The sequence below is a fragment of the Mercenaria mercenaria genome, chromosome 7 (assembly GCF_021730395.1).
Source record: "Mercenaria mercenaria strain notata chromosome 7, MADL_Memer_1, whole genome shotgun sequence".
In the NCBI taxonomy this organism is placed as follows: Eukaryota; Metazoa; Mollusca; class Bivalvia; order Venerida; family Veneridae; genus Mercenaria; species Mercenaria mercenaria.
Genome location: NC_069367.1, coordinates 80,864,362 through 80,936,450, shown reverse-complemented (window position 1 = coordinate 80,936,450; position 72,089 = coordinate 80,864,362). Strand labels below are relative to the sequence as shown.

General features: G+C 35.1%; 2 protein-coding genes across 7 annotated transcripts; both read left to right on the top strand.

Moving 5' to 3' along the window:
* The first annotated feature begins 11,010 nt into the window (after nt 1-11,010).
* On the top strand, nt 11,011-29,679 carry LOC123555275 (calcium-activated chloride channel regulator 4-like). The gene is made up of 4 exons (XM_045345935.2): nt 11,011-11,277; nt 26,522-26,804; nt 26,974-27,091; nt 27,255-29,679. The coding sequence occupies exons 1-4, from the start codon at nt 11,134-11,136 to the stop codon at nt 27,448-27,450; spliced, it is 741 nt and encodes a 246-aa protein (XP_045201870.2). The 5' UTR covers nt 11,011-11,133; the 3' UTR covers nt 27,451-29,679.
* An 11,446-nt stretch (nt 29,680-41,125) lies between these two features.
* Nucleotides 41,126-71,147, top strand: LOC123555204 (calcium-activated chloride channel regulator 4-like). 6 transcript variants are annotated; one of them, XM_053548776.1, is made up of 13 exons: nt 41,126-41,404; nt 42,605-42,722; nt 42,855-42,955; nt 43,735-43,873; nt 45,724-45,830; nt 46,395-46,619; nt 50,771-51,061; nt 52,465-52,680; nt 53,120-53,390; nt 58,762-58,917; nt 65,962-66,186; nt 66,649-67,058; nt 69,833-71,147. In XM_053548776.1, the coding sequence occupies exons 5-13, from the start codon at nt 45,825-45,827 to the stop codon at nt 69,869-69,871; spliced, it is 1,839 nt and encodes a 612-aa protein (XP_053404751.1). In that variant the 5' UTR covers nt 41,126-41,404; nt 42,605-42,722; nt 42,855-42,955; nt 43,735-43,873; nt 45,724-45,824; the 3' UTR covers nt 69,872-71,147. The 6 variants fall into 6 exon arrangements, with proteins under 6 accessions (XP_053404751.1, XP_053404749.1, XP_053404748.1 ...); XM_053548774.1 differs by lacking the exon at nt 45,724-45,830; XM_053548773.1 differs by lacking the exon at nt 45,724-45,830 and having other exon boundaries at nt 42,855-43,023.
* Nucleotides 71,148-72,089: the final 942 nt, after the last annotated feature.

Below are 72,089 nucleotides of genomic sequence, written 5' to 3'. Positions count from 1 at the left end.
AAAATAAAAGTTTTTTTTTCCATGAATTAATAAAGTTTTTGTTCTATGTCCTTACATGATCTCACATAACTTATAACCTGTCGCATAATTGAAATACAATTTTATGTCGCAGTTGTTAAAACTGTTTTTTTATATATGACAAAATCGAATTGGTTCGGATGCGGTCAGATTTAATACAGTGGGTGCGTGTAGCGGTGAGGGGTGTTCTGCATTTACATTCTTCATATCTGTTCTATTTTTTGCAGAATTCAAGTTTATCATAATTATTCAATTAAATTACGGATAATGACTTCTGCTCACGATACATCTTCAACATGAAAATGATCTAGCATGTAAAGAAAATAATTAGAGATTTATATTAGATGTTTTCCTCCAGTGTGTAGTTTTAGTCCGTGATTTGATTCATATCTTATGAACGTAAGATTTCTTTTTGTAACTACACTTTTATAGTTTTCAATGAAAAATGTAAATAAAGTTATTCTTATTTGAACTTAAAATACTAGGTACCTTTGATTCACAAAACGGCTCCGTCACGTGATATATTAATACGAGTGCGTTCTTATGGCATTAATTGATGACCGAATGCTTTTGTAAGGTACATCACATCAAAGCCACGTTATATGCTTCAGTAAATTTTATGATCCGCTCTAATTAGGGGACACCTCTGAAAGGATCCGGTGTCCTATGTTTTATCATTTGCATAATAGTTACGTAACGATTTCCGGTAGATCACTTAAAACAGCAACGGTTACCTCAGTGACATGGAGTCGAGACCCCTTAGTATGTAGATATCATCCAGGTCGGAGAAACATATATACAACAACTATTTGAAGCTGTGGGAAAATTAGATATAATGAAAAATATGACATTTTTTAAATTTGAGGTACAGGTTGTATGTGTGTATGAAGTGTGGAAATGGACTGGAAATGCATGTTCTTTTCAGACGAAAATATGAATAAAGCAGGCTTTTCAGGTAAGATATGATTAAAAAAACGTTCATGTCTTTAATCAAAGCATACTGCATAATAAATTACTTGACTAAAATCAACCTTATAGTGGCAAAACAATTCGTAATAAAATGATGATTTTTTGTAGGTTTTCTTATCGTTGAAAGTTTTTTTGCCACACGTAAAGAGCGCATGCGCGTTCAAATCAAAACATCCGTGGAATTTGCATAGTTACCGTGGCTTGGGTAAAACGGTCTATAACAGCAGCAGCTAATAGCTATAATTATGCAGTTTAATTGCCTGGATTACATTGCGTGAACTGGAACTCCGGATTATCGGCGTATTCGCTTTGTTACCTAACGGCAATTTTCGTGTAAAGAAAAAATATAATCTAAGTCCGCCAACATCATAATCGGTGAAATCTGTTCAAATTTCTCTGACGTGTTGTTCAGAGTATGAACTTACTAACTGGTAGTACCAGTGAAATATAACTTACCCTGAATCTTTTATATTTGCCCTTTTAGCAGCTGTCGAACGGAAAAGACCGTGAGCTTTGTCCAAATATAAATAATTATTTTACCAGTTTTGAGAGGATTTTAATTGATGGGAAATTACAGTTACAAACTTAATACCTTTCTGCAACACATGAAGTCATTAGCATTCACTGTCAATCGGTATTATGACTAAGATCGAGTGTCATTCATACATTTCAAAGATTATAGACAGAGTCTTTTGTTTACATTTTTTTATCGTAACCGGTGCATTTGTAAAAATCACTTTAGTTTGAAAAATCAAAGTATGCGAAGAGCTATGGTACGGTCTCTTTATAGCATGTAAAGCGTCAGCAGCGATGAAAATTTCATCGGAAATTGCTTCAACTATTTTGGTCTTTCGAGTGTTTGACACGAGTGGGGATACTGGCTTGCCCATATGAAAAATTATCTCAATATTTCCTAGGATCGCGTCAAATTAGTTGGACTACTGACAATATATAATCACACGGAAATGGCAGTCATTCCGTGTGTACTACATTAGGTTATTGATATATAATAAAACAATGACACGGTTGTAAATGATAATGATGATTATTGTTGTTTGAACTTATGGTAAAATTAATTATTATTTTTTTATTATTGATTTATTTCAAATTTACAACATTTACGCCAAGCACTGCATACACCTCACGGCAAGTGCTGGTTTGACCGCTCTTCTGTTGAATTAATTTTGTATTTTAAATTCGTTTTTAAAGAAAACTCCTGTTTAAAATTTATTTGCTGTTATATTAATTTAAAAAAAAAATGTTGTTGTCAATGTTTTTTTACTACAAATGAAATTTGCTTACTGCAGTACTGTATGTTATTGTTTATTAAATTTATGAAGTGATACCATTTAGTTATTTGAATGTGTAATGAGAGTAATTCAGTTTGTTTATTTAATTAGTTTATGCAGACTAAGCAGACTTATCTGCAGTGACCAGTCGTTCAGTTCCCGTTGTAGCACAACTTAACTTGCTTGTTTAAAGTAGGTGAATATTGCCATTATTGGCAAGAAAAGCATGACTCGTACTGCTTTGTCTCCTATGAATAACTACAAAATGACGATCTTTCCAGAAAATAATCTTTATTTAAGGTATAGAATAACTCCATGATTGATATAAAACCATCTCAAAGAAGGGAAATCATTGAATTAATTTTCGAATCGAGATACGTCCGCCATTTTGTTTCTAATGTAAACTGAAAATATAGCCTTGCGCAACGGCAAATCAAAATCGATATTCAACTTCCGTATACACCGTAAGCGAAGAGGGGCGCGCTGAAGGGGAAAATCGCTCACGGGATATACGGTTTTATATAACGTGCACGTTAACTAATGAAAATCCGAGAAATTCATATGCAGTATTATAACAGATATTATGTTAATACGAAGTGGCTATTTTTCATTATTATTTTCAAACATGCTGATGTATAACTAATTCAGGATGTTGTCGCTTAATTATGGGTAATGTATCAGATATGCTATCTTTGTTTATTTTCAAACATGCTGATACATAACTAATTCAGGATGTTGTAGCTAAATTATGGTAATGTATCAGATCTCGTTTCGACGAGGATGAAATATACATGTATGAATACTTCTGTATGTTCAGACAAAATGTTGAACGAACTCATTCAAGATATTTGATTAAAATTTCTATTTTATGGAACATTCTACAATTATCAAAATTAATGAAAAACAATGACTTTTTATCCGTACAGAAGTCTACCAGAACACTGTATTTATACTATGCAACAAAAATTAAATGGACGTTCATTTTATTCAGAATGTTTAATATTTTTCACAATAATGTTTTGTACTGTTTTTTTTTTTTATGATCTTGTTGCTAGGAAGAACAAGTCTAGGAATCGTATGGACGAACACAAATTAAAACTAAACTGTTTTTATAGGAATCGCCGTTATCTTCAAATCCATGTTTCAAGTTGTACTTTTTTAATGCATGAACATATTAAGGTGAAGTATTATCGTAGTACCGTGGGTTCGAAACTTCACATGTCGTGTCGTTCGAGTCATGCGGAAGATAGGTAACGCCAGAAATGTCTCAATAACAAAACAAAATGTTAAAGCATACGGATATTTGAAGAACATGCTAAAGGCAAGTAAAATGCGACAGAGTATTTAGATGACATCTGAAAATTGCGATTACGTGTGTTAAATGTAGCCTGTTCACTATCCATATATTTTTAAACATAGGTATTGTATAATAGCAGATAATTATATCACAATACACTAATTTCTACAATGAATGTACATATTTATTCATAGATCTAACAACTTAAGCTTAGCTCAAAAAGGAGAACACAGATCTACGGATTGCTGCATCGTGAGTTCCATCCCCGGGTAGGTATATCTGTCTGAAATCATTTGTCTTCCACCTATGATTCATATGGGCACGTAACAGGTTTGTACTGGTAAAGAAACCATGACATTATTACAATCATGTTTTGGATAACTTACTGTTTTACTGAAACACGTCGTATTCAGAACTTTTGTACATTCGTTTTGTGTACAGTAAAATACATGCAGCCTTTTGCTGGTAAAAAAACAAGCTGAACGATACCGTGTTTCATATATGCATCGATTTGCACAAAGGCGTTTAACTTACTTTCATCATTTCATATAAACAACCAGCAAATTCGATGAATTGTTATCTCCCGCCGAACGGGCTTGTGGTGAGGAATGGCAAGGAAATATATCCGGCAAAAAGTTAAGAATGTTACTAAGAAGCAAATAATTTCATTAGTCAGGATCAATTTAACACAAAACAAATGTTTTAAGTGTACATCATAAATGTATATTACGTTTTGATCCTGACTAATGAAGTTATTTTGAATGGTGGGGGAAGGGTACATATTCATGGAACGTTCGAAAAAATTTAAAATAAGGAATGAAAAAAAAAATTCTTTTTTTTTTTGGTTGGGGGGGGGGGGGGGGGGGGGGGGGGGGGGGGGGGGGTGACCAAGGCGGTGGGGGTGACCGGGTGTGGGTACACAACTTTACATGTTTACAATATTACAATAAATGTTCATGGAAAAAAATGAAAGAAGTTTAATGAAATTCTACCAATTGGTTAGTTTGTTATGTACAAATATGTGGATTTTTAAACAATTAAAGGGCAATAACTCTGAAGTTACTAAAGAGATCCTGACGAAACTGTGTTTGCTCTACCACATTATGGTGATCTAAATTCATTTAAAGTTTAATAGTTCTAGGTCAAATATATCACAAGTTATGAAGCAGAAATTGCCATATTTATAGTACACTATATAGTTAACACTAGACATTTCTAAGGGCCATAACTCTAGTGTTATTTCAATCTGACTGAAACTTGACGGGCCGCATAACCCCATAGTGATGAACATGTATATGAAGTTTTATTTAAATATTCCCAACCACTTCCTAGATATGGCTCCGGACGGACGGACGGACAACGCCAAAACTATACCCCTCCGCCTTCGGCGGGGGATAAAAACAGATGTAGTCACTGCCTTAGCAGAAGACAGAGCAATAAGGAAAACACTCTAAAGGGCCCGAAGACAGAAATCAAAATTAGCGCAGTCCAGCTGGGATTTAAGAACTAGTTCCGTCAGTTCACAATCAAAGAGGAAAGCGTGGTGTCCAACTATAAAAGGGTTGAACACTAAACATGCGGTGTGTCTAAAAATAGTTGGGTCATACCTTCTTTTAATAAAACGTTTAATAACTTAACTAAATACAATTTGAAAATTGTCATGACCCAAAGGTATTTACGTAATTTATAATAAGGATAGTCTTGCTGAAGAAGCTTATTTGTAATATATTGATTCCGTTTATTGAGATCCTCAAAATAACTACACGCTCTGGCAAACTAAATACTGTTCTCTTTTGTGTATGGTGTGCATTTCTTTTATTTGAGAAATATTTCACTTGAATGCATTCATTTCTTGCTTGTAATACACAGACCTTACAAGTTGTATCTGTTATAATTTCATTTTGCAAGTAAAATGCTGCGTGTCTACTTGTAACCTGTTGAATTAAACAGGTTTCGAGAGGTCAGAGGTTTTTGCGTACAGGTATTCTATCATATCACAGGACGAAAGATATGGTAAATATTGGTATCGTTATTATCTCTCCAGGTAAGAACTTTGCCTTAAAGGTGCAAAATAAAGACAAATGAATAGACATAAATCTTAAAAAAAGACTACACATTTTGTAATATAGTACTAAACATTATGATAGCCATGCAATATTCCCTTGAAATCACAACAAGAACAGAGAAACAAATGATTGTTTCTGTATTTTCTTAGACTGACATGGGGGTCATTTTGTCCTACTTTCATGTTTATCGTTTTTCCGTATAGTGGACGCAACTTGACCCCGATGGTTGACCTTTGTATTATAATACATAATGAGGCACAACCTATTATTGAAAAGGTGTGCATTGTATACAAACTAATTCAATATAAATATACATGGCTACCCTAAGCACCCCTTTATTTCTACAATGAAATAATCGATATGAATAATCAGCCTAAGGTCAACCATCGCGGTCAAGTTGCGGCTACTATAATCGGTCGGAAATTCTTCGGGATCACGTGATTTTAAAATTGTTTCAAACGAATATCCGTTTAAAGACGCGCGACAAAATAACTGTATTTCCATGATGGTAATTATATACGACTTGCACGAAAAAAATGAAATGTACAAAATTTATGTTTAAAATTGACAGTGACATATATTAGGCCAAGTCAATGTGTTTAATGTCTAAAATCTTATTAAATTAATGTAGCCATATGTACATAAATCAGTGTATTTAGGTAAATTTCAATCACATTTTGTTTCGGCAGTGTAAGACAGTTATTCATTTATTATTCTTAAAACTATACTGAAAAGAGATTAACTGAAAAAGTTTGCAGACGAAGTTGTAAAAACACTTTTATTCGGGAAGGGCCTGAATTGTCCTCCCGCAAACTTGTAGTATAGCTGTTTATTGCATGTATTATAAGAATGATTTTCATGAAGGTTTTGTGAGTTACAAAATTGTTGAATTCCATGTGCTAAGTTTGTAAATATCACGTTATCGTTTGAGCATATAATATATTTTGCATCTATTTATAAATTATAGCCTCGTTTCGGAGGATTCTTCCGAAAAAATCCGAAGATGCTCGACGGGTTCGTAAGCAGTCGGCAAACATACTTTCGGTTTGACATAGGCAACATTTTTGTTTATTTGTTAGTTATTCGTGAACATATTCATGATTATTTGGTCAGATCTGATGCAGTGGGCCATATTTTCAGTAAATAGGAAGGCTCTGCTACAAACTCTGGTTTTCATATAATACTCATTCGGGTTTTAGTAATGGACCTTTAAGTGCTTTCTTTATCCCTGAATCGGTAATTTTTCTCTTGAACACGTGTTAAATGACTGTAATACAATATTTAAAAATATGTAATACCAAAATGTTATCTGATCAGACGACAGCCAAATAATCTTTTTTTAAGAAGCACTTCAATATTGAGTCATATCTGTGTCATACGACTGTTACATAAACACTCTATATCTGGCTCAAGTAAAAAGGGGAGTCCATATACACAATTAAACAGTCCGGTATTGAATGAAAAAATCCTCGATCGAAGTTTGATGATTATTACCTCTTCGTTATTTTAGTTAAACAGAGCCAATTCTGATTGTTTAAGGTGTCGCCACAGTCACAATTCAATAGCAGTTCATATTTTCAGGCCGAATATTTTTCTCTTGAAAATTGCACTAAAGCCTTGACAGCTGGTCAAATTATCATTAACATAGAAGCACATGATGATTTATAGTACATACGCCGCTTGTAAAATGTTTGAGTCTCGTTTAGATCGAAAGCTTACCCCAAAATATTGAAATCTTATGGGCAGTCAAATCCATTAAAACACATATTTACAAAGACAAAATTTAGTTCTTTTTGAAGTACAATATGTATACTGCAAAATCTTATGGAATTTTTGTCGAAATTGTTCCTGGTTGTTGCATTTGACACAAAATGACAACCCCATGTAAATTTAATTTAAAATGTTGTTTGTACCTGCATTACTGACCACAGCTAGCTAGGTAAACCAGTACACATCGATTGTTCAATGCAACACTGCACTAACTCTATTGATTTATATTGGGAGATAAGATAGTTTTTCATTGTACAGTCAACCTATAATATCACCTGTTAATATAACTGTAAATTATGTGTGAACAGATGAAAACAAATTGGATAAATTGATGGTGCTTGGAATTTTGTGTATAATTCAGTAACCAGGTGAAATTTCAAAATAAGTTCCCTAAGACTGTGTTCTTCACGGTCTACTTTACAATTGGCTGTAATTAATTTTTTTACATGATTGAATATATATTGAGTTTGACTACATGTAAAATTGCAAAATTTTGTCATTTTGGCCAAAGAAAAATATCGAATAAAGGCATAATACAGGTAGTGAAATGCAAATCCTTTTACGTGCATATGTTCAAATATGTTTTAGAACATAATTACGACAAAATTATTGACTTTATTTTTACCACTTAGTCATCTTTTATTTTTATGAAACTTTGCATGTGAAACTTTGAGTAAAATGGCCACCATTGTGGCGATACCTTAAATTTGTCAGTCGGTTGTAGATAACACAATACAATTATCGACATGTTATTTCTATTCAAATCGGTGTTAACATGTGCAAATTGCGTAAACATATGCATATCAAATGTCGGATAACATTCAAATAAATTACAAAAATGTAGATACCATGCTGTCATAAAAAATAACCGCACTGTTTTGTTAATTCGTTTACCGCTTCATTCTTTCTATTTCAACACTAAAGAACTTTTAACACATTCTTACTGCTGTAAGAATCGAGGTTACTGCTACAACATTGACATACCATTTACCCTGCTAAATTTCTAGAATGGACTGGTCCATCATTCAATTCGGGCAGTACTATTTATTATTCGAAAAGATGTTTACTTAAAATTTACTGACTGAAAAGCAAACAGTGAAGATCATGATCAGCCTGCACCGATGTTGGTCTGAAGTGGCCGCAAATGCAGAGTCATTTGCCGCCATCCGGCTAAAGCTCAATACCAGGCCTAGGTACATGTGCGTGTATCCATCAGCTGCAGTTAATTAAGGTTAACAATAAATGATTGATCTATTATTATCAATATATATAACATCGTGATTATTGTCTGAAATACAACTAGATCGTAAAATAGAATTCTCTGAACAGATATCAAAGTTCAACCCAGTATGTGGGTCTATTCTGACTACCCCGTTTTGGCCCACTTCCACCGCCGCGAATGCAGTCACGGCCAGGACTAACAGTACAGGATCCGTCGCTGCTGTCACCTGGTTGATTGTGACGTTAGACAGACTGTTTCTTGGATATTCGCTATTACTGCTACAAACATCACCCTACGCTCTCGTTAAAGTATTCCGTTGCTTTATAACCTCTTTGTATTGTTGCAATATATCAAAATTATGTAATTTCTTAATTCTAGTTTGAACAATTCAAGCACATTTTCGATAGAACACGACAATATTGACGTCAGGTCGACACATCATTTGGCGCCATACATTTGCCGGGAACGAGTGCTACTACATTTGATCTACTATTTTATAAAAAAAAAAACGTTTGAGAATTGAAACGATATAACAGAAGAATGTTACACACTTATTCACTCACTCACCAGAGTCTAAGTTATTCCGTGGAACGTGCTACCTCCCGTATTTTAACACTGTTAAAACATGGTTGCGCGTTGACGTCGCGTCGATGAAATATATTTGTCGCCATACATGCTCTTGCAAATTGTGCTTCTCTATTTCATCTACTTGTTTACGTAAAAGACATATTAGAATCGAAATGATATATAGCAGAACCATGTTTTAACATATCTGAACAATACTATTTGATTATACGCCACGTGTATAATTCTCTCGGGCTACGCCCTCGTGAAATTATTCCGCAGGCGTATAACGTCTTCGTATTGTTTCAATATATTAAAACATCTTCTTAATAGATTTTATTGACTACCACAACAGCAATTTCTAATTGCGGTGTTGGGGCGTCAATTCACTATCTATGTAATAGATACTTAAGCCGGCGCCAGAGGGCGTCAGGGGTGTTGTACATTCCATAACCTTTGATGAACAGACTCAATCAAACCGAGTCTGCTGTTGTTTTGTTTGGTTGCATTTTATGCTTCCAAAGGATCTTCTTATAGATCTTATTTATATATTATTTCTGTGCTAGTGGCCTGTTTATAAGTCAACACTAACGTTTGCTCGGCAAAAGTCACAAATTGTTGTTCTAACTTATAACAATTTATTTCTGCTGTCATGTAATACACGGCCTGTAAACACTGGCTCCCTCTCTTTTTGGAGATGAGTTGAAAAAAGAGCCAATGATACTTCAGAGGCAGCGCTGATGACCGGAACTATACTAGAAATGTAAATAAAGAAAGAGATACTTTTTGTAACAAATTTAAGACCTTCTTTCAAAAGTCGGACAATGTAGTTCCACTCAGAAATAATTATACTTTGTAAGTATGCAGGTCGATTTGCAAACCAAAGGCATTTCTTGATGTGAGGACTTTTGAAAGTTTGGAAATAGGACCGGTTAAACCAAAATTGGACATATGTAAATATACTTTGCCCTTATTTACACAGATTGAAGATTTGAAAGTTACCATACCGACCTTTTGTAAACAATGTTTTATAACTGTTTAACATACGTGATTTATTGACAGGTTTCATCCATATATGTGCATTTTTGACCAAGAGGAGGAGCCAGCGCCTGCAGAGGAGGCGCTAAAAACCAGATGTTATCAATAAGTTATCCATTTTCCTTAAAATTTATTGAGAGATATTAACGACTTTTTTCTCTGATATAACATGCCTTATGTGCTGAAACATATGGTCATTAGTTGTATATGAGTTTTTAAATGTAAGGGGAATTTCCCATTCGACAACAATTTTTATGGTCAATGAATGTTGGAATTACAATGTAAACTGAGTAAAGTAATCTGTTTTGGCAATCGATATGATTACAATTTTATGTACTTCTAAAATTTCTCTTTTATTTTCAATTTTAACTTTGTTGTTAGTTTAGTCAATCTAAGATTTACTGAATGACACGTAAATAGTGTAACAGTAGCCTAGTTTGACTTTCAAAAGTCCTCATATCAAGAAATGCTTTCGCACTGCAAATCGATCTACATACAAACAAGTATAACCATTTAGAACTAAATTGCCCGATATTTGAAAGAAGGTCTTAAATTTGTTACAGAAAGTTAAAAATCAACTCACCCTTTTTCTTTGTTTACATTTCTCGTATAGTTCCGCCTCGGAAGTATCATTGGCTCTTTTCTTCAACTCATCTCTAACAAAGAGAGGGGGCCAGTGTTTACAGGCCGTGTAATAGAATACTTTGTTATGATACTGATCGGCTAGTCATCCAACAAGTGTATGAGATAAACATAATAATCATTATTATTTAAAAGGAGAACGTCATTGTTTGACTTTGATCCAAGCAGGTGTAATTCAATACATTGCACTTAAAAAGCATTGAAAAGGTACACCCGGATGCAATTCAACGCATTGTAGGTTTAGTGGTGTCATCAGAAATGGCGAATATAAACTTTGTTTTATTTTGTTTGTTAATTGGAGAAATATCACCAATTTTTGTCAAAAATGGACGATACGAAGATCTTTACATAGTTATACAGGATAACAATGAAGACAATGAGGTGCTGCTTGAACGTATAAAGGTAACTTTTCAAGATAATATTTTGTTCGTCTCAAGTACAAAGTTGCTTTAATGCGTTTAAATATGATAAAAATATTCAAGTATTTAACGCCGCTATTATAAATAAATTTCCATTTTCATTCTTTTTATTTTCATATTCAACGTTTTACCTATAGGAAACGTAGAGTATATACATAACGAACTTTCAAAAATGAAATGTTGAACCTAAAGGCCTACATCCACTGGTAAATCACTTGCCCCTCATCGATGTGGGTCGCCTCACTCGGGGCGTTGCATTCTTCATGTGAGGAAGCCACCCAGCTAGCTTACGGAAGGTCGGTGGTTCTACCCAGGTGCCCACTCGTGATGAAATAATGCACGGAGGGGCACCTGGGTCGGCCTCCACCATCAAAGCTGGAAAGTCGCCATATGACCTATAATTGTGTTGGTGCGACGTTAAACCCAACAAAATAAAATAAATAAATACATCCACTGGTATATAAGAGTCACCTCCCTACTCACACCCCCGATCCAATTAACGAGTCTACCTGTATCTGCTGCTTATCAGTGACTATGCATTATCGTTTAGTCGTAACTTATTACTGGTTAGTATGAATAAACAAAATTTTAAACTTTTGTCTGCAAAATGCAAAAAATAAATCATTGAAATGAGAAATAAAACATAGTTTCACAACAAAAATTCATAAATATTGACAATTGATATCACAACAATCCTTATCAGTACATCTAAATATCTCAAATAGGTTTTAGTCTGCTGTTATGTCTGAAAAAAAAAAGCATTGCACAGGGTCAAACAATTGTCTGCAAAAAATCACGTATCTTGCGAAATTAAAAAATATGTTTCAATAACGAAGAATTATTATCAGATTTGTTCATAGATTTGTTTTAAAGCATTCTAATATAAAAGTGCCAAACTATACAATATCTGATGATAGTAACTGGTGTAGGAGCGAACTCAAAGTTGGTTGGACAATAGGGAGGGGACGGCTAGCTAAACAAAAAACTCGTAAAAATATAAAAAAAAAAAGAAAAAAAAAACTTTCTTCCCCTTATTGACAATTGAAGTCACAACAAATCCTTATCAATACATCTAAGTATCTAAATGCTATCTCAAATAGGTTATTTCTTAGAAAAAGCATTGGTTAGGGTCAAACAATTGGGGACCAAACCATATTCTGCCCCCCCCCCCCCCCCCCCCCCCCACCACAAACACACTAAAAATTAATTAATTATTTGTTTGCACTAGAATCTAATGTATAATAACAATTAAATATGCAGCCGGGCTATCGATGTTTAAATTTCAATTGTTTATCTTCAAACCGAAAAAGTAACCCATTTTATTTTATTTGCAAATGTCAAACATGTTTAGCATGAGGCTAATTGGAAATATAAACTAAACCTTCTTGATATTTCATCACTTGATAGTTATGCAATCTCTGTAGTATATCATTATGTATCCTAATTTAGCATATGAAACAAGGTAAAGAAATAATTGGGACAAAATGACCCCAATCCAAGGTCTTTCTAAGAAAATGCATCACGTTTACTTATTTTGGTGTATTTTAGTGAAATATGGAGGAAGAGTACTAGAGTACTAAGTAATCATAAATGTGTACCAGGCTCTAGTTGGACTGGCTCGAACCTCAGCTCGGAAATAAATCTTTATGTAAAATTTCTAATATGGGTGATCGTATATGGTAGAACTGATTTATAAATCTATATGGCCGATATATTTCTTGGGAATATCTCTACACTACGATGAAGACAAAAGTCAACAACTTAGTGCTACAATTTTGTTTATAGAATTAATCTATATAAATCTATTTTTATTCAGAATTTATTTAATTTAAAAAAATTAAAAAACTTTAAGAATGAAAGTAGAATTTTAATTATTAATCTAAAGAGAAGTAGAGAAATAAATCAATGTTTTAGTTTTAGAGGTTTTGCTATCAGCAAGTATTATGTGAGAATGATCTCAATTAAATAAATGAAGCGCTTAGGCTTCGGTGACGTACCGGTTGCCCGGTACAGCCTATCTAACTAACAAAATGCTATGCACGGGTATAGAAATGGAATTTCCCGCGCATATCATGTCACATGACAGGTATAAACAATTAATAACTGGACCTAACACAAACCAATGAAAATACTGGAAACAATATTATAAACCAATGAAATGATTCGTAGTAAAATACATTCGGCGGAGAAGACAATATGGCGGCGCCCATGAATTACCACAGCAAGTGAAACAAGAATAGTTAGAGAAAATATTTTAAGTAAAAATCTGACCTGTTACATTCCTTTCTCCTTAAATAAATTAAAATATTGTAAACTATTTTAATACATAATGAAAAATCTATGTGAATAAGGAATCAAAGTAGAGCTATATTTAATGCTGACTTAAGTCTTAAGTTAAAGAGTTACTTAATCATAATCAAAACCAAAAATGTAAAGAACAAGTAGTCCTAAAATTAAATTATAAAATACTTTAAAACCTACTGACATAACATTTAACTCTTAAATTATAAAGTAGTAAGTAATATCTATAGATTTTTTAAGTAACAATTTTATATAATAAAAGGATAGAAATTTCAATATGAAAATAAATCCAAAAATAATTGACAAAATAGAGTGTTCCTAAAAAATACATATAACTGTAGCACAATAAATGAATGAAAAAATAACACTTGGATCTACCAATGGCTAATTTCATCATAGTAATCCAGTTCTACAGGAGACATTGAATTAAGTCCATACAGTTCCGCACGCTGAACATTTCTTCTAGCATCCCTCTCTTCCTCCTTCCTGCGTTGTTTTTCCCTTTCATTTTCAATCTGCCTGTCTTCCTCCATATCCCTCCTTTCTTGTTGTGATGGGAAGCGTGGTTTGCTGACTCCTGCCGGACTAATGTACTTCGGGTTTGCAATTCGTGAAGCCTCACACAAATGTTGTGAACCATTACGTCTAGTGTGCTGCCGAGCCTCATTCCCACGGAAGACTACAGTGTTACATTTCAGACATTTAAATATGTTTACAACTGGCAGATGCACCCTTGCCCAATGTTCACTAAACCTATCATAGCGCTTGAAAAACTTCCCTGCTTAGCAGTGGGGTACAGGGCATTTCATCCCCTGTTCGGGCCATAGAGGTCTGTCAGCTGCTTCTAAAATTTGTTGAGCCATGATGATAACTGAAATTGGCAAGGAAAAGATTTAATTTCAACAGAAAACATAAAGTTAGAATGAATAAACAAAATACATACTGTTTATTTTCTTATTTTCAAACTGTTTAAAAGCATTTTCGTACTAATTTATAACTTATTTATTGACTTTTATTTTACATAAATGATTATATTTATACAGCATCTTTATTTTATATATATATATAAATATATATTTTTACACACAAGTATAAAGTAATACAACATAATAATCAGCATCATGAAGCATAATAACAAGTTCCATGACTGGTATACAATTATAAATTTACAAGTTTCATGACTTATTACATTTACATATAATGCAATTTCATGAATTTACAAATAACATTACATTTTTACACTAAATTGTGCTGATATGTTTACTTTAAAAATAAATGTATTTTAAGCAAAAGATTAAAAACATCTGTGCTGTATTTAATACAACTTGTTTTAAATAATTTTTTATAGATAATTTTAGTCAGGACTATACATTTGTCTTGGTTTGACACTACGTTCCCTTCTTGATCTTGGAACAAATGGAACTGTGTAATGACTACTCTTAGATTGACATGTATCTGTCTCATTTTGAGAAATTTCAGAATTTGTGACATCACATATGACATCATCTTCAATTGTGACATCATCATTTACTTTATCAGGATCAATGATAGGGTTATTTTCTAACCAACTCTCAGTTCCGGGGATACCCTCATAAGGTTTAAAGTGATCAACATGGACTACTATTTGCTTTGAGTCCTTGGATTTTTGTATCCTGTATGTTAAGTATGTAGGTTTTTCAATAATTAGGTATGGACCCGTCCATCTCAAACTTAATTTTTGATTTGCAGTTGGAGGATACCATCTCCAAACCCAATCACCTGTACAAAATTCTCTTGGTTTTAATCCTCTATCATAGTGGGTTTCTGTCTGGCGGCTGATATGCCTAAATGATCATTTGCGAACAAGAAGGCATCGCGCATTGTAGACTTGACCCACTCAATGTATTCAATGGGACATTCAATGTCATACTGACCAGGAGGGGAACCAACCATTAAAACAATGGGGTACTCTAGCATGAGTAAATTTGGTGTACATCCTGTACTGGAATGTTTACAGGGGTCAAATTTAACAATAGTTTGTACTAGCTGAAATTAGCTAGTGCCCTTTTTGATCACTAGCTAACATGAAAAGCTACCGGCTAAAGTTAATAATATTTAATTACTCTCTTAATATTTTACTGGCCAAAACTTACTGATTGATCTCTGTAAGTAGCCAGTCACAAACAAAAATGTTATCTATTAGCTGAAAATAGCTTGTGCTATTTTTGTTGAACAATAAAATATCATAAACATAAATGATAACATTCCTTTCATAAAGAAAAATGTGTACCTTCAAAACAATTAAAGTTTATTAAAGCTCTGAAGACATTTGCTTGTTATATTATTGACTAGCTGAAATTAGCTAGTACATTTCAAACCCACTAGCTATTTTAAAATTCCACTAGCATTTAGCTTGTATGCTTGTCTAAATTTGAACCCTGGTTTAGTGGCCCTATAAGCTGCCATAACATATGGGATGTGGTCATCCCAGTCTCTGAAATTTATTTCAGAAGAAACAAAGGTGGTTAACATTTGTATGAGTGTTTTATTACAGCGCTCTATCATTCCATCTGATTTTGCGTTGTAGGGACAGGTATGTGTTTTTTCAATTTGCAAGATATCACACATTGCAGAAAATAAACGGGATTCAAAATTTCTCCCTTGGTCAGTATGTAATTGTGCAGGAAAACCATACCGAAGGAAAACGTTGATGATATGTGTGCCAGCTACTGTATATGCAGTTTGATCATGTACTGCAAAAGCCATCTTCCACTTAGTAAAGTAACAGCCACAGACAATTATGTATTCATTGTTGTTCTTTGTTAAGGGTAAGGGACCTAAAATATCTACAGCACAAATTTCCATAGGTCTGTAGGCACAAATCTGCTTAAGCGCTGGTTTACCTTTACCAGGACCAAGTTTACAACGTGCACACATTTCACACTGACGAACCCACATTGCAATATCTTGATTCATACCAGACCAAAAGAAACGGCGCTTAACAGCTTAACAGCTTCAATTGTACGGTCTCTCTCTAAGTGACCTGCATACCTTTGAAAATGTAAATGCTCAAAAATGTGCTTTCTAATCTTATCAGGGGCTACCAGTTTGAGAGAACCCTGATCACTACAGTCTGTACCTTTTAAGAAAAGAAGGTTTTTATGAACTTCAAGTACTTCCCAGTTTTGCCATAATTTAATTGTATGACTATCTATGATAGACAATTTTGATTTTTTCAGGTTTTTCAGACTGTTCTTGTTTAAGTCTGATAATTTCTTTTATGGCTACATCACTTTTCTGTAAATTTATCAGTTCTTGATGAGACCAGCAGCTTAGCCAGTTAACCTCAGGATTTGATAAATCACAAGTCACATTTGCAATGACTGAATTTATGCATGAGCAAGGACTACTGAAATAGTACATGTCACCTTGACCTTCACAAGTTTCAGTCTGTGTTTGTACATTACATTGATCTTGCTGAATGTTATTTTCATCTTTTGACTGTACTAAAGATTTTACTCTTGAGCTTATTTCAGCTTCATCACCTGGCTTGTTTGAAGTCATACATGCATTTTGATCATTTTTTTGCTTACAGTTTGTGCATTCCGGACAACCATATATGTTACAGCGTCGTTTGATTTGCCTTGTAAGACTATCTGCATTCAAATGTTTCGAACCTTCACGGTACTCAATATCATACTCATATGCTCCTAACACATTAAGCCAACGAGCTATTAAGCCTTCTGGTTCTTTGAAATTGTGTAAGTGAATCAAGCTTTTGTGATCAGTCATGATAAGAAATTTCTTTCCTAATAGGTAATGTTTGTAAGCTTGTACAAAATGAACTACAGCTAAAAGCTCGGGTTTTGTGACACAATAATTCTGTTGAGCATTATTTAATGTCTTACTACCGTACGCAATAACTCGTTCTTGCCCATTTTGTATTTGAGAAACAATGCCAGAAATGGTGTCTGCGCTTGCGTCTGTATCTAAGATGAAATTTCCATTTTCATGCGGAAAAGCAAGAATTGGTGGGCTTATCAAGCATGCTTTTAACCTATCAAAAGATAACTGCTCAGCATATTCCCATTTAAATTTAGCATTTTTTCTTGTCAGCCTAGTGAGAGGTAAAGCAATCTCTGCAAAGTTTTTGATCATTCTCCGGTAATAACCACAAATTCCTAACCATGATTTTACTTCATGCTTATTTTCAGGTACTGGCCATTCTTTAATACATGTTATTTTTGAAGGGTCAGATGTGATACCTTGACTTGTTACTTGATGACCTAGAAATACTATCTTAGTTTGAAATAGTTTACACTTACTAGGTTTTAACTTCAAATGCTTGTCTGAACCTTAATAAGACTAGTCTCACGTTTTCTAGTGCTTCATAAAAAGATTTGCCCATAATACAGACATCATCCAAATAAACTAGTACTTTATCAAAACCAAGACCAGCTAAGACAGCCTCCATCAGCCGCTGAAAAGAAGCTGGTGCGTTTCGTAATCCAAAGGGGACAACTCTAAACATAAATTGACCACGTGACGGAATTCTGAAACTAGTTTTTGGTGCATCAAACTCATTAAGTTTTAATTGCCAGTATCCCGAAGCTAAGTCTAGACAGTGGTAAAAATGGCTGTTTGCAAGTCTATCTAGAGTTTCGTCAATCCTTGGTAAGGGATATGCATCAAAAATTGTCACAGAATTCAAGGCTCTCAGATCCACACAAAACCTGACAGAGTTATCTTTCTTTTTCACTAAGCATATAACTGAAGACCAAGGAGAATTACAAGGCTCAATAACTTTTTTCTCTAACATTTTATCAATTTCTTCACCAACAACACCCTGTAAATGTAAAGGTATTCTTCTTGGTTTACACTGAACTGGCTTAGCATTTCCAGTGTAAATATAATGTTCTGCAATTTCTGTTTGACCTAGTTTGCCATCAGGTCCGACAAACACATCTTGAAATTGGGTTAATAATTTTTCAACCTCAACTTTTTGTTTTGAATCGATGGTTGCGGGTAATGAATCAACCAAAGGTCTTAAATGCTCAGGTAAAGTACTTCCAGTACTTTGATCTGACAATGTCTCATTAACAAGAAATATCTCAGTGACTGGACTCATGTTTCCGATAATTGTGTTTACTTTTATTCTGAAAGGAGAGTCATTGACATTCATAACTGACAAAGTAAGATTTTCATTACATGTACAGTAAAACACCGCTCGCTCGAGGTCGCAAGGGGATGAGCAAAATGCTCGAGTTATCCATGGTTTCGAGTGACCCAAACATTGACCAACATATGAAGAAAACTGAAGTTTGTTTTACGGTCATCGGGACCGTTTGCTGAGTAAACGGTGATGCGTAATAATAACATACTTGTGACATTTTCGAAAACAAACGTATTACAAACGTTATCTATTGATAGACGTTTCAATATGTAATTTGTAAATGGCACATGCGAAAAACAACTAAGATATTTTTAAAATTTTTATTCATCAACAAGTGCATATCATAATTAATCGTCTCAATTTTATGAAACGGCTATATTTATTTCCTTCATTTGCATGCAAACAACCGCTGATTAAATTACTAAGATTTCGATCCGCAGAAAGATGATTTAAGTTATCAGTAATTGATCGATATTTGATCAATAAAACTTTTTTTAAAGCTTTTAACAATAATTAATCTCATCATAATATCAAATATACCGACAAACAAACATTTATTAATAAGATAGTCTGGGAATAGACTACTACGCAATTCTCACGGTGTGTGAAAATGTTTAATTAACCGATACATTCTGACCGCCGAAGGTGTGAAAAATTTTGACACCTCTGCTCGAGTTAGCCAGAAACAACAAAGAGTAAATTAATACACAGGGACCAGGTGTCATGCTCGAGCGATCGAGTTATCGGTGCTCGACCCAGCCATGGTAATATCACATAGAAAATAGAAGGAAATCGGCCGGGACCACATGAATTGCTCGAGCGAGCCAGGGTGCTCGAGTCATCGATGCTCGAGCGAGCGGTGTTTCACTGTATCTACTAATGAATGTGCAATATAGATTCCTTTGCTAATAAAATCTCTGGAGGGATCTAACATATTTATCCTATTTGTGTAGTTTCCATTTATATGAGCCGGTATGAACATCTCAGACTGAGCCGGAACAAGTACAGATTCTGAGATTTCTATTCTGGCACAACATAAACTCTGATACCTATGAAGTTTGACTTTGCCGAGTTTTGTTTTTAAAAGGCGTTTAGGTATTTTCAAGCTAACATCATAACATTCAAAGAAATCAATACCTAAAATGCCTATTGTTTCTTCCACATTGGCGACATACACATCTATGCTTACAGGAATATGTTCAATATAAAACACAAGTTTACATTTACCCCTTATTTGTAAACTAGTACCATCTGCAGACGACAATGTTTCATTGACTGGGTCTAAGTTTGGTTTATTTTTCATTCTGTCATATGCCTTACTAGATAAAATTGATACAGGACTACCTGTGTCAATAAGCATGCCTCCCTTAATTTGATCAAAGGAACATTTGACATAGTAGCATGAAGTTTTAGTGCTTGCCTCTTTATAATCTTCATTTGTAATTGTAAATGTACTACTTTTTGATGTCAATTTCTCATTTTTAATCATTTGTGAACATCCCTCATTGCTTTTACTACTTGATGAACAACCCTCTGTCTCAACAACATTCAAGTTTCCTAACATGCAACTTTCATTGAACTGATTAGTCGACCCACACTATCAACACTGTTAAGCTTTTATGTCATACAGCTTTTATTTTCAGTTTTTGAGCTCTTTAAACAACCCTCATTCTCATTTGTCATCTAACTTTTATTTTCAGTCTTTGAACAACCCTCATTCTCAGCTTCACTTCTCTGTCTCAAAATTTCTGTATTTTGCAAACTTTTCTCGTTTATAGAAACATTCATACTTGTTGAACAACCCTCACTATAGGTACAATCCGACCTTGACGTTGACTGTAATATGTCATTATGTACTGTCTTTTGATCTATTACGGGTATGTTTGTACTGATACTCTCACACTGTGTGTTTACGGGAGGGGTTATTATAATTTCAGGTATACAGTGATTCGCAAGCATATTTGTAGAACCTGCGGAAATCTGCGATTCCGAATTTTGCTTACTAGAACAATCTGACTTTTTATTTTCTGGCCTATTTGAAATGATATTGACTGAATTTTCGGCCGCAAACCCAGTCTCAATCAGTTTCCTTGATATGACTGAGGCTGTGTTTGTGAGTAAAATTCGCGTCCTTGGAACTTTGGTCCGTAACCTTGTCTTGGTTGGGGTCCCTGTCGGGTATAATAACCATATTGTGGCTGAATTGCTGCTGGTTTATTATAGCAACGTGACTCTACATGCCCTTTCTTATTACAATAACCACACACAATATCCGACCTCCTACTTGGGCCTTGTCTCGGTTCGAATCCTTTACTCTGTTGCTGTGCATTTGTGCCGTACGGTTGCACAGGATCGGTCCTTTTTGGGCTTTGATTACGTTTATGAGCGTTACTCTGTATATACGACAATTTTTCAGTCAATTTTTGGTCTAATTTTTGATCAAGCAGAGAAGATAACATCGTTTGTAAATCATCTAAACTGCAATCTGCTTTGAGATTTTTCGATCTAAGGGACGCAACTTTATCTTTTTCTAACAAGGATGATGGAGTTGTCTCCCTGACTTCAGTGTGATCAGGCTTCGAAATCTTATCTACTGAACCCTGTAAAGCACAATACTCAACGGCTGCACTTATTGCCTTAACTAACGCGTCATGATGTAAAAACTGAACATTTATTTGTAAATCAAAATTGCCTAATCCGTGAATGTACTGATCAATTATACATGTTTCTAGCGCAGTACTAGGCATAGACGGAAAAGCTTTTTGTCCGAGCTTACGTAATACATATCCATAATCGGCAACAGACTCACCCTTTAGTCTTTTCCTAGTTCGAAATTCACACCTGAAAGCTAATTCTCTCTCATGCGGGGAAAATCGTTGAGTCAGTACTTTCTTAATTTCAAGGTAGTTTGTCATTTGTTCGGGCTTTAATGTAGATAAAAGCCTTTGTGCCTCACCCCTAAGGTTTATAGACAACATACACGCCTTTTGCCTTTCGTCCCAACTATTCCAGCTAGCTACCTGCTCAAAATGAACAATATAATCTGGCTATTCACTAGAGGTACCATCAAAATCATCTGGCTTAATTTCCTTAGTTTTCTGCGGAATATTATAGTTTGACTGCGGATAAACTGTATTTTGCATGCTGTCATCAAACATTGTATGATTAGTAGGCTGAAAATTACCAACATTGTACACTGTATTTCCTATCCTATCGTGTAAAGAAGGATCTGTCTGAGCATAAACTCCATAACTCCGATCATTGGGTATATTCAAGTTATTCATAGAGCTACCTGTCTGCACACCTGTAGGTACAAACGTGTTTGTTTGTGCAATGGGATGGGATAGAGGTGTCTGTTTTTTTATCTACAGTTATCGGTGCTGTGTATCTGTTTGTTCTGAGAGAATCAAACTGTGTTCTGTTAGGTTCGAATACCGGGTTCCTGGCTTGTGTATTCGTATACTGACGGTTCTCATTCAAAATCGTGGGCATATAATGCGGAGACATATTGCCCATACAGTCAACAGGTTGTAATAATCTTGTTTGCCTATCATGGTACCTGATTTTTGGTTCTTTACTGCAATGTAGCAACGTTTGACTATTTAAATAAGTACTAACAGGTCGAGAGGTAGAACGAGTTTCAATGCTGCCTTGTGTTTGTTGATGCCCTATTTCAAAAGTAACGCCATGTTTCTGCTTCGATACAACCTAGTTGTGTCACTTGCAATGGGTTCTTCTATGTATGAACCAGCATAATTTATATTCCGTAATCTAGCAGGTAATTCATAATATGTTTCATCAAAGTCAATTCTTGGAGAATTTACATGAGAAGTTACGATACCTTCAGGTCGTCTAATAGGCGAAAACATACAAGTATGTGGATAACTCTCACTCCTTGGTAAAAACACAGAACTCGTGCACGCACTAGCATACATATGACTATCTACATTTGTATAACCGATACCGTCGGTATGATACGATGTGCTTTGTTCTGCCATACTAATACACAATAACTTGACCCTACTTTATACATGCACTGTATACACAACCTATTTATAATTTATTTTCTTGATACACTTTATTTAAGCGTACATGTATTTTACACTAATTTAACAGATAGACTATTTATTTATTATAGTAGTAGTCATTGTAGCACTGATTTCCCTTATTTACATAACTTTATTTGATAATTTAAAGTTGTATGACTCTGTCCTGTATGTAGAGTTTATAAACCGAAATTATGAAAATCGGATAAAAATGAAAAGGTTACGTTATATTTCTACTAGCAAATTTGTAATTTATGGCTTTATTACTAGTCAATTAGTCACGGCACCAATGTACCAGGCTCTAGTTGGACTGGCTCAGCTGGGGAATAAATCTTTATGTAAACTTTCTAATATTGGTGATCGTATGTGGAACTGATTTATAAATCAATATGGTAGATGTATTTCTTGGGAATTTCTCTACACTACAATGAAGACAAGAGTCAACAACTTAGTCTACAATTTTATTTATAGAATTAATCTATATAAATCTATTTTTATTCAGAATTTATTTAATTTAAATAAATTAAGAAACTTAAAGAATGAAAGTAGAAATTTAATTATTAATCTAAAGAGAAGAAGAGAAATAAATCAATGTTTTAGTTTTAGAGGTTTTGCTATCAGCAAGCATGTGAGAATGATCTCAATTAAATAAATGAAGCGCTTAGGCTTCGGTGACGTACCGGTTGCCCGGTACAGCCTATCTAACTAACAAAATGCTATGCACGGGTATATAAATGGAATTTCCCGCGCATAGTCACATGACAGGTATAAACAATTAATAATTGGACCTATCATAAACCAATGAAAATACTGGAAACAATATTATAAACCAATGAAATGATTCGTAGTAAAATACATTCGGCGGAGAAGACAATATGGCGGCGCCCATGAATTACCACAACAAGTGAAACAAGAATGGTTAGAGAAAATATTTTAAGTAAAAAGCTGACCTGTTACAAATGTTATTATTACAGGACTGTATTCTATTATTTCTCTACTGGCTGAAAACGGTTCGAAAAGTAATGAGTACATATCATATCAACTTATCTTTGGTTATAAATAGTACGAAAATAAAAATAGATCGAAGTAGGTGCTTGGAAAACCAATATCAACCTGATTTGGCCTAAATTTATTCCTTATTTCTTTATTAAAGTTACAATTGTAATAACAAGACTGACTTTACATTTATTCATGTAATAAAACAATTATTGACTTTTTCATAGGTTGATATCAAATTTATCAACCCTCAAAAAGTTATATTCACCTCGACTTTGGGTTGATAAATCCTGATATCAACCTATGAAAAAGTCGGTAATTGTATAATGTACTTTAGCTATTTTAATGTGGTTAAGACTTAATTTTATAACATACCTATATAAATTCTGTCAGAAATACGGCTTGTATTTCACAAGGAAATATGAACAGGCAGAAAAAAATCCTTATTGTACCTTTTGTATTGTATGTTGCTGGACTATTTTCATTTAATGTGCATGACCTGACACTGCTCAATAAATAGAGCACACACAAACTACACTTAGTTCTGTTTTAAAATCGATAAACATTGAAGAAATCGTTCGATAACAAAAGAACAAACAAAAATGTTGAAGCATATAATAAAAAGGGTCTTTATAAAAATAGCTGAATCTGGTAATTTGTATCCGGCTCTCGTGGATTTTGCCAGTCCGATCGTACTGCGCGCCTCGTGTGATCCGACCTGACAAAATCCACTCGAGCCGAATACAGCTTCCCAGATAAAGCTACTATTATAATAACCCTATTATATTGAGAAAAGAACCTTTAAAAATGTTGTGTAGGACCGATAGTTAATAGAGAAGGAATTTTCATCATTATTGACATCACATATCAGAACGAATTGAACTAAGACCGGATATCGTAATATAAACCCTAACTTTTCACACATGAATGATTTCAAAATTAAACATCAGAAATTAGACATAAGAGGTTTATATTTACTTTGTTATCAAAATTATTGCTTCAAATATACTATATAATTTTTATGTGAACGTCAAAAAGTGTTGCAATTGTTCAGTGTATTTTGTTACCTTTCAAAATTGAATCGAGATGGTAAAATACGTAAAATGAAATCATAGCATTACTCCATCTGCTAAATTCTTTGTATGTTATCAAAACATATTGTTCTAGTATTATGAAAGATATTGCTAAGATATCGAGGAGGCATTGAAGTTTCGATTATTATTGTTCAACAATGAAATCTGGTACATTTAACAAACATATATAAATTATCAAACTTTCGATCCAACATGTATCTAATATTACTTTTTCTAACAGTTTATATTGTAAATGTTTTTGCAGCTAAGAAGAACGAAAACTTGAATTTTCTCATAGAAAAAGATGCCATTATGACGGATTTAAACGTCTTTTAAAAACGCCTTTACTTGATAGGTAAAACGACATGGAAAGCGTCTTTTTCTAGTCACAAGTGTCGCGACCATAAAACAACCAAATAAAGACGTATTCAAGACGTCTTTTGTTTGCTGGGTCTGTATTTCATAAAACTCGTACCTGATGTTCTAACAACTACCTTTACACACGCCATTTAGGGCTTTAAATAAACGTTTTTACAAAAAAAATGCAGTTTCGCTTTCCAAAATAATCATTACTATGCACATTTAATGCAAGTGAGATTAACAGGAAATGTTTAATTTTGGTTTTGGATAACTTGCAGTGTCAGGTCAACAACAACGGAAGGAAATAATAAGTATTAACAAATGCTACACTTATCTAAATGAAACTGTGAAATTGTATTTTCAACAAATGGGAGAAAAATTGCTATGTTCAGAAAGAAAAGAGGAAATAGGTACAATCTAAAGAAACATGTTGCAAAATTATACATTATCGGCACAATTGCTCAGTTAGAGAGGGCAACTGTAAATATATCAATAAGTAAATCAACTGCCATGTTTGTCCAAATATTCGAGAGGAGGAATAGGAAAACATAGTTAAAAGGAGATGATTGTATGGCGGAGGATAGGGAGTTCAATTTACCACGTCCATTGAGTTGTAAATTGGGAAGCAATCCTAATATCGATACGTCCAAACTCGGTGGAACCTTGTATGTGGACGTATATCAGCCTCGGTTGATAATTCAGTATCCGCAAAACGGGCGAAGCAGATTAACTTATCTCTCATGGGAATTTCAAAAAGACCTACCTATCTCATAAGCAAGTGTAACGCTAACATTTCTAGTACCTGAAGTCTAGTATTATACATTAATCTATGTTCACAATGTATTGTTTGTACAACGTGGCGTCCCCGTACATTAAATCAATATTGTTATATTTGATTTTTTCATCCCTCAGGATTTTATTTCTATATGAAAGCTCTAAGCATTCGTCAAAGATGATGATTATTATATTTACCGTTCAAGGTCCTGTGTTCACTTACATTTCGTTCCTTTATTGTTATCCCGTCCTATGCTACATGTAGCGACCTCCATCTGTGTTGAAATATCGCTATTTAAACGAAATTTACTTTTCGCAGAATGGTGTTATATTATTTTTACTATTCATGTGCACATCAAACACTATGGGGTTATGGTTTGAGGGACTGCGTTCTTGGTACATGGGTTTTCCTATGGGTATTCATCCTTATTTTTATTACACATTTTACACAGAGGAAATCACATATCATATTGTTTTGGATTCGATATTTTGAATTGATTTCCTTGATTTTATCCTTCTATGCAGGAGGTTTTTACAGCTGCATCAAAGCTGTTGTTTACAGCTACTCGTAACCATCTATACTTTGGAAAGATCAAGGTAGTTGTACCAAAGACATGGTCACTGAAGACAGAATACAAGCGTCTTATTGTACCATCGCAGATGAAGCAGTACATCAGCGTAGATAAATACGGAGACGGAGTGCCAAAAGTTTACGGACTCACAAAGTGTGGTAGAGGAGGCTCGTACATGTATTTAAATTCATTAAAATTCATTTTGACTGAGGGAAGCACAAACTGGGGAAATCACGGTATGTTGTTAATTCATTGCAGTTGAAATGTTTGAGAATGTACTAAAGTGTAATTATATGAATATAAGTTTTTTTTACCTAACTTTAAATTGCTATTTTTCGCGATTGTTTTGTGTAGAACCCTATTACTATAAAGCTTTATCGTACACGGTTAACCTTGTCTTTTTAGATAATGTGATAGTTCATGAGTGGGGTCATTTACGTTATGGTTTATACGACGAATACCCTGTTACCAAACCTTACTATCCTACATTTTATCAAGCAGCCGGAAAATGGAATCCTGTCAGGTAATCTATACAGCATTTAAAATTATTATTTTGTAAATACAGCACTGTATATTATATATCTCTCACTCGTTCTGCATTTTGTCTTCAATTTGAAATGTAATTAAGTTGACTAACGACACTGTTTTGTTGGTCTCTTAAACTTGTCATTCGTTTTATATTGAAGGTGCACGAACCTAATTCAGGGACGTGTAGGTATGGGTGCTGGTTGCGATCCTAGCACAGAGTGCAACACTGAGGATGCCAGCAAGATACTGAATGAACGTTGTAAGTTCTGCCCTGATAGGGAGCAGAAGGTTGATGCCTCTTTGATGGGTTTCCAATGGATAAATGTGGCGAGAAATTACTTTCTAAACAATTAGCATACTTATATAAATAGTACAGCTAGTTTTTGTAACAATCAATGCTTGTCAAAGGTTTTATGATTTAATCCATTGATTAGGAAACGGAGCATATTGCGAGACGTTTATCTATTTTTGTTGTTGTTGTTGTTGTTGTTGTTATTTCTCGAAAGGAAGCGATTTTATTGATTAGTAATACACTTCTTGTCTGATAAGTGCATGCCTATAGAAAATCTATCGTGTGCATTAACCGCGCAATGAAATATGATGTAAAATATTGATAATTTATTGTTTTTGATGTATATTTTTCTCTTTCCCTTGAATGTTTTGATATTATGATAACATCTAAAGTTTAATCACTGCGGTACTTTCCTAAGACGTCCGAAAACCCATGGCGGTCAGTTACTTGAGGACATTAAGGCAGGATATGAGCCTTAAATTAACACATACACGGTCACTGCACCGGGAATCGTCAGTTTATAAGAAAAGTTAACCTACACATTTTTGTCTTACATTACAATTTATGTTCCCTTGTTGGTTTGACACTTTCAACATCAACCTCGTTTTCTAAGTAACTGGTTATGCATGAACTTTTCGCAAACATTCAAGCCGTTCATCATCTGTGTAATGAAATATATTTTTATCATACATTAAAATATTCTAATATTGCTATTTTGAATTTCAAACTAATCGCATGTTACAGTACATAAGTATTGCTCTGTATCCTTTTTCATTCTGCAAATATGGCCAAATAAGTAGCTTAAAACTGGTAGTAGGTGGTCTATGAATGTGCACATCAACTTTTGCATACCAAAATGTTCGTCAGAATATGTAGTTTTCAGAACTGCCTGATGCCAGTTTCTAGTCACTGGGCAAAGTCCTCAAATTCAAGATGGCCGCCAACATGGCCGCTGATACATGAAAATGATACCCAATGCATAAAATTGCAAAATAAAAGCATTTAACTGTTGTGAATTAATTTGAAGTTATTATAAAAATGTTAAAGTTATAAATCTGCAAAATTATATGCATTTATCGATATGAAATACAAATTTCTGACACATTTTATACCAATTTTATATGGACTTTAGTGTGATGAATACTATTTACGGTCAATAGACTTTGTTTTTATTCCTCTATTTACTGTTGTTCCTTACACAATGCAATCCCGTGTTGAACAAGTGATAATAAATTGTAATAATATTATTATTTTGTTAAAGAATACATTCAAATTATTGATAATATATATATTTATAAGTGGGTGGGGTAATTCAATATAGAATACAAGGTATACCTAATAACAGCTAAAATAAAAAATAAATTGATAATCACTTTCAGTTTTGTATACATCATACTATAGTTTCATTATCAAAACAATGTATAAAGTACGAAATATATATTTAAACGAAACGTACCAAGTTTATTTAAAAAATGACCGCCAAGATGGCTGCCGCAATGTTTCTGCTATGACTTATATTTTATACCGGCAGCAACACCTTTGAAGAATATGCTATAGCTTGTTGATTTCTTTGCGTTATAACAGTCGTACATATGTTGATTATTTGATTGTATTGTGATTTATAGAGTAAACTGTAATAATTTTTTTTGACATTTATAAAATAAACGAAACAGAACATAGGTATATACATACATACCAGATATAGGTTATAAATGTAAATATTCATATACAAATATCTAATAAATGAATATTTCCCCTACACCAAATACACAGTGAATAAACACTGCTTAAGGTGATGTCACTTTTTGAATTTCCGGTGAATAACAAAAAACCAAAGAATATTCAGTTCTTTCCAAAAACTGTTATATCATGATTCAACCAAATAGTTTCCTTTGTCTACCAGAAAGGAACAATTTTTATATCTTAATATTGAGATTTGGTACCTTTATAACAGACAATAAACTAAAACAATAGACATTCATATGTGACGTCGGTGAGCTCAACAAAGCAATTTCAAGCACAAATATTAAAGTGGAATGTAAAGTAAGTTACACATTACAATATCCGTCTAAGATACTTTCAAAAACAATGCATTTGCAGAATAGAGAGATAAAAATAATTTTGACAGCTCGTGAAAACTAATGACAAATTTTGACAGGTATATGATGACTCATGACCTAATTATATTTTTTTTCTGTTATTTCTAACTTCCAGTTTGATTTTCAAAAAATGGGTATTCTTTATTGTAGCTTACAACTCGTACATTAAAACAATAAAAGAATATATTGTTACCTCACTGTTGTTTTGTCTATCCATCTCTTGTACGAATTCCTATTGTTTCAGTCATTTGTCAGTAATTAGAGCAACTCACAGTGTTGCTATCATACAAAACACATCCCTTATTTTCATGTATTGGAAACACAATTTCAATACCGACTGTGTATTGTAATAATGCTAAACTATCTCAGTCGTGACGTCTCCTTAATTAAATTACATAGATCAAGGGAAACTTTCCCTTACACCAAAGTTACAGGATATAACGAAACTGTCCGCTCTTCCAATGGAAATAAAGGGCCCGATCATTTTTGGCTGTGAGGGTCAAAACACCCACTGTGCACGTTCCAATAATTTCTGTCACTGTCTGGGCAGTCATGCCAAACAAAATGTGGGCTGCCAAATCTGGAAACACCATGGGACAAACTGCCCATTAAATGTGGGTCGCCAAATCTGAAAACCCCATAGGACAAAATGCCCAACAAATGTGGGCTGCCAAATCGGAAAACCCCATGGTCAAAATGCCCAACAAATGTGGGCCGCCAAATCTGAAAACCCCATGGGACAAAATGCCCAACAAATGTGGGCTGCCAAATCTGAAAACCCCATAGGACAAAATGCCCAACAAATGTAGGCCGCCAAATCTGAAAACCCCATAGGACAAAATGCCCAACAAATGTGGGCTAGCAAATCTGAAAACCCCATAGGACAAAAATGCCCAACAAATGTGGGCCGCCAAATCGGATACCCAATGGACAAAATGCCCAACAAATGTGGGCTGCCAAATCTGAAAACCCCCATAGGACAAATACTGAGCATTCGACTCCAGCATTAACAAACTATCGGGAATTAATTATTTCCAGTAGGTGACCTGGTGACTACACAAAATGGCCTGGACATTCCCTGCCAACCATGTGGTAAATGCAGGGAGAAATGGATCCTTGAGAACATACACTATACAAAATGGTAACCTCCCTGGTTTAATATCTTACATCATATCACTCTGCTCCTTCAGTTCAGGGCAATCTCTTCTCAGGTGATCTCCCTGACAATTAAAGCATCTCCCTGGAGATCTAGGCAAAATACGATTCTTCAGCCAATGACTTCCCCCACAATTAAAGCAGCCTCCCCCATTCCGACTAAGGACTACCTGATCAACCCGGACAGGTTTCCCGAGACTTATTTCTTCCGGGACTACACGGAGAGGGAGACAATGATTGATCAACTTTGGCGGTAAGCTCAGACATAGCTTTCAACAAATCTGTCCGCTGCTTAGTAGCGTTTTCTTGGTATTTAAGTTGACATTTGCTATTGGTCTCCTGGACTTTAATCATACTGTTTAGTAACTCTGAGAGGGCATGTTGCGTTGGGATTGGAGCGACTTTAGAACTAATAGTCGGACTTGAACTATCTGAGTCTGTACTGGAGGCAAGCCTCTCTGAACGTCTGGGAATTGACTCCCTATTAGCCCTAATATTTGGACATTCCTTATGTGGAGACAGATTGCCCTGTAATGCAATATGGCACTGTTGAAATTCCTTAGCACGTTCTCAGCACGAGCGTACCGAATTTAGTTTGAGATGGATCACATGTTCAGCTGCACTTACGTCCCGCATTCCATGACAAAAACGGGTTACAGCCTGTGATTCTATCAATGGCTGGTCAACGGATGGAAATCCCTTAGTGGCCAGTTCTAACACCCTATCTGACCAATCGTCAAGGCTCTCATCCGGGCGTTGTGTAGCAGACTGAAGTTTTGACTAGATATCTTTCAGTGTGTGTGTGGGGGGGGGGGGGGGGGGGGGGGGGGGGTGATGGTTAAATCCCCAAAATTCCGTTCCAATTTTATAATTAATTCTGCATAGGAGATGTTAGGCCTACGTCTGACTGAGTTTGAGAAGAACTCCACTGCCTTCCCGGAAAGGTTCAATTCTATATGAAATTTGCTCTGTTCTTCCCCCACTTATTATAACGTGCATATGTTTCAAACTTATGACGGAAGGTTCGCCAACTTGAGGTGCCATCATATGGTTGCAGTTTGGGCAGCTTAAAGTCTCTTTTGGAATTTTCTTTTGGTCTTGTAGAAGGTTGTGCGAGGGCAACCCCATTTTGGTTCATAAACCGCACACCCGAGTTATTATAGTCTTGCAAACCAGAATTACTGGAGAGCACATAATGCGCCTGCTGTTGAGTCCCCAATAGACCCTGGGGGCCCAGGTTTCATGGTTCAAGATGGAACCATTGGTTGGTAAATTGGCTTGAACCACATCATTCACTTGATGTTCATAAGGGGTTGTAACTCTTGAATCCGAATATAACAGACCAGAACCTACCTATCTGAGCCGCAATCGACTAATTTACCCTAGGTAAGATCTGTGTCCTTGTGGCAGACACTTGGAACGGTGCCCTAGCATGCATATTTGAATAAGCTGGGGAGTGGATCATGGGAGTAGCCACGGCATCAGCCATAGTGTATGGTGTCGAGGCCACTAAAGATACATTAGCGGACATTTGCGCAAAGGACTAAGTCGTATAATAAGATGGCAGTGCAGCTACTGTAGTATTTGGGATTGAGGCCAGACCGGATCCAGCTATACTGGTATGAATGGATTGAACTCCAACTATACCCATTCCGGGTCCCAGGGGTTGACACAAATGATTACCCCTAAGTTGCGCTACGCGAGAGGGAGCTTGTATATCTGTACTAAGTGTGCCACTCATACAGTAAGGTGTTTGTGCAACAACATGGTCACTAGCTCCATGTGGAAAGGATCGAACCACCGTTTGTTCCACCGGTGGGATGTGGTACAGGAGCCATAGGCGGTACATTTGTACTAATTCTAGGGGTCTGAACCCCGGTGTCAGCCATAGGGTAGGCTGGTCGAACCAGAGCGTTTTGATCAGGTGGACGGATATTATTCCAAATGCAACTTTTGGATTTTGGTGCAGAAACGGTTGCGGGTACATTTGTGTCAATAGGAGGGGGGTGATCGCCTGTGCTATCCATATGGTAGGGTGGTCTAACAATAGCATTCTGGCCCCCGTCAAGTGGACGGGATTGATTCCAAGTGCCACCTATAAGATGTAGTGCGAGCACAGTTCCTGGCACATTTGAACCTGTTGTAGGGCCCTGCAGCCCTGTTCCTCCCCTATAATTGGGTAGTTGTACCAAAGTGAACTGTTTTATGTCGGGTGGTCACAGCCTATTCCATATTTCAGGCTTAGATTGTTGTACCGTACCCAAAACTGGTACAGCTGTACCATGATGAGGGTCAAGTACCCCACTCCCACTCATAGGATATAGCGGCATATACTTGGATGATGGTACAATTGTACCCTGCTGCGGGGCACATTCCGCGGAACCAACCAAAAGATAATTTGACCCCCGGTACCACTACTAAGACATGGATGCTGGCGTATTTGTACCATGTGGAGGTACTTGTCCTCCGGTGCCACTTCTAATAATACTTGGCACGGAAACCGATGTGGGCACATTTGTACTAGCGGAGGTACTTGTCCCCCAGTACCTCTTGATGCCATAGTCAGAACTGGTTTATATGCAGCAGGAGTCTGGCATACTTTGCCAGCCTAGAGGTTCGATGCTGCTCGACCCGTCGGTTTAGACATACGGGAGGCGCGGCTTGGTCCCTCTGAATATTCGCATGATGTGATACCAAAGATGAACTAATTTCATTTGTATTCCGGTAAGGGGTATGATCCCTCGTGCCACCCATAAGGGTCGAAGATGTATGCATTGCTGGATCAGACATACGGGAGGCGGGGACTTGGCCCCTCTGAATATTCGCGTGATGCGATCCCGAAGATGAGCTCATTTCTATAGATAAAAGTAAGTATTTTATTTTTACAGAAACTACTTACGTCTTACAAGTAAACTTTAAATCGCAAATACAGTTTATGTATGAGTTGTGCGTATTTGACGTATACAAAGATACCCCATTAAAAAGTGCCTAAATAGCTTCCTGCATATGTTATCAAAGACCTTCTTCAATTTAAGGCTTTTTTACATTTTGTTCTGCTATAATTACCTCATACTACTAAGTATGAGAATGCTTTCTTAAATAACAAATAAATAAAATTAAGATGTTGCTGTTTCAAAACCATGACTTACATGTAGATTACTTAAATCATATTGTGTCAGTTTGTATCAATCAATATGTGTTCAATGTATGTTTTTTTTTAAGAATTTAATAACATTCTAAAGGTTATTTATTCAAATCTTAAAAAGATGTCATTGCAGAGCAGTATTTCATATTTTACTGATATTATCATATCTCACAAGCTTACAACTAAACATAAAATGTGAAGACATTATTACGTATGTTGTATATTAATAATTTTTACTTTCTCGTTTTACAAGAAAACGACTAGCAAACAGTTAATAAGTTTAAATCAGTATTTTATGTAATTGCTAAAGAAATATTCTATTAAATGCTGTTTTAATCTTCGAATTTACATTTCAGCCTGTTTTAGTTACTTTTAGCAAACATATGTTTACTTAAAGATCTTTACAGAGATGCTCACCTTTGTATATTATATACGGCGGAAGCCTGTGACCGATAGCATTCCCATTTGCAATTATGGTGGTAGTTGGTGATTTACCATTTGTTACTGCGTTCACTCTAGTGTATCGTGATGTCAAAACTTTAGGTTGGTTATAGTCAGTTGAGGTACCAATCTTGTCTATATTCTATATACGGGAAGGTTGGTCAAACAGATTAATTTCTGTCAATTCTTTATAGTAAGCCTCCGCTGTACTAGGGGATACACAAAGAGCACGGATTCGCTCAAGTTTTGTGGTGTTTTCAGTAGCATGTGTGGAAATCTATCAATAAAACCTTCAAACCAGTGTTTAATTGACTTTCATTCTTAAACTTGTCACCCATTCCCATTGCGTTGGCTAGTTCCATTACAATGTCAATCAAAACTCCCTAGCAATCTTTTTAACGTAGAATGTTTTATTATCATGCTCAAAATTTACTGCAGCAAAAACTGTATCAGGATAAATATTTCCGCCGTTTAGACATGCTTGTACCTACAATAAATGAAACAGACAAATTACTTTTATTATTTTATTACTCCCCCACTTAAGGTCTAGGTCTATTGCTTTTCATACTTGGTTAAAAAAAACCCTATGCGCGTATCGATAGAATAGAGGAAAATGGAAACTTCACAGGTCACTCAACACAACAAAAACGTAAACGAAGTATGACATGTATGACATAGAAACATTTCGTCATTTGTTGCGAACATGCATACAAATGACCGATATCGGAGGAGAGTCTGGATTTCAGCAGGTTTGCAATTGACCGATAGTGCAAAAAATACTTACCAAGAAATATTAGTCCGATCAATTCGTAACAGAAAATGTCAAAATACTTCAGAAAATGGGAAAAGTACCAAAATTTCCACAGCCTTTTATTAAAGCATAGAAAAACATTTTTTTCATGGGACCCATTTGATATCTGTCAAGATGGCCGATACGGTAGCCATTTTCCAAAATGGCCGCCAAAACTCAATATTTACCTTACAAGATTCTAATGAAAGGTCATTATATTTACATTCAACCCCAAAATGCACCAAATATAAATGTATATGATAAATAAATCCTAAATTTGCATCAAATGCAAAAATAACAATTCAAACGATGTTAATTTCTTTCTGTTTCCATGGTAACGGCTAAAATCTATCATGTAAAACTCAGTTTAATATTATCATTGTGTTTTGTCATATCTTAAAGAATGTTTTGTTTTACTATATGTAATTTATATTATTTTACTTGCATTCCCTCAGCAGAAGCATATATAAACGTTGTTGTTATTCCCCCACCATGTTAAGCCAGAGGGGGCTTATAGGTTGCCCCATATACATGTAAATACGTCAGCCATGCAAAGTGAGATACCGCAATAACTTTAAAAGTACGGCAGATGGTTGATCAGCTACTTGACATGTTTTTTGTTGTAAAGAAGAATATCGAAAGCCTCCATCTATACCACAGAAATACTATTATATGAACAGTTTGTTTGTAGGAAGGTGTAGAAAATGCATTTAAAAACTTGATTCACCGGTAAGCGCGAGCTATACTTGTTAGTTTTGTTTTACAAGACAGTGTTATTCTTACATTGGACTGCTTAACTGGTATTGGCATAGTCTTACAAATGGTAAATAGATAATATTTGTTGTCTAAAAACCAGTAAATTGGTATTAAAATTGTGTTTCGAATACATGTGCTCATTAGATAAATCCTCAAGTACTCACATTTAATATGTCCCTATCTAATATATTTTAATTTTAGTAAAAATGTCCAAAAATAGATATTAGATCACACTTTTTTGTAGAAATGATAGATTCTTGTCCCAATTTATACACCCATCACACTCAGCCACGTTCCCACTACATCCTAAAAACTGGCAGGACGCAGTAAGACCTTGTACAATGTAGAAGGAATACAGTGGACACCGATAAGAACATGATGATTATGGTCACCACGAGTGTGGAGGACGCGGTCGAACTTTGTACATGTTCAAAACAAAAGTAGTGAGGACGTGGTCGAATCAGGACGCAGGAAGAACTTAGTAAGGACGTAGTAATGATGTAACTAAAACCTAGTAAGACATAGTACAAGCGTGGTGCGGACGGGAAAGACAGCATGGCATGCTCATTGCGCTATCACTGGGTTGTCATTGTGTTCTTGCTACGTCAATGGAGTTCTCACTACGACTTATCTACGCTTGTGTGCTATGACCATGCTACGTCCATACCACATTGTAGAATACCGCATTAGGTTATCAATACGTTCTTTCGGTGCTTAACATGTCTATGTCATGTTTGCAGCAGGTTCTCACCGTGTCTGTTTCAGATTCTGAGAATTGAGTATGAATACTGGATCCAACTCCCCATCACTTCATTTTCAACCAGCAATGGGTTTGATCACATATAATCAGGAATTACCACATATCATGGACTCAGCAGCACTGGCAGCTTGTAGTAGATATCTAGACGTTCGTATTCACGCTGCCTTTGCTTTTTCCACTATGACTGCTCTGATTTCTTCGGGGGAAGGATGGTGGGCTTGTCGTATATTGTATTTGACTGTTGTTGAGTGTAGATGCGGACACAATATAACTTGCAGAAGAAATGAAAAAGAGGCGCGTGGCTTAGTATTTATAAGTAGCCGACGAAAGCAGTGAGGTGATAAGCGCATGGTTAAAGATTGGTAAGCGACAGTTGCAATCTGACTGGTCGTACTAAGAATGTAGAAAGAACGCATTGGACGTGAAGAGACGCGTGGTAAGAAAATTAGTGTGAACGTGTTAGACGCCATGAGAAGCTGGCAAGGATGTTGTAAGGGCGCAGTATGATCTTTAGAATTGCACATTTGTTTTGAGTTTGACCCCCGTCCCCACCGCGTAAAAATTTTCAGAACGCAGTGTGATCTTCATGGTCTTCGTCTGAGAATGATCAGGGCATTAGTAACTGTACATTATATGCTTATGACAGTAAACTATAAAACTATTGTTATGGCACAATGTGCTACAATTTGACAAAAACAGAACATTACTGAAACCTGCAAATGTAAATTTGATTACGCTGATCAAACGGCAATGACTTTTTCCCAAAGAAATCATGATGGTCTGACAGGCCAGGGATGTTCACATGGTCTATCGCACTAACATAGTAAATGAATTTTATAGTTTTACTAAGTGTCATTAGTTCTCTTAGTGTAAATAAATTGAAATGAATACAGCAACACTAACAAATTCTGAGTCGCGAAAACTAATGACAAAGTTAAACACTTGTCATTTATTCACTAATACATACTACAGACCAACTTCGTTCACTCAAACTCTGATGATTCGAACACCATCCTTCACATGAACCTATCGTCAGGTCCCAACCAAATTCCTTTATAATATATTCTTCGATCACTCAAACTACCGATAACTCAAATACATTTTGTTTGTCCTGACGGGTTCCAGTTATCGAAGTTTGAATGTATCTATTTTAATTTACAATTGTTGTAAAGTTCTGCACAGGACTGTTGCCATTTTAAACATTCTTGATATCCCAGTTACTATTATATACTTAATTTTGACTCACATAAATGCATTCTGACTTTTCTTCTGCTAAATAGCAAATTTTATCCAAGGGAGACAACTTTTCATTTTTGTTGGAAGAACGGTATTTTTGTTAATATAATATGTTTGAATTTATTCAAATAGGTGATTTTAGCTAATTATACTGATGACTGTAAGTGACAATAGAAGTTTTATAGATAATATTAGGTATTTCTGAAAATATACACATGCATGGCGGCCAATATTGGATTTTTCGGCGATATTGGAGTTTTTGGAGTGGGTCTCATGCTCATTTTTAGTGTTTTGCCCTAAAGTATTTATGTACCAAGTTTTGTGCTTTTCCCATTTTCTGAAGTATTTTACACCATTTTACCTGACTATATTGTTTTATGATGAATGTCTTTTTTAAAATTGTTATAAACGTTGTGCAAGGTTAGTTGATCTTTTTAATGACCTCTCGCCTGCACCGTTAGACTTGTTTACATAGCTGAACGTGTTTTTGTTCAGCAGGTGCGTTGAAAACGTCAACGTCCTGCGTATCTTACATGTATTTTCAACGGCGACGTCATTTGCGCCATATTTCCGGCAGCGCAATATTATCGGCTTTCACGATAGTTTATGGTTGTCCTGTTGTTTACCATCGTAACTTGTAAGAGACATAACTTTGATTTTAGGTAAATTAATGTAACATTGCTTCTATCAGCTATGTAAAATGAACACAATTTTCCGGTGGAGAAGGGAATGGAACTTAATTAGGGCAAAGGAATCATAAAATGCTAAAACGAAACATACATTAAAGGCCTACTTTTTATTTTTTAAGTAGAGTTGAAATACATAAATATTATGCTACTGTTTATAGACTTTTTTCTGATTTGTTTAATGGGTATCACCAGATCTATTTATCAAAAAGAAACTGAAGATGATAATGCATTTATTGTTAATATAATCTGAAAAGCAGATCCCTCGGAGGCACCGAGAACAAGCCAAACAGTGAAAATTGCAGACTCGGTTTGATTGAGTCTGTTAATGGGTAGTAATGGAAAATTGCAACACTACTCACGCCCCCTAGCACCGGCTTGAGCAGTATTCAATTTCAATCTTCAAATCCAAATGAGTTGTAATCAATGATCCCGACGTGCAGTATCAAAAAAAATGTCTTTTATTTCTTCCAAAGTTAAATGTTAAAACAAAGAACACGCCAGCCCGCTTAGGACAATAGGAAGAGCGCAGATCTATGGATCTCGGAGTCGTGAGTTCAAGTCCTGGGCGAGGCGTATGTTCTCCGTGACGATTTGATAAAAGACGCTGTGTCTGCAATCATTCGTTCTACACCTCTGATTCATGCGGAGGAATTGGCAGTTACTTGCGGAGAACTGGTATGTACTGGTACAGAATCCAGGAACACCGGTTAGGTTAACTGCCAGCCGTTACATAACTGAAATACTGTTGAAAAGCGTTAAACCCAAAACAATCAAAGAAAACAAAGAAACTGCAAAATTAGTCATTGAATTTTAAGTGAAATCAGTGGATAATGGATTCCCTGGCATCTGGCGAAATTGCATTGAAAGTTGACAGACACTATAATATATAGATCATGCATATCTCATATCTGATGTACGGGTAAGGTGATTGCAGTGATTTCCATATATATATATATGACGATTTCTGTTATACACTACATCTGAGTAACAGCTTTCTTATTCTTATGTAGTGACATTGAATCCAAAGGGAAACCATTTGTCTATGTGGCTATGGCACTGGTTTGACTACTATACAAACCTAGCGAACACATTAGTTCTATACACTAGAAATATGGTTAAATTGCCAGATTTTCTTGTTTTCGCCTGTTGTCCTTCAGCTTGTTTACATCTCTCAATGTTTGTAAATATTACAATGTTTTATTGGAGTCAGGTGTTGAATGGCTGTCATGTATTTTGGGACAGTGTGTCATCAAACCTTCAATATTTAAGAATCTTTGGTTCTTTTATGTATTTTCAAGACTTTTTGATATGTTTTGGCAGTGCTTGTTGATTCTGTGACAAGGCTTTTTTCTTCAAATCGCTCCTCGCCCGCTCAAAAAATAGGTGAAATCCAAATATATATATATATATTTTTTTATTTCGCTCGCCCGCTCCGATTGTTTTTTTTTTTTTTTTGAAAAACTCCAATGGCCTAGAAATTAATTTGGTGTGGCCTTAGGTATGTTTAATGTGTTCTAGTTATTTCATATAACTTTCAGACTTAATTTTATTTCATACCTATAAAGATTCTATCAAAAATAAGACCTGTATTTTGCACGGAAATACGAACAGGTAGAAACCAATCCATATTGTACCTTTTGTATTGTATGTTGCCTAACTATTTTCATTTAATATGCATGACCTGACACTGCTCAATAAATAGAGCACACATAAACTACACTTAGCTCTGTTTGAATAACATCGATAAAAATTGAAGAATTCGTTCTATAACAAAACAACAAACAAAAATGTTGAAGCATATGATAAAAGGATCTTTATAAAGTAAAATGGCTGAATCAGATATTTTGTATCCGATATTGCCAGTCCGATCGTACTGCGCGCCTCGTATGATCCGATCTGGCAAAATCCACTCGAGCTTAATACAGCTTCCCAGATAAAGTTACTATTATAATAACCCTATTATACTGAGAATAGATCCTTAAAAATGCTATAGGACTTGTAGTAAATAGAGAAGGTATTTTCATCATTATTAACATTACATATCACAACGAATTGAACAAAGTATAAATCATAACTTTTCACGCATGAATAATTTCAAAATTAAGCATCAGAAATTACACATAACAGAGTTATATTTACTTTGTTATCAAAATATTTCTTCAAATACACTATATAATTTTATATGAACATCAAAAATTGTTGCGATTGTTCAACGTATTTTGTTACCGTGTAAAACTGCATCGAGATAGTGCAATACGTAAAATGAAATCATAGCATTATTCATCTGCTTAATTATTTGTATGTTATCAAAACATATTGTTCTATTATTATGAAAGATATTACTAAGATATCTAAGAGGCGTAAAAGTTTCGATTATTGTCGTTCAACAATGAAATATTGGACACGATATCTGGTACATTTAACAATATATTACTAATATATCAGTAAGTAAATCAACTGCCATAAATGTTCAAATATACGAGAGGAGGATATGGAATACATAGTTAAATAAAGATGATTGTATGGCGAAGGATAAGGAGTTTAATGGGTCATTCTCAGATCTTCGTTTAGAAGATCAAGTACTTTAGTCAGATTGTAGCACATCATATTGCATTGGATTCGATAATTCTTTTAATTTCATCGATTTTATCTTTGTATGCAGGAACTATTTACTGCTGCATCAAAGCTGTTGTTTAAAGCTACTCGTAACCATCTATACTTTGGAAAGATCAAGGTAGTTGTACCAAAGACATGGTCACCGAAAACAGAATACAAGCGTCTTATTGTACCATCGCAGATGAAGTATTACATCAGCGTAGATAAATACGGAGACGGAGTGCCAAAAGTTTACGGACTCACAAAGTGTGGTAGAGGAGGCTCGTACATGTATTTAAATTCATTAAAATTCATTTTGACTGAGGGAAGCACAAACTGGGGAAATCACGGTATGTTGTTAATTTCACTGTAGTTGAAATAGGTATGTTGTTAATTCATGGCAGTTGAAATATTTGAGATTGTACTAAAATGTACTTATGTGAATATGAGATTTTAACCTAACTTGAAATTGCCAGTTATTTTCGTGATTGCTTTGTACAATAAAACAAACAAGAGCTGTCGGAGGACAGCAACGCTCGACTATTCAACAGCCTTGTCGACTGAATGAATACGAAAGTCGAAAAAGGGGCATAATTTAAAAAAAGCAAAATAGGGTTATGGAACCTGCATAGTGCTTATCAGCTCATGACAGTGGACAAGTGTGTGAAGTTTCAATCAATTCCCATTAGTGGGTACTGAGATACCAGCTTACATATAAGAATTTAACCCAAAACTCCTAAGTTTAAAAAGGGGCATAATTTTGTAAAATGCAAAGTTGAGTTATTGACCCTTTGCACTGCATGTCATATCATGACAGTGAACAAGTGTGTGAAGTTTCAATCCTTTCCCATTAGTGGATACTGAGATACCAGCTTACATACAAAACCTTAACCAAAAAATTCTGAGTCGAAAAAAGGGGCATAATTTTGTAAAAAAGCAAAACAGAGTTATGGAACCTGCTTTGTGTATGTCAGATCATGACAGTGAACAAGTGTGTGAAGTTTCAATCCATTCCAATTAGTGAGTACTGAGATACCAGCTTACATACAAAACCTTAACCAAAAATGTCTAAGTCGAAAAAGGGGCATAATTTTGTAAAAAAGCAAAATAGAGTTATGGCACCTGTGCAATGTTAGTCAGTTTATCACAGTGAATAAGTGTGTGAAGTTTCAATCCATTCCCACAAGTGGTTGCTGAGATACCAGCTTACATACAAAACCTTAACCAAAAATTTCTAAGTCAAAAAAGGGGCATAATTTTGTAAAAAAGCAAAATAGAGTTATGGAACCTGTGCAATGTAAGTCAGTTTATCACAGTGAATAAGTGTGTGAAGTTTCAATCCATTCCCACAAGTGGTTGCTGAGATACCAGCTTACATACAAAAACTTAACCAAATCGGGACGCGGACGCGGACGCGGACGCCGACGCAGACGCCGACGCGGACGCCGACGCATGGGCGAGTCCAATAGCTCTACTTTTCTATGAATAGTCGAGCTAAAAACTCTTTTACTATATAGCTTTATTATACACGGTTAACCTTGTCTTTTTAGATAATGTGATAGTTCATGAGTGGGGTCATTTACGTTATGGGTTATACGATGAATACCCTGTTACTCAACATAACTTTCCTACATTTTATCAAGCAACCGGAAAATGGAATCCTGTCAGGTAATCTATAAAGTATTTAAAATTATTATTTTGTAAATACAACACTGACTCAATATACATTTCTCATCGTTGTGCATTTGTCTTCCACTGTTTTGATTGCCTCTTAAACTTGTCATTCGTTTAATATTGAAGGTGTACGAACCATGTTCAAGGACGTGTAGGTATGGGTGCTCGTTGCGAACCTAGCACAGAGTGCAACACTGAGGATGCCAGCAAGATACTAAATAAACACTGTAGGTTCTGTCCTTATAGGGAGCAAAATGTTGATGCCTCTATCATGGGTTTTCAATGGATAGATGCGGTAAAGTTTGCATATTTACATAAATACTACTGGCAGCTTTTATAAGTATAAACACTTGTCATAGGTATTTTGATAAAATCTACTGTGTAGGAAACGGAGCATGCAACGATACGTTTATCATGTTTTTTCGAAATAAAACGATTTTATACATAAGTTATTTCACAATAGTATGACATTACTTTTTGCTTTCTTACAGATACACTTCTAGTCTGTTAAGTATGTAGACAGTCTATGTTGTACATTAATCGCGCAATGAAATGAAATATGATGTAAAATATAATGATTCATGGTTTTTGATATTTTTACATTTTGCTCTTTCCTTGAATAATTTGATATTATGACTACATCTTAAGATTAATTATCGTGGTGCTTTCCTTAAACGTCTGCAAAACCCTTCCGGTCAATAACTTATGAGCCTTACATTAACTCATACACGGTCACTGCACCGGTAAGGAAAGTTAATCTTAACATCAACGTTTCTGTCTTGGACATGACATTATAATTTATGTCCCGTTGATGGTTTGACTCTTTCAACTTTATCCTCGTTTTCTTAGTAACTAGTTACACAACTTTCAAGCAGTTCATCATTTGCGAAATGACATATATTCTTGTTAGACATGAAATATTCTAGTATTGCTATTCTTAAATAAGCAATGGCAAACTAATCGCATGTTAATTTTAACAAAAATATTGCACTGTTTCAATTCATAGTTATCAAAGTTCTGCGATACGAATGATCCGGCAACACCTAAGAAAGAGCGACATGATACAGTAGCACCAAATGTACACAATAAATTGTGCAACTATAAAAGTGCTTGGGAAGTAATGCGACAACATGAAGATTTCAAAAGTAAGAGTTTAGTATGAATTTAATAAGTTAATATATATATTAAAATTGTTTCGACTGGAAACTGAATTGCTATTTGTCTTTTTTGCTGTGACGGTTAACATATTCTGTCATCGTTTTGCAAGATTTGATGCCTCCTTATTATTATTTGATGATCATGTCAGTGCAGGAAGACTATTAAGTGTGTCGATTTTCACATATTTTAGAAGTAATTTAATTAGCTTAAAGTAGGTCATACTATTTTTAAAGTTGTATGAAAACACCCTCAAAATGAATTCTTATGTTTAAACAAGACTGTTTAGAAACATTTTATCTTTGTTTCCATGAAATAACCAGTCATGAAATTGTTCTAAGATGCATATCAGTTCGGAAATAATTGTTTAATAACGACACTTTTCAACATGATGTGCAATACACACAACAAATATTCTTCACAGTGAATATATATATTATTTACTGGATTAAAATGTTAGTCACAAAATATACTATAGTACAACCTCTTAGAGCGGCCCTTTATTAAGCGAAAACCTCTCCATAACAACATCATTCTAGTTTCCCCAAGATGAAATATACTATCAAATTTACCTCTCCAGAGCAACAACCTCTATATTACAGTCAATATTTGTATCTCCCAAAGAATGTTGCTCTACAGAGGTTGCACTGAATTATAAAAACCAAAATCAGATGTGACGTTCAGAAAACTTACAAACGTTCTCTCAGTTACATGATTTTTTTTATCAGTTGGAGTCGGCAAGAGGTGTTGGACTTGTTACATGTACTAAGGTCTTCGTGAACAGTCGGTCTTTCAAAACAGATAATGTATTTTTTTTTTTTTGGTCAAACAGAATGAGATAATAGTGACTTTTGTAAGCAGGCTTCGTGACATTTATTGGGAGGTTGTATACAACACGGATTTGGCATTATTTGTTAATGATAAGGACGCACTTAGTTACCAGTTATTATGACACATATCTAATGTCCCAGTGCTGAAATGTTACCTAACTAGGTAGAATGCTGCTTTCAGCAAATGTTTACTTTCATTTCTTTACAAATAGCATTCGTTCTTAAAGGGGACAATGTTTTGAGAATATTTTAAGTATCCATCTTACGGGGCTGTACAGCAAAACAAATAAGTAATGGCCAGGTAGGTTGTTGGTAAAGATGTTGTTAGTGTATCAAATAGTTCTGTATTATGACACTCCTAAACCTTGATCATCAATAAGACGATTTTCACAAAGTCGATCACTAATTTGGCTCATAAAAGACCTTAATTCTGTATTGAAAAGTATATTTAAGGCGTATGTAGTATAACGTCAGTTTTTATCTTAATTAAACACATAGTTCATTAATAGATTATTCTGTCTTGCACATACAAAGAAGTTAGCACAGCAACAGTTTTGTGTATCGTAGAATTTTGGCGTGATGTTTGATGCAGCAGTAAATCTGCCATTAGCAGCGTCCAGCGGCATGGTACAACATTGTGACGCTGAAATATATTAAACTTGATGGCAGAAATGTGTCAAAACACAATATAGTTACAATATTGTGAATTGGGGAAGGGTGGTAGTGATTTTCGTACTTGCCACTACACTTTATTTGCTCAAGAAACACATGGGATTAAGACTTGTCACTTTAGTTTTTGAATTGATATGAATATAAATATAAATACTGGTGCGGATAAGCAGGGAGGCATACGATAAGCAAGACAAAACATCCACTAACATTAACTGAGCGTTTATTTCAAAGTAGAACATAATTTTACTTATATAAGTTTACTTGTTGCTTGTTACTTGGCGAGTTATAAAATGTATGAAACATCGTTAACAAGTTAAATGCTTTTTTTTTTGTGAAAGATACACATTCACTGCCAAGCTCAACAGATACGACGCCATAATTTGATTTTATCCAAGAAGACTCAAAATACCGTGTATTTGTCCTTGATGTTTCTAGAAGCATGGGGGTGAGATTTTCACTTTACCGCTATACTTCATTCGCAATTTAATGATTGTCTTTTGAAATATAAATCTACATATCCTCATTTTTGACACTTTATGGCGACAAGTTACCCTTATCCATTATTTCTGGGTTCCATACCAGCAAGAAACGATCAATGTTCGAACGTAAATCAGATGAGGCTGATGAGTGATATAAACGTATGGTCATATGTCAAATCGTTGTGCAGCACCCACCACGTGCGCTTTCCAGATCAGTGTTGTCTATTTCATTTCAATAGTATCAGTCGCAGGTTTAACACATTTATTTGTCGAGGATTTGATCATTTACAGTAACTGTTCTCTATGTTATATGCTCTTTAAACCTTTTATTATCATCTTATGTGTATGCCTTTTTTATGGCACCGCCGAAAATGTAAACGTAAACATTCTGCTCTCTGAAACATATTTAAATGGTCTATGTAAAGCCCAGTTATGTAATTATTATAATAAGTATGACTCAAACTGTCTTACGTAAAAATCCTTTAGAAAGGTTTAGTAAGTTAGTGAAACATTAAATGGTATAACTGCAGGGGAGTAAACTCGAGACTCTGTCACAGACAGCAAAGTATGTCATTCAAAACCTGGTTCCAACAGGAAGTTGGCTTGCCATAATTACATTCAACGATGAAGCTTACGTTGTGAAAGATCTAACAGAGATTAAATCGCAGTATGTCCGTGACGAATTGAAAGCTGTCATTCCGGCCAAAGTCTCCGGAGGAACGTGTATTGGTTGTGGGATTGAAGAAGCAATTAGGGTACATTATTGTACTTAAAACTAGCACTGAATGACTTTTAATGTAGATGGCGATTTACCTTCCTATTGATTAATTATATTAATGAACCTTTAATTCGTAGATATCAAATTCAAAGACAAATGATAAAAGTAACAACATTTACTAGTCTTTGAAAACGCCAAAATGGAACATTATGAAACGTGATATCATGACACAGAGCACAGAGAGTTTTGTTTATATTACCTTCTTTGTTGTACCTAATTGACGTAATCTTTTAAAAGAAATAAAAAATAAGGGTAGATTTTCCCAAGCACGGAACACACATACACAACCAGAGAGCCATGAAGAGAATACTATGAAACATGGCATCATTAAAGCCGACACTGAGACGGACTGAAAAAACGAGAGACCTGACCTCCGTCTTGAATAGTATTTAATTACCTCCCTTCATGTATTCAATTTTATTTTGTCCGGACATTGAATTTATAACCGCTGATGTGAAAGTCTTAGATGACAAGAAAGGTAGTTATATATAAAATATGTGACGGAGGTCGCAAAAACGAGAAAGCGGTCGTTGGAAAGCGGGGTAAATATTTGTTTTTTTTCCAAAGATATTTACATTACTAATTAGTTCGTAAATGAACATTTCAATGGCCATTTGTAAGTTTTGATGTTAAACATAATGGCCCATTCGATCAGCCTGGTGCTGTAACTGGTGACCGTGCTTGGCGTGTGGGCAATAATTGTCAGAACACTTCACGTCACGTATACTCAGGTAAGGATCTTTGTGGGAAACTTAGAGCTATATTCAGGGTACAAAATGAGTACACAGTAGCTGTAAATAATATGTTGCTACAATTCTACTAATTACCATAAAGTAGGTCGATTGCCAAACGATTATAACCGCCTAGTGAAATGAAAAAGAAGATAAATCTGTCTGTACTCCTAACTCTGTGTAATAAAAATATACGAGGGATGTTCGAAATGAATTGCTTATTTCTATCTGGAGACTTCAAATTTCAAGTTAGCCCAAAAGGGCTCATTTCATGCCCTCGAAGTACTCCCCGTGGCTAGAAATGCAAAGTTTCAGCCGATGTATCCACTTCTTGAAGGCGTCACGGTACGCTGATTTGGGCACAGTAATAAGGTACTGATGAATGGCAGATCCAAGTGCCTGTCGGGACTGGTATTTCCGCCCAGCAAGGAATGATTTCAATTTCGGAAACAAAAAGAAATCACATGGGGCAAGGTCTGGGGAATACGGGGGGTGAGGCAAAACAGTTACTTTTTCTTTCTTCAAAAACGCCGTAACTATTGCGGAGGTATGAGCGGGGGCATTGTCATGTAGAAGACGGACATGTTTAAAACCAGTGGCAGGGCGTCGTTTCTGATAATACTTTTTCAGTTTCTTCAGTACTTCGTCTTTGTAGTACTTTCCGGGGATGCTTTTGCCCTTTTTCACCGGCACTTTTATTGCGACTCCTTCACCAGAGAAGAAGATTGCATACAAAACCTTCTTTGCACTCAAAGAACGTTTGGCAATTATTGAGCGTTTGCTGTGTTTAGTGGCCCAGATCTTATTCTTAACCTTTCTGACGGCTCAAAATAATGGACCCAGGTTTCATCACCTGTGACGACATTGGCAAACTGCTTTTTGTCATATTTTGGAAACATTTGAAGCAGCCTTTTGGCCACTTTAACCCGTTGCCTCTTTGCTCATCAGTCAACAGATGTGGCACCCATCTAGCAGAAATCTTTCTGACTTTCAAATGCTTCTTCAAAATAAGGTGAACCGTTGATAGTGATATGCCTACCTTTCGTGCAATATCACGAACTGTAAATCTGGCATCTCCTTCAATGATTTCCTTTATTTTGGAAACGATTTCTTTACGAGATGCAGATTTTGGCCTACCTGATTTCGGTGCATTTTTGATGGACTCTACACCAGACTCAAATTTCTTTTTCCACCGCCGAACTGTGTCATAAGACACACAAGAAGGTCCATAAGCAGTAGAAAGTTCAGTCATCAGCTGCTTCAAAGAACAACCAAGTTTTGAGCGAGCTTTGATGTAAGCCTGTATTTCATCTTTCTTGTCGACGCTTCTACCAACCATTTTTACTACAGTGGTCAATGATTGCGTGTATTCAAATGGCAAATTTTATGTCTTACACTTAGTCTAACATGTACATTTATACACCGTTGTGTAGGTATTGAATAACCCTATACAGGTAGGTATTGGTTTTTATCGTGCCCAACGTGGATATCGAGCTAGAGGACAATAAGCAATTCATATCGAACACTCCTCGTACATTTTTACACCTTTTGGTTTAAATTGCTATTGTTTCGTTGAACTTAATGTGTGACAGTTACTATGACATTTTCATTTTCTTTAGATATATTGATGTGTTAGGTGTTTACACATAACGCAATACTTTTCCATTACACACAAATGCTTGTTTGTGGAAGTAAATACTATGGAAAAAACACATCTATACAACTTGTTCTGCAATTTTGTTCTGCCATAATTATGTTATGATCTATATAGCAGTTAGGTCGATTTACACTGCGTCCCTGACTTCAACGAAGCTTAGTGGCGGAATATGGTGTCATTACTGGATTCAGATAAGAATAAATCTTAACATCTAACAACATTTACTCTTATATCTGGTTGCATCCACATATATCAAAACCTTTGAATGGGCCAACTGATGATAAGAAGCACACTGTAGTTAATTCTCTAATGCCGTATCGAGAATTGGTGTTAGCTTCTGTATATGCTCTTTAACAGTAGAAATACTGACATTGAATAACACAGAAAGAAAGCCTTTACGAAGGATATGAGCTTAACCATCCAAATATAAAAAGAAAATGAAACTTTATATTGCAATATCCAGAATATTCACTAGTTTAACAATTTTTTTTTTAGATATTCACCACCTTCTTTAAAAAAAAAGCTCAAAATACTGCTGTGTAATACACAACAAAGCACGTTTCGGTCATTCTATTCAATGTCATTATCTGAGAACAGATAAGTTTTTCTTCTAGAGGTGGATCCGGTGGCAGACAACGAAGTAAAAGAATCACATACAATGTATAAAAATTTAGGATTGAAACATGGATACTGATATAGATACCGACGCCGGACCCCAAGTGCAAGAGCCCTACATTTTCTTCGAATAGTCAAGTTAAATATGATATCACATATTCAGAATGATTGTGTTATATATCAGGATTTCAAAATGAACTGGAGATATAACCAATCCAAATTACTGATGTCAAGTATTCGAAAAGATTATATCATTTGAGACTATTCATTCTGAGAAGTTGCTGTCAAAACTTTCTTTAACTCAGTCTAACGACTGCGCCGGTAATAAGAAATACATTTTGATGCATGTTCAACCACAGTTCGCATCTTCCAATTTATTCCGCATTCCGATATCCGCTTTCCGTCTTGGACCTCCGTCACACATGTCTTTTGAAAGCAGAAAGTCCAGCGTACAAATTAATTATTACGTCTAATTATTTCCCGTTCAAATTGATTTTAGTCGAACTTTAAATTTTCATCTGTTGAAGGGAGTGAGATGAAACTCAATGTAATAATACATAGTTAAGAGAAATAATGTAGAGCGCATAGAACAGGAAACATAAATCTGCCTAAAGAACTTTTTCAATTATCTGCCTTATTGAAAAGTTTCTGCGGACAGAATTTTTGCAAACAAAGAAGGGAGTCTTACGTTTTATCATACTAGGTGGTAATGACTGAATGTGCAAAACGATAACTTTAGCTTCCTTTATTACTGGTTTACATCCTTTCCACTTTAAAACAGAGCAGCGGGGATTTGACTGTTTCTGAGATTTCTCTTCTTGCTCTTCTTAAATATCTGAAATAGAGACTATCGCCTTTTTTTATCGTTTCAGCTTTACTTATCTACATCTGTACAGCTGGTGTCCTTGAGTACCACGAAACATATTATTGTGAATGTTTAGTGAATTAATGTACCAATTTGAATATAAAACATGTGTCTTAAACATCACTGACGATTCGTTTTACTAAAGTAAAATACATCTGTGATTTTTATTTATTTTACATTGCAAATCTTAAAGCCGTGTGCATTCTGTAAAGCTCATTCTTAACTTGTTTCTGTTTTAATTTTCTCTCTTCTTTATACAGATTCTGAAAATAAAGCTTAGTGATGTAAGCAACGGAGAGATCTTTGTTATTTCCGATGGAAAAGACAATGTTGGAAGTATTCATAATTCAAAACAAAAAGCGGTCAGTGAAAATATCATAGTTCATACCATTTCGGTTACACAAGACGCTGACATTCTTCTTGCTAACATTTCAAAAGAAACTGGAGGCATGCATTTCACATACTTAGAAACTGGAAGCATTAGTTTCATTGCCTTATTTGGCGAATTAATAACACTTGACGTTACCTCGGACTCAAGACATTCTGCTGTGGTAAATTGCCTTTAATTTTTTAGAGTGAATGTTCCTTAGAATTGAACATACAACATGATCGTATTTTTACTTAAAGTACTTATCACTGGAGCACTGGTAAACTCTCAGATGTTCCCGTGCGTTTTCTTTATGTTTTTTGTTTTGTTGGGTTTAACGTTACACCGACACAATTATAGGTCATATGGGCTTTGATGGTGGGGGAAGACCCCAGGTGCCCCTCCGTGCATTATTTCATCACGAGCGGGCACCTGGGTAGAACCACCGACCTTCCGTAAGCTAGCTGGATGGTTTCCTGACATGAAGCATTCAACGCCCCGAGTGAGGCTCGAACCCACATCGATGAGAAGAAAGTGATTCGAAGTCAGCAATCACTCGGCCACGGAGGCCACTGTTTTCTTTATGATATTTAAACCTGTGCTATTAACAACTGATCCATTAACGTAAGCCAGCGACAACCTATTTATAAATACACATGTACATTACATTATTTTGTTTCTTGAAGTCGTAGCGAAATGCAAAGTTGTTTTTTTATTTCTAAAATGAAATGATCCTTTCGCTTACCTCAGTAAGTTGAAATAAATACCGACACAATACCGACACAATACTACAATCTGCTCTTTTCACAGAAATTTGCGGGTGAAGACTGGAGACTTCGGCAAGCTCACACTCTACGATATAAGCCTGGAAATATGACAATTAAACATTTAGCTTGTAGAAGCTAGCGACGTTAAACTGACATTTTTGGTCAAACCAAGAAAATTTATACACCTGAATACATTGTTTACCGCTATTTGATAATGAACTAATACTTGTCACCGGAGCAGGCCAATGACGTAAAGATCTTTAAGTCCGGAAGCAAAATGGTTTCATGGGAGATACTATATCTTGAGCAAATGATTTTAAAACAGCAATATTATTTAGTATGTCCCTCTCAGAAGGGTAGGGATCCTTCCAAAACTGCATACCGGCAATTTTATGTTCATGTCAAGGAATAGAATGATATTACCCTGTGCATAATACTGATATCACTAAATTGGAAACCATCAGGAAATCTTAACTTTTCCTGTGTGCACTGTTGCTGTTGAGTCAATAGAACCTTTCATTAAAATACAACTTTTGTTTTAACCTTTTGGTGTTATCCTAATGCAAGTTTGACTGTTTATCTCTAACAGTAAAAAAACGGTGTTGAAGGCCAATATAATGTATACTGAGTTTTATTTTGTGACGAATGCTTATTCTTGATTAATAAAGTGTGTCAGTTTCGAAATTATTGCTTTTGTGGTTAGTTGCACACATTAATATTTTCTTTAAAATTAATTGTCTACTTACATGTAGTATAAAATGTTATTGCCAAAACAATCGTCTCTTCATTTTATCATTTCAAAAGATGTCTTTTATTTCAGTTGGCTTCCGAAAGGATAACAACAACGCCATCTAACATTGTGCGTTTTAGTTTTTCGATAGAAAATGGTTTAGGGAAAGACACATTTGTTACCGTTTTATTGCAAAGTCCTTACAGTAGTAGAATGCAGCTTCGTATCTCTGGTCCAAACAATTACAACGAGGCTTTGAATACAACCGAAAAAACAGCAACTATAATGATACCAGGAATCGCTCAGGTAAATGTTAATCTACGATATTGTTATAATTATAGTGACGAATTTGTGAGTGAAATCTAGATTCTGTCGCGATTTATGGTGTCATGTTTTGTAATCGTTAGGCTTTATTTTACCTAGCACTATCCCTCTAAGTATTCTATGATCTTCACGCTGATGTCAAGTGAAAATGTTTTTTTTTCGCGTTTTAAGAGTCCGTTGAATACATGTGTAATAGATTTCCGCATGGGCTGGTGCTAGGGGCCTGAGAGGTTATGCACTTTCCATTTCCTCTCATAAATAGTCCGTATTTAACTCTTTAATTATGGGAAGCGATTTGGTCTTGATACTTAACGCTGAATGTTTGTTTATTGTGTTAGAATTCAAAAATATCTTGCGCATATACTTTGACGCTGACATATATAATACATAAAGTGTACTTTTTATCGAAACGTCTAAACAGGCTGGTGACTACGAAATGACAGTTACAATGGAAAAGAGTGAACAATCGGTTGAGTACTTGGTAAAGTCGACACCAACGAATTATGATATTTTAAAAATTTCCGCCACACCTTCAGCTACGAATATTAATTTCTCTTCTGGAGAGATACCCATCATTTTTGCAGAAGTAACTAAAGGCTCTTCGTCGGTGCTTAATGTCAACGTAACTGCCCGAGTTGAAATAGGCAATGGTAGCCGGGTATGCGATATATCTCTGTATGATAAAGGAATGGGTGAGTAAACTGGTTTATACAAACTGTTGATGCATTTTTACGTTATGATAATCTATAGTAGTGTGACATCAGCATCGCTTTTCTGGACAAGACTTGAACTTGCTCAATCAAACAGAGTAGCAACGCACTATCGCATTGTGTTTTCGTGTTTCCTCATCGTATTATTGCGCCATCGCATAATATCTACCCTTCTCCGTGTCGCACTTTCCCTCTTATCAATGCACAGGGCGTGGAGACCAAATAAAGATGGCCCTGACGGAATACCACATAATACAAGGAGTTCGACGATATTTTTCGTTTTTCGATCGCCCGCTTATCTCAATAGGGAAAACGCAGGTATGCAGATCCCGGGGTCCTGCGACAAAAGATTGACAAAAATATTGTCTGTAATCATTCGTCCTCCACCACTGACTCACGTGAGGATGTTAGTTGGTAATTACCTACGGAGAACAGGATAGTATTGTCACAGAATCCGGGAGTAGTGGTTAGGTTAACTGTCCGACATTTAATTACCCGCCGGACATGGAGCAAGTCACGTGACAGGTTTTCGATCCTGTACAGATTTCTTTTTGTTCGTAGATGTGTGATACACTTATACTTTATTTAAATGATATATATTATCATTTTAAAAAATAAAAAAAAACTTGCGTCATGTGACACGTCTCGACCATCTTCGTAACACACCGAAAGTAACAACCATCTCGGATGACCGTGACCTAATTCACACGATCCTTTTGTTTACATTTTTATTTCTACAATTTTCACCTTTTGTGTAGTACATTTGACTTGGATACAACAATTTTATATTTTGATAGACTAAGTGATGTAGGATTACTACGATTATCGGAGATTTGTGGAATTATGCTTTTTCTTAATATTAAATTGTAAAAACAGGTTGTGTATGACGTCATCAATATCCGCGTACATAACATGTAAACAAATAATAAGCTGTTCAGTGAGCAGATAACCTTTCATAGAGATGAGTAAATGGAAATGTGTTTACATTACTTCTGTTAGGATTCTGGTTAGGAAAATGTGGTTAGTTTGCATAAACTATAGATATTAGATTTTTTAGGATATAATTTAATATATTTAGATTGCCATGACCTGCAGATGACCCCAATTATTTTTGAGATCGTTAAAAGGACATTCATTATGACTAATCTGAATATACATTTCTGGCAGAGGAAAAACTTTTGACTTGTTAGATAACTTAAGTGTTGTTGAATAGCGGCACAAAACTCAAACGAAAATCGATCGCTCATGTTTTCTCTGCTAATCAAAACGCTCTATTTTTACAAATGTCATAGATGAATAAAAGATGCAAGTAACGTAGTAAAACATAACTGATGCATTTGATTTAAGTCAATGTTAAGTCCTTTTAATCATAAAATTGCATTGTGCAGCTCAATGTTTTATTTACCATTTATCCAATCGTCCGAACGGTTTGTATTCTATAATGTATTTCACAGACATCCTATAGGAGAGATCGTGTTTGTATACAAATCCGTTGTATATTTTATTTTTAGAACTGACAAGACATAGATCGGGTGGGCAGACGCCGAGCGTCCGTGATTTTTTGTTAACGGTGATGCTTTTCTAACAGCTTAAACTTTTTTAAACACAAATATCAATAATTTTTTGATCAATGAAAAGGATATAAAACAAACAATTTATTGATAACTTTTAATTATTCTTTCGAAATAAAATGGATGTTAATTATGAATGCTTAACTTACAGTGTTTTTCTAAAAGTTTGGAGCATCGCTACGCCGCTATTAAAATCACATGTCATTTAAAACAGTTATTCATTTTCAAAAGATATTTGAATAAGAAAATATGAAAATCGTAAGCAATGCAAAACATTTTGAATTTTTAAAATCCATAAATGAACGAAAAGGTTATTAAAAATTAAAAATTCCGATCCCATACACAAACGATGTAAAAATATTTGTTTTGCCCACCACCAGATAAACAGGTGTTAATGCGTGACGTCAGGGCGATCTCTTTTATATTATTTATAACAAAATTATAAGATTTTCTGTTCTGTTCTGTTTGTCGTGTAATTTTGTAGATCAATATCTGTGTTTGATTATTCTATCACTGTTCATACTATCACCGCACTTATTGATTTGTATCTTATTTGTACACATGGCATGTTTGCCATATATATGTGTATCTGTATATTAATAATATTATAATAATGTATAATAGTAATTAAGATATATATGATATTGTTAATGAAATAAAATGAAACGAATAGGCAGGCCAATTACATCCCTGTGTAATGATTTGAAGTTAAGAGCTAACCTTTGAATTCCCTTACTGTTACCGTTACATGGTTTAGAATCTTTAAATATTAAATTACCATTACATGATCTATAGTCAAGTCATGGAGGGGTTGTTTGTGTGCATGAGAGGTCCAGGGAACATTTTTTCAGAAATGGTTAGATGAATATCTTAGATGCAGAAAATAAATGGTGTGAGGACCCAATAAATCATAGATGTCCGCCATCTTTGAGATGGCCGCATTTTTTTATAAAACAAACGTCCTTTCTTTTTCGTGTGGGCTATTTTCATTGCATTTGATAGCTATTTTTGTATTTGATCCTGGCTAACTATTAACAACGATGTCACAATATAAAAGTATCCCTTTTGATAATACTTTCAGTAATTTCAACAATTTGCCAATTTGGTGTGAAAAATTAGCTAAAAATCCATTTCTTTTTCAAAATGTTCTGGTTAATTAACTCATCCTGTGAAATTGACACTTTTTAATTAATACAAAATCGAATTATTTTCCTTCAAATTTCGTTTATTTCTATGCCTTATATTAATGTTTTATTATACCCCGCAAAAGGCGGAGGGATATAGTTTTTGCGTTGTCCGTCCAAAATACTCCACGGGTCATCTGCCAGTACAACGTATGGGAGAAAACCACCCATGGGTGATTTTCAAAATGCTTATTTTCAGGTTCAATATGGGAAAAACACTACATTTAAGACTTTGAAATACTAACCAGCGATAAATAATGAATTTCAAAAATATTGATAAAGACCCTATAGGGTTATGCTCCAACAAGATGTATAGCGAGAAAAAAAACGCGGATCTCTTGAGGAAGGACTTAGAAATCGTCCCAAGAATTCAATTTTAATATTTTTGAAAGAGAAGAACTAATTCTTTCTCTTTGAGACATGAACAATTGTTAGATACCACTAAATCAAAGAAAAAGAAAAACAAAGCAGAGGTACCTGAGTTCGCGAGAATTCCGGATTTGCAAATGTATTTAAAAGGTTTCTGAGACCGAGAATTTAATGTTGTTGATTCCGATTAATTTGCCCCTCAACACTGAATTTCAGAAAATAAAGATTTTTTTTTGTCTCAGTTTTCTCGATTTTTCCATTTTTTAATTATATTATATTAAATTAACTACTAGATATCATAGTAAGCCAACCCTTAGTCCTAGCTTTGGGGTTGAATAGTCGTGGAAGTTATCAACAATCTTCTTTGACCTGTACCAGCTAAAATTTAGCTTTAAAATATACAGAAGTACTAAATACAAAAACGTATATCTTAAATGTTGATGTTAACGCTGATTCAACGTTTGGTTCATATCCTCAAGAAAAACATTTACATTGTGTTATACGTGAGGTTTTGCTGCGTAATCTAATATGCGATAGAAAAGCATTTCTTGATGACATAATTTTCAATTGATATGATTCAATGATAAACACGTCATTCTCCTTTTCATAAGACTATTTATTAAATAATTTGACTATATTTGAAAACACAGTGTAATTTTAACTTTTTATGATACTTAGATTGAGAAGACACTTTGCAATAAGATTCAGTCAAATGAGACAGCCTGCAATAAGGAAAAATGACTCTTGTCGTAACTTTACATACTCATATTGTTTTGTTTAAATAATAAAGGCAGTTTAAATCTTATACGTTGCTTACAACTGTTTAATTCAAATATCACAATGATGACGCCATAAAGTAGTCTGCATTAGCTTACTTGGTCACTCGATTATCCATATATTATCTTCTGATATTGATAATGTAATATCTTCAGCCCCTACTATACTTTTAAGCGCCTACTACACTTCATGAACAGGCTTAATCAAACCGAGCCGGCAGCATTCTTTGGCAACCTGTAGTTTTTCACATTCTTTTTTGCATGGTAAGACTATATTTTAGGATTTACAAGCCGAGCTATAAGACACTATCTAACAGAAATGATGTAAAGATAAAGAATGCGCTTCTTTCACTAAAATAGTTCATTTTAGATACAAACTTTAAATGGAGAAAATCTTTAGCAAATGAATTTATTCTGACTTTGTGTATACAGTAACTGTATAGTTTATAGAGTTACATTCACAAATTCATGTCATGAATAACTGCCATTTGTCAAGTGATCATAATACAGGAGCCAAAACTTTGACTGCAAGTGACACGCAAGATTTGAAATAATAGTTTTTTGTTTTGTTTGTTTATTTTTGTTGGATTTAACGTCGCACCGACACATGAAAATTGTGTTATCCCCCTTGATAAGTAAGGCGTAGGTAAAGGGAACAACAGGCTTAATAAATTCTGTTTTACAATTGCTTTATTTAACACATTGTGAGGTAATTCCCTTTCACAGCTTGAAATAGATAATTATTATGATGTATGATATATAAATCATATCGATGAGTTACGCGAGGATGGTTCTATTGATTTAAGGATTTTCTGTTGCCTACCTGGCCGTATTAATTTTACACTCTATAATTTTGTTAAATATTTTCGGTTCCAGTTGGTGTTGAAACTATTTCACAAACAAATGCTTAAACATTGACTACGACCATCTGTATCATGCATGTTTTTATACGCCCGAATGGGACGTATTGTATTATGACGCCGGTGTCCGTCTTTCCGTCAGTCTGTGTTCATTCCGTCCGTTAGCAATTTCGTGTCCGCTCTGTAACTCTTAAACCCCTTGAAGGATTTCAAAGAAACTTGACACAAAGTTTCAACACATCAAGACGACGTACAGAGCGCATATTTCAGAAGGCTCGCTTCAAGGTCAAGGTCACACCAAGGGGTCAAATGCTATACCTTCGTGTGTATATTGCTCCGCAATGCCGTGCTCTTTTTCCTTTATATGTATTATGCCCTGTTACAATGCTAATATATGAAGATGAATTATACTTGCTCTTACAGTTTCATAAGAAACAAGGTTTAACATGATATACTAGGTTCTGTGAAATGTAACATGCTGAAACAAATATTTATGCATTTGCATTTTTGTTGAATTAAGTCCACACTTTAAACTTACTTTTATCGAAACTGGTAAAAATCTTAAAGTGTTATATATATAAAATCAACTTCAGACCCAGATGGCATTGATAATGACGGAATTTACTCCGGGTATATATTTCCACATTGTTTATATGAAGGACGTATAAATATCAAAGTATATGCATCAGGCCGAAAAGGAGAAACAATTATTATGCGAGGAACCTCTGGATCACAAACACCGTATCAGGGTATGTATTTGTACAACAGGCGTCATATGTGTCTTTTTGTTATATATCCTGTTTCGTCTTGATCCGATTTAAAGATTTCCTAGGAGAAATTTGATTTTACACGGTTTGCAATACATAAAGACAACCTATAAGAAGACATATTTACGCACATAAGAGACCATGCACAGAATAAATGTATTTTATTTTGTTTCCATGATGGTAATTTTACATGACTGAGAAATATGGTGTCAGTATTGTTTCAACAGTTACAAATTCACAGTGACAATAATAAGACCATGAAGTATAGTTTACTGTTTACATGTTTTACAGATTTAGTGTAGCAGTATGCACAGTTATTGGTGTATTTAATGACGTTAATACCACAATTTGTTTCTGCAGTGTAAGATATTAAGCTTTAGAATACACTGAAAAAAGATTGAATAACAAAAGTTCAAAAGGATTTTATGCAGTTCATCTGGTAGACAAATATGTCACTAGGTTGTAGTGGGTCTTTTACAATGAAAACACCTGCACACGTAAAAGCTAGTCAAAACATGCACTGCAATCATAAAATTGCGATGATGCAGCTACAAAAACGGTTACATACAAAGTGTACACCACACAATCAAGACATGCAATCTTATTTTCAGTATATTCGTAACCATCAACAATAAAAACAAAACAAAAATTTATACAAAACGTGCGAATTTTATTCGTACATAATTTAAATTGAATACTAGTAATAAGCTTTTAAACACAAGTTCCCTGTTCATTCACCCGATAGACATCAGCACGCATTTTAATATTCAACAACAATAGACATCAACATAAATCAATGTGAAATATATATAACTACATTAACTTTTATAGGTAATTAATAGTGAAAACAAAAGGAAAATGATATTCATATCAAAGAAATAGATATTCAGCTGTAACATCGGAAAAATGGATTTTGTCTATTTCTACTTTTAGCCTATTTCCACGATTACTTGATAACAGCGGTATTTCATACCAGCGTTAATGCTAGAATAAAAGTAAGAGAAGATGTCATGTTATTCACAGATTTGTCAGACACTGATATCTAGTATTGAACCCCCGCCCGCTTAGCTCAGTAGGTAGAGCGTCGGTCTACGGATCGTGGGGTCGTGAGTTCGATCCTCGGGCGGGGCGTATGTTCTCCGTGACTATTTGATAAACGACATTGTGTCTGAAATCATTAGTCCTCCACATCTGATTCATGTGGGGAAGTTGGCAGTTACTTGCGGAGAACAGGTTTGTACTAGTACAGAATCCAGGAACACTGGTTAGGTTAACTGCCCGCCGTTATATGACTGAAATACTGTTGAAAAACGGCGTTAAACCCAAAACAAACAAACAAACAAACAAACTAGTATTGAACCATTTTAGCCATTTAAGATTAAATGTAAAGATCCAGTGTCAGTGATCTTTTCTTTGTATTTGAAGTAAGTGTGCTTTATTGATGAAGGAATGTCTTTTCTACACATTCAACAATTGGTAGGGTATATGCATTATAATTCGTCAGTAAGATAAATAGAATTTTATTTCAAAGTGTTATATTTGCATAAAAATCTTTACGGAAAACGATTTAGTCTATCAAAGAAATCTAGTTTAATCTGTTGTCTACATAAATGCCTAATTTAGAATTCTAGCGATGTATCAATTATTTTAAATGAAAACGGATTACCTTTCTTGACATTCGTCAAGGATTATAATAAATTGACAAGTTCGTTTCACATTTGCGACGCATGCCGTTTCGCCGCTGGCAACAGGCTAGGCATTCGTTTGACTTCCCAGTAATGCCCGGGTCGGTCTGGCGAACGCCGATGTGAGCCGGTCAAGCAAAGCAGGCGAAGCGGTACATAATATATTTTCGCTATATACATTTGAATAAACATCTGAAAATTTGTGGTCGATACCAGCAGAGGCAGAAACATACCACAAGAAAACTTTCGCTAACTTCTTTCGAACAGGCCATAATATAAAGTCATAACTAATTAGAAATTTGATTTTTTTTCACTTGCAGCTCATGTGACCGGTGTAACATTAAATATTGACCCCGTTGAAAATTGACCCCATGGGTCCTTTTTCAACGTTGAGAATTGACCTCGCCAAGATTTTAACATTAAATTTTGATCAAAATGTCGTTGAAAACTGATCAGTCGTTAATTTTTTATCAGTAATGGGGTCATTTTTAACAGCTATTTAAATTTAAGTTAAACGTCGGAGATCGTCTGTTTATAGATGAGAAACACAATGGAAAGAACCAGAAACTATCGCAGGTTTGCTGGATAGCTTCTTTTTTATAAATAATTTCACAAGGCCGAGCCCGGGCTCAAACCGCTAACTTCCCCGATGTAGGCGAGATCATCTATATGTTGGACAGGAACTGTTAATGAAAGTTAACCACAATGCTTTTTGACAAGTTGATAGGGTGTGGTCAGACTCTGACAGGCACATGAAGACTTCCACACAGGAAGTATCGAGATATTTATATGGGATATCTCTGTAAATTATATTGATACCTCTTTAACACAAAGAAATGTAGTTTTACGTTATAAAGATATCTCTTTATGTTAAAGTATGGAAGCGTCCTAGTGCCAGGTTTGAAAAATTTTATCTCATAATTAGGAGATACTAAATCCTAATTACGATATAGTAGAATTAGGACTTGATAACTTCTAATTATGAGATAAAAATATTACAATATCATCATTTTTCTAACTTTTGCTCAGTTTTACTTTTTGTATAATATCAAAGTAAATGCACCAACTATTCTTGTTAATACTTATTATAGTCATTTTTAGAATGTGTATAATCTTTCTCTTAACTTCGTTTATAGAATGTACATATATGGCTTTTAGATACAATCACTTATAATTCTGTTTAGAATTATCACATGTTTTAATGGTTTTATATGGTGTGTATAAATTGTAAATGTGGATGAGACTTTAATAAACTATAAATCCACCTGGCACTAGGACGCTTCCATATTAAAGCGATAGCTCTCTTGTGTAATAGGTATTTATTTTAGACGGTTTGCCATAGAAAAATGTGTAATTGGCAGTTCTAAGTGGAGGCGGTTATTGGGGACACGTGACTAATGGAAAGACGCCTGACCAGTTTGTAAATTCCAAAACATTTTTGGCGTGTAAAAAGGGCGTGTTGAAAATACACCGGCGGCTTTGATGCTGTGTTTCATTGGCTGAGCTAAGTAAAGTTTGAACTACATAAAAGATGCCGCAAAGAAAGATCAGGGATGCCGACGCCGCGTATGAAGCGACGTTCCTTTAACCAAAACGAGCGCCAAAGTGAAAATGTTTCACGTTCACATTAATTAGCACTTTGGGCTACCAGCACGAAGGAGGGTCTGGATGAAAATAAAGACGTATATTCCGTGACTCAAATCCACGACTTTTAAAGGGAAAGGGAAGGCCTATTTATAAAATGCAATGGTGATTATAAACACTTTCCATGCTTTACCTGTTCAAATGTTTCATGTTCACATTAGCACTTTGGTCTACCAGCACGATGGAGAGTCTGGATGAAAATAAAAACGTATATACTGTGACTCAAATCCACGGCCTTTAAAGTTCATAAAACACAGTGGTGATTATAAACACTTTCCATGCTTTACCTGTTCAAGTGTATTTATAACTGTACACTTGACTGTTAGAAACTGACCAAATGAATTTGAGGACCGTCTGTATTAATATAAACTGTTTAATATAAGGCAATTTACATACAATTAAAATAGCTATTTACATACCTTTAAAAAGTCTCCGTGTCTGGTCATCCAATAAGTGACTTACTGTCCTTTTCCACAATTTCTTTCGGTATCAGTATTTGCTAGGTGACTTTTTGTTAGCAATATTCTCATTCCAATGTATATTTGCAAGACTGGTTCTCATAGTGTCGGCAGAGTCATGCATTGTCCAAATTCTTTTGTTTTGATACATGTTAATAGTGTTATTGAAAGAATCCATGGCATAAACAAAGTTTAGAGCAATTCTGTAAAAATCTTGCTTTTAAAGAGTGGCAAGTAGTAGTTGCCGCGAAAAACTTGAAAGAAGTACTTGTTTTGCACTACTATTTTGTGAATTTGTTTTAAAAAATCAGCGCTCGACTATTCGAATCTTTGACACAATAGAATTAACTATTATAATAAAACAAGGGTCATAATTTGTTTTATATTCAAGCACGAGTTGTCTAACTTTATTTTTTTAATACGTTTGATCACTTGGAAGACCTGTGTGATGTTTCAATCCAATACTTAGTGGTTACTGAGATATGGTCTTGATGGTACTTGCACGCACAATCTCAACCAGATTTTTTTTGAAGTCGAACAAGGGACATAATATTAATTATATTCAAGCAAGAGTTGTCCAACTTAATTATTTTAATAGGGATGGTCACTGGGAAGGCTCGTATGATGTTCTAATCCAATACATCAAGTGGTTACTGAGATATGGCCATGATAGTAATTTGAACGCAAAACCTCAACCAAGGTGTGACGCAGACGGCGACGCAGATGCCAGGGCGAGTAGAACAGCTCTCCTTATTTTTTCGAGCTGATAAAATGTTTGACTATGAATATAGCATTGAAGTTTTATTTTCATTCAACTGGTTGTCGTTAATTCATAAAAAGTAGCTTCATACGACATTAGTAATGGATGAGCTGAAGGAACCCAAATTTAAATAGTTCACTGAACACAATAACGGGAGTGTAGCAGTTAACGGTGCCCAATCGGATATGATATTGTTTTATTTATTGTAGATTTGCACATAATTGTATCACTTGTGTATATCTGAATATAATCAGACAAAAAGGAAGTATTTATTCTCAGTCAAGTTTTAATCTTTTGGTGAGCAATTTGGCAAACTGTTTTGAAAATATTTCTCTAGTTCACCATGGTTAAGTCAAATGAAACATAAAATGACTTCTTCAGAATTTTTCAGATTTTGAAGTAATTATCCGATTGGGCACCTTTTATCCCCATGCTTTTCCCATGCAATGACCATACATTCCTTTCAGCGGAAAGTAGGACATTTTGTGACCTTTAGCATCCCACATAGGCGATCTCGCTAGAAAAAGGCTTGCCAAATAGGTCAGAGTTAATGGTAACATGTAAACGTTTTGGCTGTACGATTTCCACAGTATACTATTCTGAAAGTTTCGGAATATGCGCAATACTATCACTAAGAGGCCTGTACTAAATCTTCCCAGGAAAGACTGCTTCGCATGTTTCGATGCTATACACCGGCCACGTTAAAGAAGCAGACTGTCTATTCGCAAAGAGCTAGGCTTAGTTAGCCGGATAGGACTGTATCTAAAACATATGAGGATTTCTCTCTATCTGTTCTGGGGGGTTTTATCTCACTCTGTCCCTCTGGTCAGATCGCTTTGTGTCTTGACTAGTAGAGGATGAATTTCGCGCCCTGTGTGGCTGCAATTGCAATAATAAGTTAAGCACCTTTGAACGTGTTTACTATGAAAAGGGCGCTATATAAATCTGGTATAATAATGATAATAATAATAACTTCACCGAGTCTTAAACTGTGAATGGTTTGAATTGATCTACCCATAATATATTAGGCATTCGTGTCAGTTAGTGTTTTTTATGGTCGTGTAAAGGTGGTGTAACGTTAAATTTACATAGGGGTCATTTTACAACGTTGAAAATTGACCTCTTGAGTCATTTTAACGTTACATCACTATTACATGACAGACCTATAAAACATTCTAGCATAAAACTGGTGTTCTTTTCAATTTTCGGGGGTGTTTTAACAGGGGAGAAAACGTGTGTTAACAGAGATTCTCGCGCTCACGTGCTGTTACAACACATTTTTATATATGGGCGCTCCTGGCAAAGCATAAACGTATAACGGCCCCAAAATAGATAATTCAAATGGAAATGACGTCAACGTGAAAACAAAAACTCAGACATTCCCGCGCATTTCGTCGAAATTTTATGACTTTGAGGGACAATATATTCATTTATTAGTTTTACGCGTTTTATGCTATGATAACGGTAGCGCATGTTCATTTCGTGTTTATATCATCTTCAAAATCCCTCGGGATACGTTGGAACCCTTGCCCACCGGGCTCAGGCACCAACTAATCCCTCGGGATGTTGCAGATGTTATAAATCGAAAAAACATGCGTTATCCCTACATAAACAACCAGGTCAGTACTGCGACTAAAACCAACGGTCCTTAATCGATGAGAGCTTTTAAATTTTAACGTTGAAATATGACCCGACTGTAGTTGATCACTTTTCAGACATCTCGTCCATACGTTATACATATAGTCACCAATTTTACATATAGACGTTAATAAGCACCTTAAGATGTGTAGCTGAGTTTTAATTTCTATATCTGACCAGTATCGGCATAGTTATGGCCGATGAATTGGCAAATAAGTAGACGTATTATTAGCTTGTGGCGCGCTTGAATGTATAACTAAACGTTTATTACTTACAGTCCTGAAAAAGTAGTTAATCTTTGATATGTATGGTAATGGCGAATTGCGTTAGATTATTAGGATCAGTTTTAAACGTTTAAATATGACCTGACTATAGTTGATCAGTTTTCAACGAGGGTCAAATTTTCACGCATGGATGGATCATTAAATAACGGCGGGTCAATTTTCAACGTTGAAAATTGATCAGTCATCCGTTGAAAAAAGTCCTATGGGGTCGATTTTCAACGGGGTCAATATTTAATATTACACTGGCGTCCGACGGATTGTTCGTTTGTTCTAGATTTCTTTCTTCCTGCTTGCGTGACCGGTATATCCAAGGTTGTGTGAAGCTAACGAACTAGCCCAGTATTTACTATTTGCCAAAACAAATACGATTTTGTTATTGAAACAACAGGTGATGGATGAACACCGTAGCGATATACCTATGTTTCTGGTAGGAAATATAAATAGTTGATTTTATTCCATCTAGGTGTTATTACATATACTGATTATATGAAATCTACCAATTTTGTTTGTATGTACAAATCATTCGTTATTGTTACATATTTGTATGTCTTGACTAGATGACGAACCAGAAGTCTATGAAGATGCTTTTCAACGCGTTACGGTATTGGAAGATTTGTACATCGAAAATTATGTTGACCCGGATCAAAATGATATAGTTCCCCCTGGAAGAATTACTGATGTTAATATACACCACATCGTAAAACAAAAAATTCCGTCTGGAGAGAGTAGAAACTTTACTATTTCTTGGACAGCCACGGGTGATGACAAAAATGTCGGCCAAGGTTTGTATATAGATGTGTGGAGAATGACGTAATTGTGTCATCACTAGGTGGTGTCAAATTATGATATCTCTCTTTGTGTGGTTTAGCACTGAATGTCGACATAATTATGCCAATATCTGAAAAGCGTAAAATGTTGAAACAAACATTGTGAGCGAATTGAAAAATAGGCTTCATCCTTTAATGTTATACAACATCTTTAAGCGCACCCTCCTTGGTACATTATTTTTTGTAGAATGCTAGAAAATAAAAAGAAATGTTGATAACCAAATTTTCAGACTAATCTAGTTATGATTCAATCGCATGTGAACTTATTAATACAGAATAAGATATTCATATAAATATTTAGTATATATTGTAATATAATGTTTTCATGTAATTATCTATACACTAACTCTGTTTCTGTTTTTTGTTTTGCTACGTATTTATTAGATCACTGAATTATTTATTATTCGTTTGTTGCAGCCTCAGCTTACATCCTTAGGATTTCCGAAGACTTCGAAACCCTTCTTAATGATTTTGATTCTGCTGAGTTACTTGACATGAAAAATATTAGTTTGAGTCCACAAAAATCTGGTCGAATGGAAGCATTGAAAATTGTTGTTGATGCTGAGCAGTCGTATACTGGCACGACATTCTTTGCTCTAAAGGCCGTTGACGAAGCAGGAAATGTTGGAGAGGTATCAAACATTTTATCTATAGTTGTTGCAAAGGGGTATCGTGCGGTTGGAGAACGCGGCTCTTTTGATGACGATGTAGAAGCCATAGACAAAGACAATATGAATATATATGTTATTATTGGAGCTTCAGGGGGAGGATTTATACTTCTGCTGATGATCTTTACAATACTGTTGTGCAGAAAGCGACAAGTTAAGGTACGTACAATCTTATGTAAGTTACGATTATGTTTCTTAAATGTCAGATTAACTTAAACGTTGCCATCTAATTTGAGAGAAAACAATGCTCATAAGTTAAATATTTACTTATTTCATTAGCACTATTAGCCCCCTACTGGCTGAAAACTAGTTTCGGGGACTATAGGAATGCACTTTTCCGTCCGTCCGTCATTCCGTTCGTCCGTCCCCAATTTCGTGTCCGGTACATAACACTGTCATTCATTAAAGGATTTGAATATCGCTTGGCAGAAATGTTCCCCATGATACGACGACGTGTCAGGCATAAAATTCGGACCCCTAGCTCAAAGGTCAAGGTCACAATTAGAGGGCAAATGTCAACAGGCATTTTTTTCCTGTCCGGTCCGTAACTCTGCCATCCATAAAGAGATTTTAGTATTACTTGGCAAAATGTACCTCATAATAAGACGATATGTCGTGCACAACTTTCAAACTTCTAGCTCAAAGGTCAAGGTCACACTTGGCAGTCAAATGTTAACATGGCCTTACAGGGTCAGTTTCGTGTCCGGTCCATAACTCTGTCATCCATCAAGGGATTACAATATTACTTGATACAAATGTTCCCCATGATAAGATGGCGTGTCATGCACAAAACCCAGAACCCTAGCTTAAAGGTCAAGGTCACACTTGGTGATCAAATGTCAATATGACTTTATTTCCTTTCCGGTCTATAACTTTGTCATACAAAACAGGATTTTCATATCAGTTTGCACGAATATTCCCCTGGCTGAGACAACGTGTCATGTGCAAGACTCGAGCCTAAGCTGAAAGGTCAAGGTCACACTTTGAAGTCAAAATCCAAAAGGGCTTTTTCCTGTCCAGTCTGTAACTCGACAATCCTTTTAGGGAATTTTTATATTACTTGGCACACATGTCTACCACCATGAAACTGAGTGTCATGCGCAAGATCTAGGCCATTAGGTCTAAGGTCAAGGTCATACTTAGAGGGCAAAAGTCAGATACAAGAATGGCATTGTCCGAAGCATTCCTTCTTCATGCATGGAGGGATTTTGATGTAACTTAACACAAATGTACACCACTATGAGACAGACTGTCAAGCGCAAGAACAAGGTCCCTAAGTCTATGGTCAAGGTCACAATTAGAGGTCAAATGTTAAATTCAAGAATGACTTTGTCCGGAGCATGTTTCCTTCGTGCATAGAGGGATTTTGATGTAACTTGGCACAAATACTCACCACCAAGATGTATTCTTGTTTTTTTTATTACTTCCCTTTGTTGTTACTATAAATAATTAATATTTTAACTCGGCACAACATGCATGTAACATCCAATTTTAAGGTGTATTTTGACATATCTCTAACTGCTGGACTTATTCCTGTGGACTTATTTAAGCTTTTTCTTAGCTCACTAGAGCACGAAGTGCTCAAGGTGAGTTCTTGTGACCGGTCATTGTCCTCGTCAGTCGTCGTCCGTCTTTCGTCGTCCGTCAACCTTTGCCTTGTTAACACTCTAGAGGCTACACATGTAACCCAATTTTTATGAAACTTAGACAGAATGTTTGTTTTGATGTCAAGTTCGAAACTGGGTCATGTGGGGTCAAAAACTAGGTAAGTATTCCAAATCAATGGAAAATTTTCTTAACACTTTAGAGTCCACAGTTTAAATTTGAAACTCATGAGAATTAGTCAGAATGTTTGTCTTGATGACTTCTAGGTCAAGTTTGAATCCGGGTCATATTGTGTCGAAAATTAGGTTACCTGGTCAAATCAAATGAAAAGCTTGTTAACACTCTAGGGGCCACAGCTGTGACCTAATCTTTATGAAACTTAGTCAGAATGTTTTTATAGATGCATATGATCCCTAGGTCAAGTTTGAAATTTGGTCGTTCGAATCTTGGTCATGTGGGTCAGAAACTAGGTCACCCGGTCAAATCAAAGGAAATTATTCCAGGTCAAGTTTGAAACTGGGTTATGTGGGGTTAAAAACTTAATCAGTAGGCCAACCCAAATGAAAATTTTGATAACTCTCTAGAGTACACAGTTTAAGTTTGAAACTCATGAGAACTTGTCAGAATATTTGTCTTGATGACCTCTGGGCCAATTCAAATCTAGGTCATGTTGGGTCAAAAACAAGGTAACAAGGTCACCAGGTCAAATCAAAGGACAAGCTTGTGAACACTCTACAGGCCATAGTTGTGACCCAATCTTAAAGAAACTTAGAATGTTTGTCTTGATAATATCTAGGTCAAGTTCGAAAATGGATCATGTGAGGTCAGAAGCTAGGTCAATAGGCCAGATCAAAGGAAAATCTTGTTAACACTCTAGAGTCAACGGTTTAAGTTTGAAAGTCACGAGAATTGGCCAGAATGTTTGTCTTGATGACCTCTAGATCATTTCAAATGTGGGTCATGTGGGGTCAAAGACTAGGTCACCAGGTCAAATCAAAGGAAATCTTGTTAACACTCTAGAGACCACAGTTGTGACCCAATTTTAATGAAACTTGGTTAGAATGTTTGTCTTGATGATCCCCAGGTCAAGTTTAAAACATCATTGACAGATATCAGTTCATTATGTTATACTGCCGTAGAGAAAATAAGGTACCTTCCAGTAGGGGACATTGTATTGCATGACAATACTTCATTCACTTGTTTTCCGTGACAAGTATGAAATGAATTCAGTCTCAAGGCATATCTAAACGTTGGTTTTTAAACAGTAATACGATTTCGTATTTTCAAACACTTATCTATTACAAAGCACCATTGTTGATTTATTGCAGAAGGCCGATGACACCAACTTTCATATGGGAAGAATTTGAGCAAGACAATAACATACTTGGGATAGTGCATTGAATGAGTGACCGTTTACAGACTGTACCTTGTACATGCTGTAGAAAATATTTTGAAAACAAGCAAAATAAATTTGTAGGTTCCGAAATCTTACTCGTGACTTATCTTCTAATCTTAATGTTTCAAAATTTGTTCTGTCATCATTTACTCAACGCCAACGCAATACTTTGTTTTGAACCGATGGCGAATTTCCTAAAAAACAACAGCGTTTCTTTGAGAACTATATGATGTGAATGACATACATATACAAATTACACACTAGAATTGTTCAATGATATAAAATTACCAATTTAACGACCGAAGCCTATTGAAAACCACTCTTTAATGTATTACACTTATCAAAGGATGGAACTATAAACTAAGGGAAACACGTTTAGAATTTATCTAAATTTTACAAAAAAACATTTTTGTAAGAATAATTTTAATTTGAAGTAAATGATGAAGGTATCTTTCTTCTGTTTATGGGATAGAGTTCTATTGTTAAATTCATTACGTTTTAATTTTTGAGATTAAAATGTTTTGAATTCTGATATTTCGTTACAGAAGTATCAGTACTTTTCAAGATTTTAGTAATCTATGAAGTGATTCGTATAAAGTTAGAAATCAGTTGAAAAATATTTATTCACTTTGCTTGTGAGTACGAAAGATAGAAATGTAAAATCAAATTTGCTTAAGAATACTAATATTTTGCGCTTTTTTTGGTTTTGTGGTGATTCGCTTTCTTTTGTATCACACGTTATGCAATCACATTTTTCGGAATGTTGATAGAACTTGTTTCCCAACCCATTTGCTTTTTGTATTGCTGTAATTTTATGTTTCTACTTGCATGTATGTATAAGCAAAAAAGTATGGTTAAATCATTTTCAGGATGTGTTATCACCTTAATAATGTTATAAAATTCAAAGATTTTCTTTAATACCTTGAGGTTTGCTTTTGAAGCAATACTATTGAATGTGAGATCAACTATTAGAAACTTTGCTCAGTGTAAATTCGTCCAGTGTTAAATTTGAAATCTGCAGAATATGTTTATACCTTTTTGTATATAGCTAAAAACGACAATGGCTGTGGTATTCGACAGGAATTATCACTTTACATTCATGACAATTCTAAAAGCATAGAATAGAAGACTTTATTTTTAATGTAAATAATACTTAATATTTTTTCTCTATTCATTTTCCTTATGTTTTATAAATTAGATTTGAAATGCTAATTTTGTATCCTGATTAAATATATTTAGTAAACAGATATAGCGTTTTTAATTTTTCAGGTATCTCTAACGTTCCCTTAATGACAAATAGTACTTTATACTTTATACACTTATCAGGTGACTTCATATCGGCCTTATTATTTGGCCTCTTGTGGTATTCAAACCGGAGTCTTGAATAAATATCATGGCCAATTTGAAATTATTTGATTAATAGCATTATACGAGATGAATGAAAACTAGCCCAATGGCTAACTACCTAAAATCATTTACACTCATAACAAAAGTCATCATCGTTTACAGGTTTTGTTCAGGTTATCACACACCGTACACTCATGAATGTTGTATGTCTACACATGCATAAATGCATACTATATATAACTGCAAGAATGTTCCATTATTCATTCACTTTCATGGATGACTATTGCTGACAGTCTGTAAATTTTCTAAATGTGACTTTTTTCACAACTGGAGGCTTACGGCACACGTTTGATTTATAGCATTACTAACATACCTAATGGTTAAAGTCCTTTAATTAAGGCAGGGGCAAACAAATTTCCCGCTTGATTACTAGCTTTTCTTGGTAGTGGCAATGATACGCAGTTTGTGGTATTACATTTATACTGCTTAGGTATAACTGCAAAATACAGTATATTGGTTACTACTTGTAGTAACACTTCTTGCCTATTTACCGTACAAAGCTATTCACAGTCCAATCGTGGTAGAGCGAACACCACTTGGATGCAGTGCAGGAAAGGTATTTGATATACAGAGGTTGTTGCTCTGAAGAGGTGAACTAACTAAGAATCGTATTTAATCGGTCAGAAATATCTACTTTTGAGTGGTGGTATCTGCTCCTCTGATGTGATATTAACCGATGATTTACTGTATTACTTAATTTCACTCTTCTATAGAATAAATGATTTACAACATATCCATATCAATAGTACACTAAATATTACCACTAAAGTCATACAAACGTA

Bases quoted from the DNA above. Each gene is read 5' to 3' on its own strand.
- LOC123555204 (XM_053548775.1), top strand. The intron at 51,062-52,464 runs GTAAATTGCCTT...CTTTTATTTCAG, and splicing joins ACTCAAGACATTCTGCTGTG to TTGGCTTCCGAAAGGATAAC. The intron at 58,918-65,961 runs GTATGTATTTGT...TGTCTTGACTAG, and splicing joins ATCACAAACACCGTATCAGG to ATGACGAACCAGAAGTCTAT.
- LOC123555275 (XM_045345935.2), top strand. From the start codon at position 11,134: ATGGCGAATATAAACTTTGTTTTATTTTGTTTGTTAATTGGAGAAATA. The intron at 11,278-26,521 runs GTAACTTTTCAA...CCTTCTATGCAG, and splicing joins TGCTGCTTGAACGTATAAAG to GAGGTTTTTACAGCTGCATC. The intron at 26,805-26,973 runs GTATGTTGTTAA...TTGTCTTTTTAG, and splicing joins CACAAACTGGGGAAATCACG to ATAATGTGATAGTTCATGAG.